Here is a 71,753-nt window from a genome sequence, read left to right as displayed (position 1 = left end):
ATGAAGAGAGAGATCTAGAGCTGAGTTTATACTTGTGTTCTTCTTCTTCTTCCTCTGGCCAAAGCCAAGTTCTTCAAGACACCATCCGGAAATCCATCCCATACAACCAAAACCCTCCCCTGAATCCTCTAGCGCCCATTCGGCCCCAACTTAAGCCATCCTATGGCATCTGTCTGTTCACCACGACGACACTAGAAGCTTTGAAAGATCCCATGCGAGTCCACATTTATAAGAACTCTAGAGTAGTAGCCACTGGGAAAATTGCTTTCCAAGTAAACCACTTAGAAGGTATACCTACTATCTTGATCCAAACCTCCTGAAATTCGTCAAAAGGCTCAATCTCTCCCTCCCAGTTTATGAACGAGACAACCACCCCTTTCTTCTTCAGATTAATGGATGGGTATTCCACCAAATCCTTAATCCTTTTGCTGGAGGAAATCTAACCAAGAATCTCTTAGCAGCAATTCATGTGATTTGCTAGAACCAATTCACCTTCCGCGTCTCATTGAATTTTTGCTCCAGTTCCTATTCAGTAATGTCACCATCTTTAACTATCACAATGCCAATATTATCCATGTTGAGCCATTGTACAGCTTCCGGGCCTTCAACATCCACAATGGAAAAAGCCAAGACCTGGATTAGCACTCCCCCAATATTAAGCTATAGGCATTGGAGTATACCACATTTGGCATCTATCCATGTGATGGCCAGTCCTGCTACAAATAAAGCATCTCTTAATCCTTGTGCATAACCCAACATAATGTACAGGCTCTCCACAGTTATAGCATATCACATATTTGAACTTAGGATCCAGAACTGGTCCAGTTGCAGTACCAACTGATCACTAGCAACATTTACTCCTTTCTCTGCATTAGCTTTTGTATTGTTGGAGCTCTGAGGTTTCTGCACCTTCTTCTTGGTCTTGTTCCCTCCAGAATTCCGTTGTTCCTAAGAAGTAGCTTATGTCCCACACTGCTAGCCTAGCTATTGGTTCCCTGCAACATCAGTGGGTTGAAAGAGCATTGAGGCATCACCATCATGGGGTTAAAAGATCCAGGTTGCATTTGTTATTGCCCAAAGAACTGTGGCCATTGATTCATCGGCATATTCCACATGCCTAGATGCATCATGGGAAACATACCTGACGCTCCAGTACTGATGTTGTGCATAGTATGCAGTTGGGAAACCCCAAGAGGAAGGTATGATGAGCACAGCAGCAAGTTTTCCCTCACTAAGAAACCAAGGTTTAATCTACCAGTAGGAGAAAAAAATCACTTCTGAAGGTGTTGTTGGCTGACTTTGGCAGGGTGCACTACCGGTGTCAGCAATAACGTGAAACCTGCACACAACACAACCAAAATACTTGTCCCAACTTAAAGTGAGGTTGTCAATCTCACTGGTTTTGCTGAAAACAAAGGATTATACGTAAAGTGCAGAAAGAGATGTTTGTTTGCAGTGAAATAAAGAGATCAGTGCTTTGCAGTAGATGGTTTTATCAGTGAAAAAGAAAGGACTGGGGTCCACAGTTCACTAGAGGTGTCTCTCCATAAAGATAAATAACATGCTGGGTAAACAAATTACAGCTGGGCAATTGACAGAATAAAGACCATACATGACAAGATGATTACTATGAGATTCATTTGGGCATTACAACAAGATTCATAGACCGTAATCCAACTGCATCTATGACTAATAATCCACCCTCAGGATATCATCCGAATAACTTTGTGTATTAAGTTGCAAGCAACAGATTATTGCATTAAGTAAAGTGTGTAAAGTAAACAATAGAATTATCCTTGGATAAAGAATTGTTGTTTTCTCCCTAGTAGCGACAACACACTACAACCTTAGGAGTTACTATCACTCTCCCAGATTACTAGAGTCATGAACCCACTATCGAGCATAAATACTCCCTCTTGGAGTCACAACACATACTTGGCCAGAGCATCTACTAGCAACGGAGAGCATGCAAGATCACAAATAACATATAACATATAAATACTCCCTCTTGGAGTCACAACACATACTTGGCCAGAGCATCTACTAGCAACGGAGAGCATTCAATATTCATCGGATCCCAGCAAAAACAACATGTAGCATTACATAAAGATGATCTTGATCATGATAAACATCTCACAAGATCTAAACATGAAGCATAATGAGGAGAAGACAACCATCTAGCTACTTCTATAGACCCGTAGTCCAAAGATGAACTACTCACGCATCACTTCGGAGGCGGGCATGGCGATGAAGAGGCCTCCGGTGATGATCTCCCTCTCTGGCAGGGTGCCGAGAAGAGGTTCAGAACCGTCCCGAACTAGGGTCGATGATGGCGGCGGCTATGGAACTTTTCGTGGATGGAGGCTCGGTGTTCATGTTTTTCCCGAGGATGTGAATTTATAGGCGAAATGGCGAGGTCGGTGGATGCCCGAGGGGCCCACACCACCCCTAGGCGCGGCCAGGGGGCCTGCGGATAGGAATGGTGTGGCCGCCTCCCGGCTCTTCTCCTCTCTGCTTTGGACTCCGTCTTCGGGTCGGGAAAAATAGGAGGTTTGGCTTTTGTTTCGTCCAATTCCGAGAATATTTCCTCCACACTTTTCTGAAATGCAAAAACAGCAGAAAATATGAACTGGCGCTTGAATGTACTAGGACGTTGCCTAGAGGGGAGGTGAATAGGCGGGATATAAAAACTTCTACTTGAGAGCTAAACTAGGCGGAATAAAACTACTAAGTGTTTACTAGTTTAGCTCAAAGCCTATCAACTAGGGGTTTGCCTATGTGCACCAACAACCTATGCTAAGCATGATGAGCAACAAGGTGATAACCAACTAGATATAGAACAACAAGCATGATGGATATCACAATGTAAACCGCATAGGTAAAGGAGCTCGGGTTGAGAAGTAACCGGTGCACGAGGACACGACGATGTATCCCGAAGTTCACACCCAAGGGTGCTACGTCTCCGTTGGAGCGGTGTGGAGGCACGAGGCACTCCAATGAGCCGCTAGGGCCACCGTATTCTCCTCGAGCCTTTCCACCAAAGGGGAAAGCCTCGATCCACTAGGGGACCCTTGAGGGTGGTCACCGAACCCGTACAAGCTTGGGGCAAACACCCAAGTATCAAGCTTGAGGCAACTCCACAACACGGAGGCTCTCAAGTACAAGGCCACAGGAGGCTACAACACGCCACACCGGCAACAAAGCCACAAAGCCTCCAACGCGCCACAATCGGCTCCAAAACCACAAAGGCTACCACACTCCACAAAGGCAACAACGCCACAAAGGCTACCACGCCACAAAGACGACAAGGCCACAAAGGCTACAAGGCCACAAATGCTACAAGGCCACAAAGGTTACAACACCACAAAGGTAACAAGGCCACAAAGGCAACAACACCACAAAGGTCAACAAGCCCTCTACGAGACCGAAACCCCGGAGAGAACCCAAACCGATGCACCTAATGCAATGGCTAAGAACACCACTAAGATGCCCAAGTTCTTCTCCCCCAAATTCCAACAAAGCTACATAAGCTATTGGGGGAATAAGGGAGGAAAAACAAAATAGAGGAGGAACACCAAATTACTCCAAGATCTAGATCTAGCAAGATCCCCTCACTTGGAGAGGGATTCAATTGGTGAAGCTCTAGATCTAGATCTCCTCTCTCCTTTCCCCCAAAAATATGCAAGAAATAGTTGGGGGATCAAGAGGAGGAAGAAACTCTTCAAGGTTAACAATGGAGGAGAGAGAATGGAGGGGAAGAAGTAGTTGGGTCGGAGGTGGAAGAGAGGTATAAATAGGGGGCTCCAAAATATGTCCGTTGGGCTGGAAAAACGGTTAGACTCGCGCCCGACCGGTACTACCGCTTGTCAAAGCGGTACTACCGCTCACGCAGAAACTGTGCGAAAATCAGGCAAAAAATCGGCCCAAACCGGTAGTACCGCTGTGTGATGTCTATGTGTGCTTCTATTCTTGTAGACAGTGTTGGGCCTCCAAGAGCAGAGGTTTGTAGAACAGCAGCAAGTTTCCCTTAAGTGGATCACCCAAGGTTTATCGAACTCAGGGAGGAAGAGGTCAAAGATATCCCTCTCAAGCAACCCTGCAATCACGATACAAGAAGTCTCTTGTGTCCCCAACACACCTAATACACTTGTCAGATGTATAGGTGCACTAGTTCGGCGAAGAGATAGTGAAATACAAGTGGTATGGATGTATATGAGTGGTAATAGCAATCTGAATAAAATATGGCAGCGAGTAAACATGCAACAGAACAGTAAATAAACGGTGTTTGCAGTATTGGAAACAAGGCCTAGGGATCCTACTTTCACTAGTGGACACTCTCAACATTGATCACATAATAAATAAGTTCTCTTCCTTTGTGCTACATATACTCTTGTTTGATAATGAACACCATTCGTTGTGTAGGGCTACAAGAGCACCTCAATGCCGGAGTTAACAAGCTCCACAACATTCGGTATTCATGTTTAAGTAACCTTAGAGCATAATAGATCTTTGCAATTTAAACCGAGTACTAACATAGCATACACACTGTCACCTTTACACTATGAAGGGGGAATAAATCACATCAATACTATCATAGTAATAATTAACTCCATAACCTACAAGAGATTATGATCATAACCTACGCCAAGAACTACACGATGCACACACTGTCACCATTACATCATGAAGGAGGAATAGACTACTTTAATAACATCACAAGAGTAGCACATAGACTAATAGTGATACAAAGCTCATCATATGGATCTCAATCATGCAAAGCAATTCATGAGATCATTGTATTGGGGTACAGAGAGAGAGATTAACCACATAGCTACCGGTAGAGCCCTCAGCCCCAGGGGAGAATTACTCCCTCCTCATCATGGAGACAGCGATGGCGGTGAAGATGGCAGTGGAGATGGCTTCCGGGGGCAATTCCCCGTCCCGGCAGGGTGCCGGAACAGAGACTTCTGTCCCCCGAATTGGAGTTTCGCGATGGCGGCAGCTCTGGAAGGTTTTCTCGTGTTTCGTCAATCCGTGTCGAGGATTTAGGTCAGGGAGCTTTAAATAGGCGAAGAGGCGGAGTCGGAGGGGGTCTGGTGGCACCACATAGTAGGGGGGGCGCGCCCAGGGTCCAGGCCGCGCCGCCTTGTTGTGTGGAGGCCCTAGGCCTCCCCTCTGGTCCCCCTTTGACTTTCTGGAAGGTCCCGGGAAAAATAAGATGTTGGGCATTGATTTCGTCCGATTCCGAGAATATTTCCTTTGTAGGATTTCTGAAACCAAAAATAGCAGAAAACAGGAACTGGCACTTCGGCATCTCGTTAATAGGTTAGTTCCGGAAAATGCATAAAAACGATATAAAGTGTGAACAAAACATGTAGGTATTGTCATAAAACAAGCATGGAACATAAGAAATTATAGATACGTTTGAGACATATCATTGTGCAAAGCGGTACTACCGCTTGTGCAAAATATCAAAGCAGATCTGAACATGCATGCTGGAGAGAGAGGAGGAAACAGCAGTGGCAGCGCATGGGTGGAGCAGGTTGGTCGGCGCGCGCGTGGGGCAGCATGCAATAGCGAAGCAGCGTGCGTGAGCGAGCAAGCCAGCAACAGCGAACGTGGGGCTGGCGTGTGCCTCTCGCGCGCGCGGGATTTGGAGCGAGCGGGGCGCGCGCTCGGATCGAGGAGGTCAACGCGGGATGCGGCGTCGAGGCGAGCGAGCATGCGGGAGCGAGCAGCGGCTAGCCGAGCGGTGGCGAGCGGCCTTTGGGCGCGCGCGTGCGTGGGCGTGTAGCGCAGGGCGGCGGCCCAGGTGCGGGCGGGGCAGGCTGGGTGTTGGGCTGGAGGAAGAAGAGAGTGGGCCGGTAGTACTGGTCGGGTACCGGCCGGGTACCGTATTGGCTACGGTACTACCGGCCCGATACCGGCCTGGTACCGGATGGAGTCCAGTAAGCCTGGAGGGCTGATGCGGTAGTTTGGCCGGTACTTCCAGCGGTAGTACCGGCCGGCCCAAAAAGCTTTTTCTTTTTCTTTTTAAATATGCAGCAACTAGAAATTCCATAACTTGAGCTAGGAGACTCGGAATGACATGAAACAAATTTTTCCGGAAAGAGGACGACGAGAGCTACCTCTACACAAGGTGAAAACATGAAAAAGAGTGAGTGATGATTTTCTCATGGTCATAGAGGTGTAACCTCTCAATATGGTATATCGGGAAAATCATCACCCTCGCACATGCAACATGCAATGCATCCGGAATCCGTTTCCGATGAGCTAGAGCTTGTCACGAGAATGAACACAATCTCTAACTAATCTCATGGATAAGAACCAAGAACAACCAAGAAACACGATGCAATGCATGTAAGGTTTGAGCTCTCTCCGATGATGCGACCCACTATCCTATCGAGCATAAACCTTATCCATGCGTGTTCCTCTCGAATCGGCAAGCTCCGTCTTAACCCTCTTCATCATTGTACATGCCACCATCTTTTTCCAACATACACGCCACCGTCTTCTTCCATCTTGTACGCACACCACCGTCTTCATCCATCTTCTACGCCATCTTCATCTCTCTTCATCTTCTACACCGTCTTCATCTCTCTTCGTCATTGTACTCGATCTTCTCCATCTCGCAACCTTGAGACCATCATATGGCTATGGACATGTCCTAAGATTGATTCTCAATGCAACAGTTAGTCCATAGGGATTGTCATCAATTACCAAAACCACACATGGGGGCTCCATGTTCTTTCAATCTCCCCCATTTTGGTAATTGATGACAATCTCTTTGAGAGGGTTTAAATATGGAATTTTGCGAACAACACAAGTTGAATATTTAGAACAAACTCCCCCATAATATATGCATGTGTGAGTGAACTTGAATTTCATTGCATATACCGGCAATTAAAGCCTAGAGGAGTATCCTCTAAATATTCAACCATGCAAAGCAACAAATGCAAGGCATGAAAGGCAAATGCTTAAGAACCAACAAAAGCAATTCCCTTAAACCCTCCAAACTTCTCCCCCATTGGCATCGATTGCCAAAATGGACGAAAGGTTTAGAAGGCCAATATAGTGAGCGTTCCTCCATAAGTTGTGCATTTCTCATAATTGTGAGTGAAATCAAATGCACATATTCAATGACGTATATTCGGAGGAAATCAAACTATATTGAGGATCAAAGATTGCAAGAGAATAAGAAGGTGAGAAAGCTCCAACAAATGAAGCAAGCAATCCAATGAACCAACAAAATGCTCTAAGTAATATGTGGAAGCTCCCCAAAGTTTGTGCATAAGATGAACAATTTGCATTGAAGAATAAGGTGCACAAGCATGGCATCATCACTCCCACAAGATCACTCAAAGCTTGTGCCAAAATCAACTATGAGTGCTTGAAGATGCAAATAGGATAAAACGAGCACTCATAGCCAAGTTCTTGGTGGAGTCATCAAAGAGTCAAATAAGAATATAGGAATGGACTCCAACAAAGAGGGATATCAAAAGATATGCACCATCTCTTATGTATATAAGTTTCTCTAAGTGGACAACATCACAAAGATATTTATCTACAAAGAAACATGCACACACAAGATAGGTACAAGAGAAATAGATCAAGATATCCAAAACAAGCATGCTCAAGGACTTATCTCATTTTAGGAAAATAAAAACCAAATATCAAGAATGAGATAACCAACTCCCAAAGAAAGCAAGGTTCCAAATAAACCAAACCTTCCACACTTTTCATGATGGCACAAAAGTACCGAAAAGAAAAGATTTGTCTTCCAAAGTCAAATTCTTGAAACAAGGGAGTGTTTTAACGAACATAGGAGAGCTCCCCAAAAATTAGTGCACCATTTAGGATTTTGCAGTTGAATACAAAATGCACAAATGCGGGATCATCGCTCAACCATTGTTTATCAAAACACTAACAGGGTTCAAGTGAAATAAGGAGATCCATAAGAAGCAAGGAAGACACATGGGAGTCTAACCTACAAGGACAAATTCTTGGCAAGAAATAAAGCAATTGAGCACATGAGCCAAGTGTGAGGATGATCCGGAACAATACCACACAATTTATTACCAATTGTCCATGGACAAGAGGAATTTAGGAAGTACTTCCATATGGTAGTTTGTGAGTATGTCCAAGATCATCTTCACAAGAAACAAAGCATATGGTAGAGGATAAGAGTTAACCATAATGCAAATGGAGATTCTTGAGAGCTTCAATTAGTTACACCAACATGCAAAGCAATGATAAGCATAACATGAAGCACATGATTTTCCAAAGAGTATATAGAGCTACCGACACAAAGTGGAAAACCATGCCAAGAAAAACCCTCACAAACAAAATCCAAGATAATAGCAATACAAGCATTTTAGGCAAAATGGGATTTGTTTGAGCAAACATGTCACATAGGAACAAGATAATCTCAAATATCAATTCTATGTGACACAACCTCAAGTGTTCACATTTTCTAGGCTTGTAAGATGCACAAAGCATAATACTCCCCCGTAATGTGATAAAGGCATTTTTCGTGCAAGAGGAAAATAAGAACCACTTGAGATAATTAATGGACATTATAGAATTTTAATTCACCATGTCGCACATTTTAAGATTGTGAGATGCACAAAGCGTATCACTCCCCCAAAATGGGATAGTCCATTAATTTTCTCACACGAACCAACAACTAAGATATCAATAAGAAGTAATGGGCTCAACATAAGAACAATTGTACATGACGTGCCACCCAACATATATAAGCATGAAAGCAAGATAAGCAAGTAGGAGGCACAACATACACAACCACATGCAAGGTACAAAACCAACACATGAAAAAGGGGGCGAGTAACTTTCAATGTAAAGGAGTTGAGGACTCGTTACCGCAAGGAGGTGCATGGGTAAAGGATGAAAGGAATAATACTTGACTTGAGGAAATAAGAATGATGAAGATCCCCTAAGTCTTCATGAACTAGTCAAGTCTCCATGCCCTCCACATGTACCTATTGATCAAATTTTGGCTTGATGGTCCCCAACCAAGTTGGGTCCTAAGAAGTTAGTCACAATAGGCTTGGCAACCCAAATGGTTCTTTTTACGAAACCACATTGAGTGCCCATATATTTGGCAAACACATTTCCAACCTTATCCTTGTAAAGAGAATAAGCACCATGGATAAAGATAGGGTTGGATGAGTTACCAATAGTGCAATAGGAGGAGATGTGGCCCTTCTCATGGCATATGTAGCATGTCCTTCTCTTCTCCTTCTTCTCACTTGATTTCTCCACAATGGGAGCCTTGGCTTGATCCTTCTTGGGTAGCGGCCTTTCTTCAAGTCGAGGTAGACCATGAGCTTGACCTTGAGGTAGACCTTGAGCTCCATCTTGAGGCCGCTTCCCTTGTTTCTTCTCGCCAAGTGGCTTCTTCTTCAAGGGGCACGATCTAACATGATGCCCTTCAATCTTGCACTTGAAGCACACAATCTTGGCGGGGTCCTTCACATGCCCTTGGCCCTTCTTCCGCTTGTGCGTGGTGGACTTGTTCTTGTTGTTGGAGTTGAATCCAAGTCCACTCTTGTCATTTGGGGATTGCTTCCCTTCATGACCCTTTACCAAGTCCTTCTTCAAAGAAGTGACTTGGGCCTCGAGCTCTTCGATTTCCTCTACATGGTTAGTAACAACACAAGTACTAGAGGAAGTGGAAGCTTCATTGTTAGAGCAACAAGGCAAGGTATGTAATTCACCACAAGATATAGCAATAGCATGGGTGGGTGAATTACTAGCACTGGCACATGGATTTGTAGAGCAACAAGGCATAGAAGGTAGTTCACCACAATATATATCAATAGCATGAGTGGGTGAACTAAAAGCACTAGCACATGGCAAAATAGCATTTTGAGAGGTTGTGTTAGTACTCACATGAGGCTCACAAGATGTTACCTTTGACATGATAGCCTCATGAGCTAACTTTAGCAAATCATGAGAGACTAGAAGATCATCATGGGAGCTAGAAATCTTTGCACGACTTTCTTCCGATTTCTCATAATTGCTTGTTAGCAAAGCAAGTTGAGCCCTTAGCTCAACATTCTCCTTTAAGATGGATGCTTCACAAGAGGTAGAGTTAGTAGCACAAGCATTACCAATTATAGCACAAGGAGAAGGCAACTTAACAAGCTATATTAGGTTGAGAGCCTTAAATTGCTCATGTGACTCGGTGAGTTTGATGAGCTCACTCTCAATGGCCCTAGAACCATTTTTGAGAAGCTCAAAATCCTCAAGGAGTTTAGCATGAGCAATTACTAGCTCATCATTTTTAATTTGAAAATCATGTGCCACCTCTAAAGCTCTATCACGAGATTCCTTTACTTTAGATAGCTCTAGAGTAAAGGTCTCCTCAAGAGATTCATTGGTGGTTTGTTGTTCTTCAAGAGCTTCACTAAGAGTTGCAATCTCATTTGCATACTCGCGCTCATGCTCTTCCATTTTCTCAATAATTTTTGTGCTCTCAATGGCAAAAGCCAGGATTTTCATAAAGTTAGAGCAAGCAAATTTCTTCTTATGAAGAGCATGAAAAACCAACTCACCCATCATGTTTAAGGAAGCAACATTAAGTTCTGCCATATCATCATCCTCATCAGCACTAGATAGATAGGGTTCCAAGGAAGGAGATACCTTAGAAGCCTTAGCCATAAGGCAAGTGTAGGAACCATGAGGTGATGAAGAGGATGAAGTAATTGAAGCTCCATCCAAGATCTTGTCTTGGCCCATAGTATCCTTGGTTCCCTCTACATTGTTAGTCAAACAAATACTAGAGGAAAGCAAAGTATTTTCATTATGGCAACAAGACAAGTGTAGGAATCATGGAATGAAGATATGCAAGGACTACCAACACTAGCATGTAAAGAATTTATAGTGCTATAAGTGTTCAAGTACAAAGATGAAACATTGCAATGGGATAGGGATGAAGAATCATCAAGAGAAAGCTCACCATCAACAATGCAATGTTCATCACCACTCACCATGCCATTACCTTGTGTCTTACCACACATTGGTGAAGTGGAAGGAGTGCAATCATCCTCAATGGTCTTGGATGTCCCATATATTTCTTGAAGCTTTGTCCAAAACTCATGAGCACTCCGGAAGGGCGCGATGGAGGAGATAACTACATTGCTCACAACATTGCAAAGCACATTAGTAGCTTGAGCATCTAGATAAGAGTTTTTCTTCTCCTCATAAGATGGATTTTGTGGATCCTTGGGAGAAGAAAAACCCATATCAAGAATTTGCTCCATATGTGGGTGCATGCCCCAAAAACAATCAAGCATGTAGAATTTCCAAGCATCATAGTTAGTGCCATCGAATATAAAAGTGTCATTGTGCACTAATCCTCTAGCCGACGTCATTACTCTCTAGGCGGTAAATCCCAACAAGATAAGAGAGCCCTAGCTCTGATACCAATTGAATGTACTAGGACGTCGCCTAGAGGGGGGGTGAATAGGCGGGCTATAAAAACTTCTACTTGACAGCTAAACTAGGCGGAATAAAACTACTAAGTGTTTACTAGTTTAGCTCAAAGCCTATCAACTAGGGGTTTGCCTATGTGCACCAACAAACTATGCTAAGCATGATGAGAAACAAGGTGATAACCAACTAGATATAGAACAACAAGCATGATGGATATCACAATGTAAAGCGCATAGGTAAAGGAGGTCGGGTTGAGAAGTAACCAGTGCACGAGGAGACGAAGATGTATCCCGAAGTTCACACCCAAGGGTGCTACGTCTCCGTTGGAGCGGTGTGGAGGCACGGGGCACTCTAATGAGCCGCTAGGGCCACTGTATTTTCCTCGAGCCTTTCCACCAAAGGGGAAAGCCTCGATCCACTAAGGGACCCTTGAGGGTGGTCACCGAACCCGTACAAGCTTGGGGCAAACACCCAAGTATCAAGCTTGAGGCAACTCCACAACACGGAGGCTCTCAAGTACAAGGCCACAAGAGGCTACAACACGCCACACCGGCAACAAAGCCTCCAACGCGCCACAACCGGCTCCAAAACCACAAAGGCTACCACACTCCACAAAGGAAACAACGCCACAAAGGCTACCACACCACAAAGACGACAAGGCCACAAAGGCTACAAGGCCACAAAGGCTACAACACCACAAAGGTAACAAGGCCACAAAGGCAACAACACCACTAAGGTCAACAAGCCCTCTACGAGACCGAAACCCCGGAGAGAACCCAAACCGATGCACCTAATGCAATGGCTAAGAACACCACTAAGATGCCCAAGTTCTTCTCCCCCAAATTCCAACAAAGCTACAAAAGCTATTTGGGGAATAAGGGAGGAAGAACAAAATAGAGGAGGAACACCAAATTACTCCAAGATCTAGATCTAGCAAGATCCCCTTACTTGGAGAGTGATTCAATTGGTGAAGCTCTAGATCTAGATCTCCTCTCTCCTTTCCCCCAAAAATATGCAAGAAATAGTGGGGGGATCAAGAGGAGGAAGAAACTCTTCAAGGTCAACAATGGACGAGAGAGAATGGAGGGGAAAAGTAGTTGGGTCGGAGGTGGAAGAGAGATATAAATAGGGGACTCCAAAATATGTCCGTTGGGCTGGAAAAACGGTCAGATTCACGCCCGAGCGGTACTACCGCTTGTCCAAGCGGTACTACCGCTCGCGCGGAAACTGTGCGAAAATCAGGCAAAAAATCGGCCCAAACCGGTAGTACCGCTGTGCAAAGCGGTACTACCGCTTGTGCAAAATATCAAAGCAGATCTGAACATGTATGCTGGAGAGAGAGGAGGAAACAGCAGTGGCAGCGCATGGGTGGAGCAGGTTGGTCAGCGCGCGCGTGGGGCAGCATGCAATAGCGAAGCAGCATGCGTGAGCGAGCAAGCCAGCAGCAGCGAACGTGGGGCCAGCGCGTGTCTCTCTCGCGCGCGGAATTTGGAGCGAGCGGGGCGCACGCTCGGATCGAGGAGGTCAACGCGAGATGCGGCGTCGAGGTGAGCGAGCGTGCGGGAGCGAGCAGTGGCTGGCGGCTGGGGCGAGCAGCGGCCTGGGCGCGCGCGTGCGTAGGCGTGTAGCGCGGGGCGGCGGCCGAGGTGCGGGCGGGGCAGGCTGGGTGTTGGGCTGGAGGAAGAAGAAGAGAGTAGGCCGGTAGTACCCGGCCCGATACCGGCCTGGTACCGGATGGAGTCCAGTAAGCCTGGAGGGCTGATGCGGTAGTTGGGCCAGTACTTCCAGCGGTAGTACCGGCCGGCCCAAAAAGCTTTTTCTTTTTCTTTTTAAATATGCAGCAACTAGAAAATCCATAACTTGAGCTAGGAGACTCGGAATGACCTGAAACCAATTTTGCCGGAAAGAGGACGACGAGAGCTACCTCTACACAAGGTGAAAACATTAAAAAGAGTGAGTGATGATTTTCTCATGGTCATAGAGGTGTAACCTCTCAATATGGTATATCGGGAAAATCATCAGCCTCGCACATGCAACATGCAATGCATCCGGAATCCGTTTCCGATGAGCTAGAGCTTGTCATGAGAATGAACACAAGCTCTAACTCATCTCATGGATAAGAACCAAGAACAACCAAGAAACATGATGCAATGCATGCAAGGTTTGAGCTCTCTCCGATGATGTGACCCACTATCCTATCGAGCACAAACCTTATCCTTGCGCGTTCCGCTCGAGTCGGCAAGCTCCATCTTCACCCTCTTCATCATTGTAGATGCCACCATCTTCTTCCAACATACACGCCACCGTCTTCTTCCATCTTGTACGCACGCCACCGTCTTCATCCATCTTCTACGCCATCTTCATCTCTCTTCATCTTCTACACCATCTTCACCTCTCTTCGACATTGTACTCGATCTTCTCCATCTCGCAACCTTGAGACCATCATATGTCTATGGACATGTCCTAAGATTGATTCTCAATGCAACCGTTAGTCCATAGGGATTGTCATCAATTACCAAAACCACACATGGGGGCTCCATGTTCTTTCAGCACTGTTGCATCTTGTTAATAGGTTAGTTCCAGAAAATGCATAAAAATGCCATGAAGTGTAAACAAAACATATAGAAATTGGTGTAAAACAAGTATGGAGTATTAAAAATTATAGATACGTTTGCAACGTATCAGCATCCCTAAGCTTAACTCATGCTCGTCCTCGAGTAGGTAAGTGATAACAAAAATAATTTTTGAGGTGACATGCAGCCAACACAATCTTGATCAAGTTATTCTAAAAGCATTGTTAGCTGATATCAAAGTACTCTAAACATAGGCATGATAGATATAATTGTAACAATAGAATTTAGCAACTATGTTACAACATGAGAAGTAACTCAAACAAAAGATCATGAATAATAGTGCACAGAAATCAACTGTTTGTTTTTTAGCATAGAGAAAACATAGCAAAGTGGTATTCAGCTTGTCCTTCATGGAATAGCAAAACATAAATGCATAGGACACCTTATACAAATAGTTTAAGAACAAGCAATAACATAATAATGAATTGATCAATAATAATTTTTGGGACTATGCACATTATACTCAGAATGACAACTATGCTCTCTTAATTGGTGCATAAAGTTAGAAGATTAAGACTCAACATAAAAGTAAAAGAAAGGCCCTGCGCAGAGGGTAGCAAGATTACTCATGTGCTAGAGCTTTTTATTTTGAATAAAATAGAGGTGTTTGAAAATGTATTTTGAGAGGTATGTATGTCTATGTCAACGACTGATATCAAATGGTTTATCATCCTTTCATATAGTGACTTCAAGAGCGGCTCCCATATAGTTCTCCATTTGCACACCATTATTTAGGATCTCTCCAGTACATAGTGTGCAGAGCTTTATTTGTTTATTTTATATTTTTTGTGGGCTGGGCACCAGTTGCCTTGCTCTTTTTGCAATATTAAGGACTATCACATTATTCATTCTAGTCAAGGTGTGAAGTCATGAAAATACAATAAAGCATTCAATACTTCCTCATGAGCTAAAATAGGAACACAAAACAGGTAATAATTTTTGAGGGTTTTAAAGGTAGCACACAAGAAATTTACTTTGGAGTGGAGGTGAAATACCACATATAGGTAGGTATGGTGGACACAATTGGCAAACTTTGGTTCTTGGGAGTTGGGTGCACGAGTAGAGCTCATACTCAGTACAGGTGAAGGCTAGCAAAAAATTAGGAGCGACCAACTAAGAGAGGAATAATGGCCATAATCATGCATAGCGACAAAACGATTATTAATAAAAGCATAAAGTGATATTACAATTAAAAAACTAAGTGATCATGAGGCTTGATGTGACTGGTATGTATTCATAACATGGTGTAAGCATGTGCCATGTCAACCCAATTAAAGCATCAAAGGAGAATACCACAATATTATGCTTTTGTATGATGGAAACAACACATGATTCTTTCAATGGCACATTAAGCACTCTCAGCTATTTGAGACAAGTCATGCTACAACAATAACTACTAAGCATATAATTAAAATAATATCTAACATGACATGCTAAAGTCTAGCCACAGTCTAAACAAGCTTCCTTTTGCACCACTATAAGCATGAAATATTTTACTCGTCTCCAACACCAATCAATTTATTTGAACCAACTCTCATAGATAATAACAAATAAAGACCAGGGAGATAATTATATCTAACTAAAGAAAACTAACAAGCTTTGAACAAAATACGAGTGGAAAACAAGAGCTAAATACAGTACTAGCAAAAGAGAACACTCGTAGAACAATAAGAGTGAACACTAGAGTGTTCTATGCAATGAAAATGGAGTGTGTCATTCTCCAAAACAAGTATGATGGGATCCAAGCATATACTACAACAAACAAAACAAAGCAATAAAAATATAGCGTCTTGAAAGATGACCTGATTTTTGTTGATGAAGAAGGGAATGCCTTGGGCATCCCCAAGCTTTGATGCTTGTACCTCTTGGACATTTCTTGTGGTGAGATGGGCATCCCAAGCTTGAGCTTTTGTTCATTCTTAATCTCATCACATCATTCTTCTCTTCCTACACTTGAAAACTTCCTTCATACAAAACTTCACACAATTTTCATTAGCAGCATTAGTGCAATCAAAATAACAAATCCACTTTGGTTCAGTTCTAACATAAGTCAAGCATCCATTAAAACATTAGATACTGTAGCAACTTCTTTTAAAAGCTCTTTCCCTCAAAAGAACTCAAAAAGAAAAGGATTAAGAGGCAAATGCAAATAGTGGCAGAAATCTGTCAAAACAAAACAATAGGTAAAGATCAATTTTTTTGAAAATCCTCTGTTGCTCAAATCGAAAAGTGCAAAACTAATGAAAGTTAGATAATAAACCGGGGCATATTCTCAAAACTTTGCATATCAATACGACGTTCTGGGTGAGAATAATAATTTTTTTGGTGGCAGCACAAAATCTGTTTCAGGACAACAACTTTCCCAAACCTTACCTTATTCCTATTAGAGGATATCATTGGCACAAAAACGAAATAAAAAGGATAAGGAGAGGTTATTACAGAGGTAACAACTTCCAAGACTCAACAAAAGAAAAATTACAGAAATAAAACATGGGTTATCTCCCAAGAGTGCTTTTCTTTAACGCCTTTCAACTAGGCGCAGAAAGTTTGAATCAAGTATTTTCAAGTGAAGAAGCATCAAGATCAATCACTTCCTCTAAAACACAGCTTGTCAAACTAGGCACTTTAGATACCCCTAGAGATGGTTCAACATGTAAATCACACTTAGTTGCACTAAATGTTCTATCAATTTTAAGCATATTATGGGGTTTTGGTATAGACACCTTGGGAACATACATGAATTTTTGCTCTTTTCCTACAAAAGTTTTCTCCTTCTTAAACTCGAGAGAAGAAAAAATTGAACTTAAAGTTTCCATAGCCTCCTCTAGTTTACCAATCCTAAGGTTTCGATTATCATGGTTATTGCTAGCCTCTAAGAGAGTGATTCTTTTATTGATACTTTCTATTGATTCATTAACTTGGCTAGTATTATCAAGGAAATTTGCAAACTTTTCTCTAGAGAGCTCAGTCTCTTTACAACATCTTCCAAAGTGATCTCAGTTTTAACAACATTAGTAGATGGTATTCCTACTAAACTTTTAATTAAATTGCAGGCTTCCAAAGCAGGAGTACCCAGAAAATTACCCCCTGTGAGAGTATCTAGAACATACCTATTCCAGCTAGATATACCAACATAAAAATTACTAAGAAGGATCATGGTAGAATATAGTTTAGTACATTTGTGATGAGCATCACTTATTCTATACCAAGCATGTTTCAAACTTTCACCCCCTTGTTGCCTAAAAGAACGAACCTCAACTTCAAGAACACTCATTCTAGCAAAATTAAAACAGAGCAACAAAAATAACAACTATAAAAGAAACTTTTTTTTTGTGTTTTTGATAAAAAGAAGCAAACAAGACAAAGTAAAATAAACTAAGCGAAACAATAACAAAGTAAAGAGATTGGAGATGAGAGACTCCCCTTGCAGAAATCCTCTTTCTTCCTGGCAACAGCGCCAGAAAAGAGCTTGATGTTGTGCAGAGTATGCAGTTGGGAAACCCCAAGAGGAAGGTTTGATGAGCACATCAGCAAATTTTCACTCAGTAAGAAACCAAGGTTTAATCGACCAGTAGGAGAAAGAAATCATTTCTGAAGGTGTTGCTCGCTGACTTTGGCAGGGCGCACTATCGGTGTCATCAACAACGTGGAACCTGCACACAACACAACCAAAAAACTTTGCCCCAACTTACAGTGAGGTTGTCAATCTCACTGGTTTTGCTGAAAACAAAGGATTAGATGTATAGTGCGGAAAGAGTTGTTTGTTTGCAGTGAAATAAAGAGAACAGTGCTTTGCAGTAGATGGTTTTATCATTGTAAAAGAAAGGACCGGGGTCCACAGTTCACTAGAGGTGTCTCTCCATAAAGATAAATAACATGCTGGGTAAAAAAATTACAGCTGGGCAATTGACAGAATAAAGACCATACATGATAAGATGATTACTGTGAGATTCATTTGGGCATTACAACAAGATTCATAGACCTAATCCAACTGCATCTATGACTAATAATCCCCCCCCAGGATATCATCCGAACAACTTTGGGTATTAAGTTGCAAGCAACAAATTATTGCATTAAGTAAAGTGTGTAAAGTAAAAATAGAATTATCCTTGGATAAAGCATTGTTGTTTTATCCCTAGTAGCAACAAATACTCCCTCTTGGAGTCACAAGCACAAACTTGGCCAGAGCATCTACTAGCAACAGAGAGCATGCAAGATCACAAATAACATATAAACATGTCTATAATCAACTCAACTATAGTATTCAATATTCATCGGATCCTTGCAAACACAACATGTATCATTACATAAAGATGATCTTGATCATGATAAGTAGCTCACAAGATCTAAACATGAAGCATAATGAGGAGAAGAGAACCATCTAGCTACTGCTATGGACCCGTAGTTCTTAGATGAACTACTCACACATCATTTCAGAGACGGGCATGGCGATGAAGAGACCTCCGGTGATAATCTCCCTCTCCGGCAGGGTGCCGGGAAGAGCTTCAGAACCCTCTCGAACTATGGGAATCCACAACTCTTATTGCTCCCGTAGAAGTATTTCTTAGAGAGAAATGAGAAAAGTTATCCTACAAATGGGTCCCATTAGCCAGGCTAATGGGTCATGGGCCATAAGCCTGGGCAGTCGATCTGGCATCAGTGCATCACGGGGAATTTTACAATTTGGCACATTTTTCTTTGCACTTTTACAGACGTGACAGCTTCCCACTGGAGATTGAGGAGCTGTCATCTGCGCGGCTGTGAGTCGCCGGGATGTTACCACTACCGATCGTCTCCCAACCAGGCCACGGCGTCGGCGATGATATCCGCGGCGGCAGACGGTGAGAAGTCCTCGGCCCACCTCGACCAACCTCTCCTCGGGCAGTCTCAGCATCCGCAGCCCTACTACGCCTATCCTGCCGCTTCCTACGCCTACGCTCCGCCGCCGCCGCCACCTCCTCCTCCTCCCCCGACGCTCTACCTCCTCCCCTCGTCGCCCGTCTTCGTCCGCATCCGCCGCCTACGCCCGCGACGCATCCCGTGCATCCGCCGCTTCTCCACCCGCACGCTCCCGCTCCTCCTCGTCTTCGCGCTCCTCGCCGGCCTCGCGTTCCTCCTCTACCCGTCCGCACCCGCAGCCCACGTCGCCGATATCCGCCTCGACCGCTTTCGCATCAATCCGCCCCCTCTCCCAGCTCTGGATTTTAAACTTGCGCTCAGCCTCGGCGTCCGAAATCCCGGGTTTCTCCTCCCTCTCCGCTACCGCGCCGTCTCTGCCGCTGTCTCGTACCGCGGCCATCTGCTCGGCTCCGCCACTGCGCGCCCTGGATCTGGCGAGCTCGCGGCCAGAGGAGTTACGTATGCCTATTCTGAGGTATGGGTGGACGCAGGCAGGGTCTTGGATGAGGTGATCGAGCTGATTGGGGACATCGCCGATGGGTCTGTGCCGCTGGAGATCGTGACCGAGGTCGTCGGCACGGTCAGGGTGTTCCGTATTGACATTCCAGTGAAGGTAATTGACTAATTGCATGTCTTTGCATAGTATTTTATCTTGAGCGGATGCCTTTGTTATTAATTGAAACCAACTATACTGGTAGCAACTTGCAAGGATTGGTTCAGAAAACTTGTAAGCTGTATTAGGTTACCATCTATTCCTCTTCTAATACGTTATAGCTCTTTCAAAATTTCCGAATTATTGGAGAGCATTCGGTGTGATCATAACAACATTTGCTGTCTTACGATGTTAATTTCGAACTGAGGGTGTTTATGCTGGTTAGGAATTGTGATGATTAGTAATAAGTATCTTGATTCCCACGTGGCTAGGTCCAAAACTAAAATTTGCAGCTTATATGTTGTAGGTATAGATTATAGGAAATTCTTCTGTTCATATAGAATTTCTTGGGCATCTATATCCGGAATTGACCAGTAGGCTTTCCTTGCAGCTGTTGATTCCCCTTTTCCAAATCCGTAGGTTTTAGGTCATACCTGTGACAAACATAATTGACTTTATGTCTCCAGCTGACCAGTACATATAGCGGTTGCAAACCATAGAAACGTAGGAAATGTGCTTCATACTTCATTATTCTCCCTCATGTGTATTGTATTCCATGAGCCCAAATATAGTAAGATGTGGGTATAAAGTGGGCCACACACATTTTCGTTAGGCTGGAGGGTGTAGTAATGTTCTAGTGCAATTTTTTTTATGTTAGTAATGTATTGAACTCAAGACCTCTCGGTCACCGAACAGTTTTTGCTGAGCAGGAAATGTTAACCATAAACTTCATCTATTGTCAGTTCATTTCATCATGTGAGTTACAAAGGGTCAGGAAGTATGTATTAAGGCATTTAGCGCAAAGCGTAAGCCTAGAAAATATGACAGGTCCTACTTTAATCTGATCTGGAGCTTACTGGATCGAAACTATCAGCTTATTTGAAAAAGAGGAAACACTCGTTACTGTTAATCAACTCACGATCTGAACATTTGTAAAACAAAATAAGATCAAGTAAATAGATGAAGTCAAATGAAAGATCGATAGTGCCATGAAACTAACTATAGAAAAAGTTGATGGTGTGATATAGCAGTAGACGGACAATAGATTAAAAAGGAATGGGTCACAGAAGCAAAGATGGAAATAGTTGATGAATGCATAAGTGACGTAGTTTCAAATGCGTGCGAACAATGGAGGGAAAATGAGAGTCTGTTAGGGTGTGTTTGGTTCAGAGGTGACTTTAGGGGGTGAGGGTATCCCCAACCACCTGCTTAGGGATAGCCATTTTTTCTGTTTGGTTGTGTTGGCTGAGATGTTATTAGGAATAGTCATTTGAGTGTTTCTTTGAAGGGACGAGGAGTGGATAGGTTGTTGTGGTGACCTCTTTAATTGTGGTGACATTACCACTTTTTTCTTTTTAATTCTAACTACTCAACTCAAAAACACAAGAGGCGCCAGAGACTTGCAAATGACAAATCAATGCTGCCTGTGCCTCCTTGCTCCTCCTGTTATGGTTGACTGTCGTGCGTCCTTTCCATGCGACATACACATAGAGAGACCATCAGAGAGAGCCATGGGTGAGAAAGCCCTTCTGTCAATACCTGTCATTTGCCATGACTTTGCTGCGAGACAAAGACAGAGTGAGACACAAAATGACAGGAGAGAGGATGCGGGCAGAGAGAGAGAGAAGAGCTACAAGTTCAAGACACCTTGCAGTACCGTGATGTTCTGCCGCACCCATCTCCTCCTCAGTCGCGCACCTTGGCTGCCGGCACCCCACTCCTCATCAGACCACGGCCAGTCGGATAGTCTGACACCCCACCTCACCACGCCGCCATCGCCCTTGTGCCAGCCGCCGTCGCCCTCAATCTGGCGTCACCAGCAACTTTAAGAGAGAAAGAGGGATGTGTTTTCTAGAAACAGAGGAGGAGATGAGCGAGGCAAAAATGATTCGGGGTCCAGGGAACTCGCCAGCCAGAAGTGGCTGTCCTCATCCAGCAGATTTTGCGGGACGAGCTCAACTAGAGTTTACTGAATATTCGTGGGAATATGGTTATCCCTATCCCTCTCACCCAACAAACCAAATGCCTAGCAACCACTTTTTCAGTGGCTACCCTTAGCCACATGAGGATATCCCCTGAAAAAACTGCCGCTTAGTTGCGCTAATGAATGGAACCAGGGGGCAACCCTTTTATCTAAAAAAAGAGATCCGCCAAAGAGTTGAATTGGAGGTGCATAACTTGCATAGCCATCAACTGTTGGCACTCGCACGCTACGTGGCAACTAAGTGCAGGGGATGACAGGATTTAAATGGGCACTTGAAGAGTTTTCAATGTTTCGTGCATGAAATTATATGAGCACCCCCACTGTAGAAAGGTTTGCACCAATGAGAGTTTTTTTTATTGAAAAAAGGTAGAGAAATACTCTACCTTATGGTTGCAGATGCCCTGGGCAATTAGTAAGGGGATTTACCACCAGATCACAGCCTGTCAGGGGGAGGAAAATAAGAAAGAAAAAGAAGACCTAAACTAAAACTGGAGTAAAGTGAGGTGATAGCAGATTTACCCAAGGAAAATGCTCGGTTTCCGTCGGAGGCTGCGTGGCTCCGTGCCTCCGGCTAGCGCGACGTAGGATCCTTTTCCATCGCGAGCTGAGCGCGTGACACGCGTCCTTTCGCGTTGTGAGATAGCGATGGCGGACCCACCACATTGCGGGCCGATGGCTTATCTCCTCTGAACGATTCTTCTCCACCCGTTCCTATTTTCTCTCTGTCTGTAGAAAAACTTCGCATTCCATAGTCTGCTCTCCGAGAGCTCGACCACGCCGGCGAGCTGCCGCCCCGTCCCTTCGGCCCGCGAGCCTCCAGTGAGATCCCGGCCGTTTTCGTCGCTGTTTTCTCGCCCAACACTGCTAGTGCTGAGCTTTGTCTCTCCCCATCTAAACCTGCAAGGTACGAGATGGCGAGCACCTATACGGCGGTGCCATGGTGTGGGCTCTCCACCTGAAGGTGGGCGCGGTGGTGAATTTCTGCGACACGCGCGAACACGCCTGCAGAAGTCGCTGGCCGGAGCTGCAACCGGTCTACACAGGAGCTGCAAGCCGCCACCAGCGGAGCTGCAAGGAGCGTCACCGATTGCTCCGAGCGCCTACCGTCGAGCTGCAAGGGGGCGCCGCCGATGCTTCAAGCGCCTACCACCGGAGCTGCAACCGGTCAACAAGGGAGCTGCAAGCCGCCACCGGCGGAGCTGCAAGGAGCATCACCGATTGCTCCGAGCGCCTACCGTCGAGCTGCAAGGGGCGCCGCTGATGCTTCAAGCGCCTACCTTCGGAGCTGCAACCGGTCAACAGGGGAGCTGCAAACCGCCCGCGGCGAGCTGCAAGGAGCGTCGCTGATTGCTCCGCCTACCGGCGGAGTTGCAAGGGGAGCTCCTGATAAGGCCTAAGGGCTAGGGTATGCCCAGATCCCACGAATTTGACCAATAGGGTGGATGAATGAGGGGAAAGAGGGTGAAGAACACAAGATCCAAACAAGAACACACACACACAACCCAACACAAACCACTTTACTCCCTTGGTAGGTTAGACCAAGCCAATAGAACCACTTCTTAGAGAGACCCTTGGGTAGAATCTAAGAAGTGAGAGATTGGTGAGGAGATCCAACTAGAACTTGGATGAAAGAGGTAGAAGCCTTGAATCATCCATGAAGAGTAGAAATCCACAAGAGTGCCTTGATACAAAGGGGATGAAACCCTACGGAGACAAAGCTCAAATTTATGTTTAAGCCTAACTCTTGTCTAAAGAGGTAAAGGGGGCGTCCTAGGTCCTTATATAGGCATACAAGACGACACATGGCGAAAAGGTACGAAGTACACGACTTAAGCAGTTTTAACAAGGCATCTTGACGAATCCGGTCAGGGGCCCGGTCGGGCCACCGGCCACAGGGCCAAGGGCGTCCGGTCCCAAACCGGGTCCTAGACGGGACAGCGACGGGGACGGGTCCATGTGGCGCAAGAAGGCGCCGGATGCGCCGGCGCCTTCTCCGGTTTCGGCCGGGGCGCCGTCAGTAGGCCGGCCGACTGGTCCTGACCAAGGTGACTTCGTCCTTCCCTTGGCGCGTTCCGGATGATGTCGGGTCCAGCTCCACGCGCATCTTCTCGTCCATCTCCACGTTCAGCTGCTCCTCTCCTCCTCTTGACCATGGTGTGTCCTCCTCTCCGGGGTCTTGATGCACCTTGTACCTAATGACACAAAGGGTGTCGGCATGAGGTAGCAATCCATCCAATGGGGTACCAATATCGAGAGTAGCGAGGAGCGAGTTCACCTTATCATGTAGCGCTTTAACTCGAGCCCGTGTCATTGGTCCACTTGGGGGACTTGTTGGTCTTGGTGAGGAGGTGCCCAAAGGCCACCCCGCATCATCTCCCCCCCTTGGGAGAGAGTCGTCCTCGACTCTTGTTCCTCCTCATCTCCATGATAGGGTGATAGGTCGGAGATGTTGAACGTGTTGCTCACCGAGTACTTGGAGGTTGGTATGTCGATGACGTAAGCGTTGTTGTTGATGCGCTTGAGGACCTTGAAGGGCCCATCTCCTCTTGGCTTGAGCTTTGAGTTGCGTTCATGAGGGAACCTTTCCTTCCGAAGGTGAATCCAAACGAGGTCTCCTTCTTCAAACACTCGTTCCTTCTTCTTGGCGTTGAGGCGAGTAGCTTGGCGAAGTACATGCTCTTGTATGGTTGCTCTTGTGTCTTCATGTAGTTTCTTCATGGCGGTGGTGCGCTTGTCGAAGTCCATGTTCGTCCTTTCATGAAGAGGTAGTGGAAGAAGGTCGAGCACCGTGTGCGGTTCGAAGCCATATACAACCATGAACGGACTCCGTGATGTTGTGGAGTGCTTGGCTCGATTGTAGGCGAACTCCGCGTGTGGTAGACACTCTTCCCATGACTTCAAGTTTTTCTTCACTAATGTGCGTAGGAGAGTAGAGAGGCTTCGATTGACCACTTCCGTTTGTCCGTCGGTTTGAGGGTGCGAGGACGATGAGAACAAGAGCTTCACTCCAAACTTTGCCATGAGTGACTTCCATAGATAACTCATAAACTTGACGTCCCGATCCGACACAATGCTTGCCGGTACTCCGTGTAGGCGAACCACTTCCCTGAAAAACAATGAAGCAATGTGTGAAGCATCATCGGTCTTATGGCAAGGTATGAAATGAGCCATTTTAGAGAACCTATCCACTACCACAAAGATCGAATCATGCCCATGCTTTGTTCGTGGTAAGCCTAGTACAAAGTCCATGCTTATATCGGACCACGGAGCATAAGGAATAGGCAGCGGTGTATAAAGACCATAAGGGTTGGAAGTGGACTTAGCTTGTAAGCATGTTGTACACCGTCGGTAAAGGCGTTCCACGTCGCGGTACATTCTTGGCCAATAGTAGTGTGTTGAGAGCATGGCATATGTCTTCTCTCTTCCGAAATGTCCCATAAGACCGCCACCATGCGATTCTTGTAAGAGCAAAAGGCGAAGCGACGACGTAAGGATACAAAGTTTGTTGCCCTTGAACAAGAATCCTTGGTGCAAATAGAAATCATCGATGCCCTTTTCACTAGAACACTTTGCAAAAATCGGGCCAAAGAAAGCATCGGAGGCATATAGTTCTTTGATTTCATCAAGACCCAACACATGGAAATCCAAACGAGTGAGTAAAATGGTGAGCTTGCGGGAAAGAGCATCCGCCACTACATTGTCCTTGCCCTTCTTGTATTTGATTACATATGGGAAGGACTCAATGAACTCGACCCATTTTGCATGCCTTTTGTTCAAATTGTGTTGGCTCTTCAAATACTTCAAAGACTCATGGTCGGAATGGATGATAAACTCTTTTGGCCAAAGATAGTGTTGCCAAACTTCAAGAACACGAACCAAAGCATAAAGTTCCTTGTCATATATAGGATAGTTGAGGCGTGCGCCATCCAACTTCTCACTATAGTATGCCACGGGTTTTCCATCTTGCATAAGAACTCCACCAATACCAAGTCCACTCGCGTCACACTCAATCTCAAAAGTTTTTGCAAAATTTGGAAGGACAAGAAGAGGAGCTTCGGTAAGGCGTTTCTTCAACTCATCAAAAGCATTTTGTTGGGCCTTGCCCCACACAAACAGAACATTCTTTTTGGTAAGCTCATTCAAAGGGCAAGCAATGGTGCTGAAATCTTTCACAAAACGGTGGTAGAAACCGGCTAGTCCATGGAAACTTCGAACTTGACCAACGGTGGTCGGCGTGGGCCAATTATGTATGGCTTCAACCTTCGAAGAGTCCACTTCAATGCCATTGGCGGAAATCACAAATCCAAGGAAAACCAATTTGTTTTGTGCAAAAGTGCATTTGGGAAGATTGGCATAAAGCTTCTCATGACGCAAGATGCATAAGACTTCTCTCACATGTTGCACATGGTCCTCGAGATTTTTGCTATAAATTAGAATATCATCGAAATAGACAACCACACTCTTGCCAATGAGAGGTCGCAAGATGTGATTCATGAGGCGCATGAAAGTTGAAGGAGCATTTGGAAGGCATGACAAGCCATTCATAGAGACCAAGTTTGGTCTTGAATGCCGTCTTCCATTCATCACCAATTGCCATGCGGATTTGGTGGTAGCCACTACGCAAATCGACTTTAGAGAAAATCGTGGCTCCATTCAACTCATCAAGCATGTCATCTAAACGCGGAATGGGATGGCGGTAACGAACGGTAATGGCATTGATGGGGCGGCAATCCATACACATTCGTTGCGTCTCATCCGGTTTAGGAACAAGAATCACGGGAACGGCACAAGGGCTAAGACTTTCTCGAACGTACCCTTTAGCGAGGAGATCTTGTATTTGGCGTTGAATCTCCTTTGTGTCTTCGGGGTTGGTGCGGTAGGCGGCGCGGTTTGGAAGGGGAGTGCCGGGTATGAGGTCGATGCGGTGCTCGATGCCCCTAAGCGGTGGAAGGCCATGAGGTAGCTCATCGGGGAAGACGTCTTGAAACTCCTTCAAAAGAGACAACAAAGACGAAGGAATGTTGGTTAAGTCGTTAGTCTCCGATGACGGTCCCTTGCAAATAAGCACATAGTGCAATGTGGTGGATGGGTTTTCTTGCACTTCTCTCCACTCGCTTTTGGTGGCTAGGAGGACGCTCTTTCTCTCACTCATGTAAGGTTTGTGGCGCTCACTCTCCTTTTGGTGGGTCGCTCCCTCTCCTCTCAACTCACTATGGTGGTTGTGTTGTTGTGCCCTCGCTAAAGCCTTCGCATTATCCGCGATGATTTGGCTAGGAGTCATTGGGCGAAGCTCAAACTTCTTATTCTTGACCGTGAAGGTGTATGCATTGGAGAATCCGTCATGTATAGCCTTCTTATCAAATTGCCATGGGCGGCCAAGCAACATGTGGCACACCGTCATGGGCACCATGTCACACTCAATAGTATCTTCATAGGGCCCGATCTTGAAGTTGACGGTGACGGTATGTTGTATCTTGACATTGCCCTTGTCACTTAACCATTGGACATGGTAAGGATGAGGATGCTTGCGAAGCGTGAGGTTGAGCTTCTCACACAACTCGGTACTTGCGAGGTTGTGACAACTTCACCCGTCGATGATGACCTTGATTGACTTGCCACCAATACCGGCACGGGTTTGGAAGATGTTGCACCGTTGGTCTTCCATAGCTTGAGGTTGAGTTGTTAGCACCCTTGTTACCACAAGCGAGGGGCTTGGGTCATGCACACACAAGAGAGGGTCTTCTCCACTTTCTTCATCGTAATCTTCTTCATTGACGACGGCGGCTTGCACAAGGGCTTCATATTCACCTTCACTTAGCGTCTCTATGTCGCCATTCTCCATGGTGATCATGACCTTGGTATTCTTGCACTCAAAGGACTTGTGGCCTTGTGTGCCACACTTGAAGCAAGTGACATTAGAGGGTCCCGTAGAGGCCTTTGAGGAGGCGGTTGAGGATACCGTTTGCTTCATTCGACTTTTGATAGTCGGTTGCTTGGATGGTGTAGAGGACACGGTGGGCTTGACACTTGTTGTAGGAGTTGATGTAGCGAGCTTGGAGGTGAAGTATGACTTGGACTTGGAGTACTTGATGTCCTCATTCACTTGGCGCTCGGCCTTGGAGGCTTGGTGAACCAACTCAACCATGTTGGAATATTGTTGGAACTCCACAATTCTCTTGATGGGGTAGTTGAGGCCATTGAAAAACCTAGCGATGGTTTGGTTCTCGGACTCTTGGATGTTGGCTCGCATCATAGTCAACTCCATCTCCTTGAAGAACTCCTCAACGGTCTTGGTGCCTTGCTTCAATTTTTGGAGTTTGTTGAAGAGGTCGGTCATGTAGTGTGTTGGGACAAAGCGAGCTTGCATCTCTTCCTTCATCTCTTCCCAAGTGTCAATTGGAGGTTCACCCTTTTCTTCCCTTAGAGTGAGGACTTGCTCCCACCAAGTGTTGGCGTAATCTTCAAACTCAAGAGACGCCATGGCCACTTTCTTGGCACCGGAGTAGCTGTGGATGCGGAAGTTCTTGTCAACCTTGAGTGCCCATGAGAGGTAGGCCTCGGCATCGTCTTCACCCTTGAACTTGGGCATGTTGAACTTGAGCTTGCCGAACATGTTCTCTTCATCTTCCAAATTTCTTCGGCGAGGACGGATGCCTTCATCTCTTGCGGCTTGAGGTGGTATAGGAGGTCTTCCACGGCCAACCATAGCATTGGGTCGGTGACTAGCTTCACTTGGTTCTCGATGATGATGTTGTTGAAGATCTTGACGAGGTTGTTGTGGTTGTGGACGGTGTCCGAGTATGGCCCTCTCATCTTGATCATGTTGCGGTTCTCCTCTTCCCCGGTGGTCATGGCGAGGGTGATTTCGGAGGTCACGCCTCGGTGGAACTTGATGACCTTGGTCTTGAGCGTCAACATGTGGTTCACGATGAGATGCCGGGTCCATGTTGTGGATGACGTTGTCGTGGGGTTGGTCGTCATGCCCATGGTGGGCATGGCGAGCCGCTTGATGACGATCTTGGTGAAGAACTTGTTCTTGTGGAGGACGTTCGTGGGGACGAGCATGGCGATGGAATTCTCCTCGTCTTGAGTTGGAGCGAGAGTCTTCTTGACGAGCGTGTTGGCGATGAGGTCGATGATGATCTCCATGCCTTGAGTTGGAGCTTGAGGACGTATGACGATCATGGGAGTAGTAATCTTGTGACGAGGTTGACGATGATGAGGAAGTAGAGCGATGTTGATGTCGGCGGCCCAAGTTGTTGATGGCGCGCTCGAGACTATCCATGCGCCGCTCCATGTTCGCATCATTGGCCGTCACTTGACCATGCAAGTTGTCCGTAGCTTCACGAAGTAGAGAGATATCTTGGTTCACTTGTGAGAAGTTGTGGGCCACTTCTTCATATTGCTCGTCGATGCGTGTCTCGAACAAGGTGAGTTGCTCCTTGAACTCTTGGCGTTGTGTCCATAGATTGTGTTGGGTAGCCAACCGCTCGGTGTTGCGGAGGACTTCATCCTCCCGAGCTTCGTCTTCGTGCCTATCCATGATAGCAAGACAAGAACTATGTGGTGGTGGTTAGTGGAGAAACGACCTTCAGGTCTTACCTTGAAGTGATGGAATTGGGTCAACTAACGATACCAAGAGCAAATCGATTTGTGTTGGGTTACACACACAAAAACACACGCAAAAGCTAGCAAATATGGTGGTGGGAGTGGTGGTGGAAAACCAAATGATGAAATCCGAGATTAAGTGTATTGTTAAAAGTGGGTAAGCTCAAAAAATCAAGTGTCGAAGTGGAGATCACTATAAACACGGAAAAGTTGTGGAACGCACACACGGAATAAGCGGGTTAGTGCAACCAAAAAGTGAGCGGCAAAAGGAAAAAGCAATGCTCGATGTCACACTAACACAAGAAGAGATCAAAGCTTGGTTGCAACTTGAGAGACAACAAGATTCACACGCGGCCTCTCTTCTCTTCTCTCTCGTTTGCTTAAAAGCTTTTCACTCTTTTTGTATACGGTGGCACTTGCACTCTTTTGAATGTATGGTGCTACTTGCACTCTTTTTGTATCTATGGTGCTACTTGCACTCTTTTTGTGTTTTTCTTTCTTTTTCTCGCACTATGTTAGCGTTAGCCCCGCTTTTACTCTTTTGCCACACGAGCTCTTGCTTATAAGCTTGACTCCACACTACACACACACACCTCACAATCGGGGCCACGTGCAATGTCTCGCAACACTTGATAAGCAATGCTCGATAGGATAGATCGCAAAAGGAAGAGGGGTTACAAGGGAAATGCAAGTTATACCTAAGATGTATAGGCGGTGATGAACACACAACTTGCGATGATGGTGGTGGTGGTGGTGGTCGGCGGTGGTGTTAGCAGTCGTGCCCGGTCCTGTGGCCGGTTTGACCGAGCCTGGGGCCGGCGTCTCCGGTTTGGCGCCCGGTCGGCCGGGTGCTGGGCCGGTGGGTCCGGTCTGGGGTCCGGTCAACCGGTTGCTCAACCGGCTGCTCGTGTTTCTCTCTCCTGTTCTTCCCCAAACCAAATCCAAAGGATCAAATCGAAGGGAAACAAAGGAATTGGAGGCTAAAAGGTGGGGGAAATAGTAGATCAACACTAACAACACCAAATCCACGGATCAAAACCACCAAAAACTCAACAAAATCACAGATATGACCAAAGGCAATTTAGGGCTATTTTTTTTTGGGAAAATTTTTGGAAAATTTTGGGGCGAAATTGGAGGGATGGAGGTCAAATCCGGGCTAACCAAGAGCTTATGATACCGTTTGATAAGGCCTAAGGGCTAGGGTATGCCCAGATCCCACGAATTTGACCAATAGGGTGGATGAATGAGGGGAAAGAGGGTGAAGAACACAAGATCCAAACAAGAACACACACACACAACCCAACACAAACCACTTTACTCCCTTGGTAGGTTAGACCAAGCCAATAGAACCACTTCTTAGAGAGACCCTTGGGTAGAATCTAAGAAGTGAGAGATTGGTGAGGAGATCCAACTAGAACTTGGATGAAAGAGGTAGAAGCCTTGAATCATCCATGAAGAGTAGAAATCCACAAGAGTGCCTTGATACAAAGGGGATGAAACCCTACGGAGACAAAGCTCAAATTTATGTTTAAGCCTAACTCTTGTCTAAAGAGGTAAAGGGGGCGTCCTAGGTCCTTATATAGGCATACAAGACGACACATGGCGAAAAGGTACGAAGTACACGACTTAAGCAGTTTTAACAAGGCATCTCGACGAATCCGGTCAGGGGCCCGGTCAGACCGGCCCTGGGACCGGGGCGTCCGGTCCAAACCGGGTCCTAGACGGGACAGCGACCGGGGACGGGTCCATGTGGCGCAGTAAGGCGCCCGGATGCAGTCAGCGCCTTCTCCGGTTTCGACCGGGGCGCCCGGTCAGGTAGCCGGTCAGACCGGGTCCTGGACCGGGTGACTTCGTCCTTCCCTTGGCGCGTTCTGGATGATGTCGGGTCCAGCTCCACGCGCATCTTCTCGTCCATCTCCACGTTTAGCTGCTCCTCTCCTCCTCTTGACCATGGTGTGTCCTCCTCTCCGTGGTCTTGATGCACCTTGTACCTAATGACACAAAGGGTGTCGGCATGAGGTAGCAATCCATCCAATGGGGTACCAATATCGAGAGTAGCGAGGAGCGAGTTCACCTTATCATGTAGCGCTTTAACTCGAGCCCGCGTCATTGGTCCACTTGGGGGACTTGTTGGTCTTGGTGAGGAGGTGTCCAAAGGCCACCCCGCATCAGCTCCGCCGATGCGTCGAGCGCCTACCGCTGGAGTTGCAACCGGTCAACAGGGAAGCTGCAAGCAGCCGCCGGCGGAGCTGCAAGGAGCGTCGCCCATTGCTCCGAGCGCCTGCCGCCGGAGTTTCGAGGGGCCTCCGTAGGAGCTCCAATGGGTTGTCACTGGTGCTGCTAGCGGTGTTGAGGGAGCATACCCAGACCGACGACGGTGCTGCTCGCCGGAGTCCGCCGGGCTGCTACAAGTTGGGCGGTAGTGCTTCTCAGGGGACGTGCTTCCATGAGAGGGAGGTACTGCTGCGACCGCACGAGTCGTTTGCTACGAGGTGGCGTGGAGGCTGACCTCGCCGGAGCTGGACGCCAACATCGCCGGAGGTGCCGGTCAAGGGCCAAGCTACCGCCCCATGGCGATAGTGCTGCAGTTGCTTCGAGCGAGGACACGAGAACGCTGTGTGGCCCTTTTTTTCCGGGAGCGTGGAAGGTCTCCGTGTGGCTGAGTGGCCCCCGTGGGACACGTGTCGATCGCTGGATCCGGAGGTTCGGGACATTTGAGCCTCCGGAGGATTATCAGCACTGTCCTTTACCCAATCTAGCAGCTTGACCCTGATTTTATTGTTGAGGGAGGACCACAGTTTGAGTTCTTCCAGAATGTCATTCAGCAGCACCGTGTGTATGGCCTGCATGTTGTTAAAAACCTTCCTTGTTCTCCATAGGCACAGTAGGAGAGCTGCAATGCACATCAGCCATGCCTGTGGTTCTATTTTGTTCCGGGCATTTTCTGCAAACTGTAACTTGCCCGTGCAGCCCTGACACCCAGCCCCTTTTTCTCAAACCCAACCGGAGTTCATTCTTGTAATGAAATGTGGTGGATTCATTCAAATGCTAGGCGGAGGTGGCAGCCTGCGTCGGAGCACCATGTCCTGTCGACAATGTTATCTCACATGTTTAATCGCCACGGTATGCCAGCCATAGAAATACGTTGTGTCAATGTGGTATCACTGAACAACAAACCCAGTTCTTGGCAATCCACCTTATTTCTTGGTCCGAGAAAATTTGGTGGAAGGCAGCCGTTGATGGGGTCTTTCCTGCCGTGACTATTTTTCTATCGTCAGCATCAACAGGTGAGTCAGCTGTCCTTTGCTGTAGCTGCTGCTGTGTCATGTGAGAAAGCGAGGCCAGAAACTGAATTTTCCAACTGTCACTGTAAAACTGAGATGCGACAGTGTATTCTCAGTACTGGGCAAACGAGTATAGCACCGGGAAAGCGAGGTGCAGGCGGCCCTAGGTTAGCAGTGATCTTTCCAGAAGGCCACCGAAATGCCTGAGCCGATCATACAAGTTATAGTCATCTGAACTGCTGGCAGAAGGGCAAGCAATGATTTCCAGAAGGTGGTGTCTCGCTGTCCTGCAGTTGCTGGGATGCTCAGTTGCATGTCCTCTTGCCTGAGCGGCTAGGTTTTTCATTAGAGCTTTATTATGTATATGCAGATTCCTGATCGTGAAGCAGTGACCCTCAGCACCTCGAACTTGTTCTTCCAAAGAAAGCCCTTCGCAGCTTGTCCCATTTCTCAACGGGATAAGAGATGCGGGGATGTGAACGTGAACACTAGAACTGAACTATAGCACCAAATGAGCTATCCAGTTTTTGATGGAAACCTTTTGTTATTTTTCAAGTGTGTGGGTTATCTATTTGTGACATGATTGCATATTAATTTAACATGTTTCCACCAATGAGAGATGTTGACTTTTTATCGCGCTGCACACTGGATGTGCTTTCAGTAAATATTCTGTGTGAAGCTCTAACAGTTCCATTTGTACAGGGCCTCATATCGTGCTCGGTGAATGTCAGCCCAGACACTCAGCGTATCATAAGTCAGGATTGCTACTAAGTTAACGCTGTCTCTGATGGTTCTGGAGCAACTTCAACGAACATTTTACCACTTCTCTACTCTTCCCCCCAATAGTGAAGCTTTGTCACTTGAAGGAATATGGTCGAACACTTCGTAAGTGTAGCTACTATTAAAGTTGCAGAACTGTGTTGATAACTTGCCGAGTATATGTTTGTAAATAGTTTGTTCTATTGTAAAAGAAGATATATGATTTGTACTTTGAGCGTGCTTTATATATAGTCTTGTACATGCTGCTGCTAATCGCCTTCATTCATATGTGCTACATGGCCGCAGCCACTAGCAAGTTATAATGGAGTTTCTGTCTTGCTCGCAAATACTGAACGCGATTAAGTCGCTGCCTAACTCAGTCATCTAGTATTCTTTTTAGTATGAATCCCTCAAATCGTGTGTGGCATGTCTTAGATTGGAACACTCTGGTATTAACAGTGCAGAGAAGTGGCCGTCAGTTCGTTGTGAAATTGAAGAAAGTAATGCGTCCATCGTGTGTCTGCAAGAGACCAAAAATGGGGATTTTGATGCATCTTTTATACGAGGCTTTGCTCCAAGACGGTTTGATCAGTTTGCTTTTAGCCCTTCAGATGGTGCATTTGGCGGTTTATTTGTCTTAGGGCATCTCCAGCGGCGCGACGCAAATGGTCGCTGAGCGACCGTTTTCGTCCGCCGTGACCGGAAATGCGTCTGGGCCCTGCTCCAGCGGGGCGACGCAAAGTGACCGGCCCGTCCGCGGAGACGCAAACCTGGCCTAAATATGCGGCAGGTTTGCGTCTCCGCGGACGCTCGGACCTGATTTCTTTTTTCACCCTCGTTGGTGCCCTAGTGCGACGCCCCCGCCCTTCCGCCGTCCGCCGCAGCGCCGCAGTACTCGCCGCCGGCACCGTTGTCGCCGCGCGGGAGAGCAGGATCGTACTCGGGGTTGGCTCCGGCGCAGGCTGTTTTCGGTGAGTTGGTTGCGCCAATTCCTGGAGCTTCTACTTGGGCCGACTATCTACATATGAATGTAGAAGTCACAAACGATACCGTCTCCAAACAGCTGCAGACGGATCTGATTGAGCATCAATGGACCATGGCTGGCCATGAAGATCATGCCTAGAGGACTAGTATCTTATTTTGATGTAGACTTTTCAAAATTTAAATGTAATAACTATGACTTCGTTGAAATCCTATTTGTTGTTTCAAAACTTCATATTTGATGCAAACGCGGAAATGCGTCGCGCCGCTGGAGCCACCCCAGGGTGCAAACGGACGCGCGGACAAAAACGGTCTGTCTCGCGTCCGCCGCGCGACGTAAACGGACATTTCAGACGTCCGAAATGCGTCGCGCCGCTGGAGATGCCCTTATGGTGCAGTTCTCTTTTCACTGGCGAGGTCTTAATGGTCGTATCTTTTGGCATTGTGATCATTTTTACCACCAGTATCTATTCTGACAAGATTATCATAGTTAATGTCTATGGACCATGTGAGGGGCAAGAAAGAGAAGATTCCATTGTGTGGCTTTGTCATCTTGATATGAGGATCAGTCATTATGGTTAACTAGGAAGTTAGGCGCGGCGGCACGCCGCGCCCGTGGGTGCATTTTAACCTGGTAATGAACCGATTAATAAATTAAATTTTTCTTCATCTATTTCTCTATATTTAGGTATATTGAAGAAATATTTGTGCCAATTGGATAGACCTTGAAAGAAATGTTCCTTCTTTGTTAGTAAATTCTAAGAGAATCCGAGGGATGTGACATTATTGCATAAATAGGGAAAACGTGATGGCGGAGATTGTTAATTTAACATGAACAGAGTTAGTTTTCTTTGATTGTATTTAAACAAAAGGGTATCACATTTATGCCACCAAATTAGTATCATTAGATTCATGATGTATTTTTTTTTTCATATTTAACTTTTTGGTTTCATGAAAATTATTATATTGTGCAAATATGATTTTGAGATAATTTGCCTTTTGGAAATATACTCTTTTGAGGGAGTACACGTTTGAGCATCCAAAAGTACAAAACAACTAAAATATACAATATCGCTCTGGTGCAAGAGTTCACAATTTGTTTCTAAAATTATGTGAACATAGATGTAGCTAAATGTTGTCCCTTTTTTTCGATCTGAATTAGCAAGTCAATTTATCATCAAATATAAGTAAAATCAGGATAAAAGGTAGTAGCCATATTCAACATTCAAGTATTCTGGATCTACTCTAGCACTAGCACACCAGTACATAGCGTCCTCACCAGTCGCCGGCACCCCGTCTCACTTCCTCTACCTCAGCGTGCATCACTTCAACTGCTCGCGCTATCACGTGAACAATTAAACTGAGCATGTACTTTAACGTGTTAACCCTTTCACCAACACCTCTTGTTTTTTCTTGAGGGACAGCCGGCCGGTCGCTCCATCCCGTGACTCTCTGTATCTCACTCTCTCTCTCTCTTACAGTCACAGACGACCTAGATCCAAAATAAGCGGCGGCAGCTTAGGGGAGAAGCAGGACGACGCAAGCTGAGGCAACCACGACGCCCGTGTCCGGGGGGCGAGTTCTATGCCCACGTACCAGCAAGGGTCGCCATGGTGGCAGCCGCAGTGGGTTAGGAAGGTGAGCCTCGCGGTGGAGATGGCATTTGCGCATGCTATGGCGGCCGGGCGTGCCCTCGAGCCATGTGGCGCCCAAGATGTCTAGCCTTGCTGCGGCGGCGGCGCGGGGATCTCATCGCATCGAGCCACCGAGTGCTAACCGGAGCATTCAACAGGAAAAAACTAAAGGTTCGCTATTTTTTTTAAACTCTGAACTTTTTAGCTATCAAAATGTATGGCCAATCTGGTACTCATACACCACCCGTTTCTCCTCTGATTTATGATTCTTTTACTTTGTCTGTTTATTGCAAAATCGCTTTATACTTTCTGAACTGACAAATTCAGCCTGAAGTTGACAATGATATTGCATTATGGACTCAAGAGAAATTACCTTGCAATTAAGCATGTAGGTTGTCGCTTCTGTGATAATTTTTCCGTTAACTTGGTGAATTTGGATTTAACAGAGTAAAAAAAATGATGCACATTGAAGCAGAACATAGAGAGCACATTTTTTCCCGGAATAAGACTAACATTGTAATGAACATTATTGTGCTGGGAAAGTAAAAGATCCAACACATTTTAATTTAACACGTAAATGAGCACCTTCTGTAGTTCTGTTATGTCATACAGAAATGAAACAAATATTCATCAACAGGAAAACACAATATCATGATACACCAGGAGATTTCTAGTCGGTTCATAATCGATAAGAGCCTAGTGTTGGGGCTGCCCTTCTACCTCTGAAATTCACACAGGAAGGCTGCGTTTGGTAGCAAAGTTTTTTTGAAGTATTTGTGCAATACCACAGTTTTTTAAAATACCATGGTTTCAAATACTTTGATGTGTTTGGCTACGACTAAAAACTGCAGTATTAATACTTCAGTATCCCTAAAACTGTGGTATTTTTGAAGTATTGCAAAAACAACTTCAGACCTCATTTTTCTAAAACGGAGAAAGAGATAAAAAAAAACACTGTCGCCTAGCTCGCTACTTTGAGCTGCTGCCGCCGCCTATATTCTTGACAATCAGATCGCTCCAGCCATGAGCAAAGGACTTTTCATCCAATCTGTGCGGGACTTTGGTGGCAGCGCTCGTTGCCGCAGGCAGGACGGAGTAGTGGGACTTTGCCGTAACAATATCGGTCAAGGTGTCCATATAGACATACATCGATCAAGTAGGCTGGCACTCCGCAGTATCTCCGTATGAACTGGCCTCTTGTTATCGTAGTTTCGTGCATGAATCCAGTGCAACCAGTGCAGATCCCAACAACCATGCATACAATAGCCATGCACACATCTATGTGTCAAAAGAAATCATACATCCAACGTGGTCAAAGGGATGGTAAAATAGCACTTCCCAAACGCCTTGAAGTTTTTGTCAAAACTGAGAAATACTATAGTATCAAGAAACTGCAGTATTTTTCCCTATGCGCAAAAATACTTCAGTTTTGTAATACTTCAGTTTCAGAAAAACTTTGTTGCCAAACTAGGCCGAAGAAGATAGCTAGATAGTGGAGACACAACACACTTAGGCAACACATGTATTTCCCACATAGTGCACCTGTATTTAATGATTGATTTGCTAAGATCTGTTAACCTGATTATAGTTCAGTCTTCAGTGGGACGTATGTGTTCAATTATCTGCACTGAAGCTTCAACTGTCCATCCAGTCCTCCATTGAAATAGAAAGAATTTTATACAGTGGCATAAAGGATAATCCTAATCAATACTGTATATAGCAAGAATGCATTGTCATTTAGCAGCTTAACACGAACCCAGACATGTACATTTGATTCAATAAATTCACAAATATGCTCAAGATCTGCCATGTCTGAATCGGGCTCAAGACGTAGAACTATGGAAGAATATTTCTTAGTAGCAGCATTGTCAATCAACGCTGGTGAAATATACCACTCAGCTGGATGGACCACACGTGTCGTAGATACATTAGGCACAGTGGAATATGTGTACCTCCTTGTAATTTCATGGAGACACCGTGCTTTCTCCACAATTACAGTATATTTGTTAACAGAGATGCTGCTAACCTCGATGAACCAGAATTCTCACCCACTTAGTCACCTGAATAAGGATTTGCTGTGCTGGTAGGATAATCTAGCTAGTACGATCATAATAGTTCACTTTATCTAATCTAGCCTTAGAGCATGTTGTCCGATGTAATGATGAGATGAAGAGGCGACCAAACCTAGGGCTATGTTGTATGCTTCAGATGGGCTCCGCAAAACTCTTATCGACTGGATCTTGTACCCTAGAGAGAGTAAGACTAATTAAAGAGCAGGAAAATATAAACCTTCAAATTTCTCATATCGAAAAGTAGAATTTGATTTTTTTATCTTTTAAAGAAAATAGTTACCATAAACGTACGTAATGAAACATTGTTTACATAACCATGTGTAGTTAGAACGTTAGACCTAACAAATAGCAAAGATTTCAGGATTTACTTACCATCATATGAGAACACTATTCAGATACTTGGAAACCATTATGTTTGATCTCCTAGGGATAGATAGGTAAAAGAAATCAAAATTCATGGCTTGAAGATGAAAGCTACAGAATACAAATATTACTTCCAAGGTTTAGAACCATATACTCATTTGAAAAGAGCTTAAAACAATAGACCTATAGAAAATTAACACTCAAAGAAGCCATGAAGCTGCAAGTGTTGTACCTGCATTCATGAACGGAAGAGATGCTGTGAAGTCTGCCAAGCACGGAAAGTAGTCGACGGGGCAGTGCTCTGAGAAGAAGTGATCACACATGGAGAGCCGAGCGGTTCCGCTGTCAGTGCAAGGGAGTACCAAAAGTAGGGCCAAGGCCAAGCATCAACTATTGCCTGACAAAAGAATAATGCCTGATTAACCCCTCTGGTAATAATCATCGATCCAAGTGCTGACCTCTAAAAACTACATACAACCGTACAACCAAAGAAAACCAATGCAATAATATGCATAAAAGGAAAAACCTTGCCCTACATATACATTATCTTCATGAGACATGCAGATGGGGAATGTTTAAACTGAAGAACAAACTGAAAAGTTAAGAAACATGAAGTCTGTATTGTATTGAAAGCAGAAACACTGCTTACTGCCTTTGCATCCTCGAAGTACCGCAACAAATTTATAACTCCTGTTCAATGAATTTGATGCAGAATGAAAGACTGCAAATCAGTGCAAAGTGGGGCTCCTGCCCAGGTACACACATGAAAGGCGACAACAGGCCAGCAGAAAAATGAAGCTCGAGTGGGATGCTGATGAATAGAACCACTTCGATGAGCCATAGGTGAAGTGGCGCACCTGTGCCACCACCCGCCGCGTCTCGGGTTCCCTCGGCCGCCTGCACAAGCTCCTCCGCCAATCCTCCTCAATTTTGTGTGGCGTCCCGCACGGACGACATGCCCAAGGCGGTGGAGGCGGACGGAGTTCCTCTGCATCTCGACTTGCCGCATGGGCACCATAGCTCTGGCAACGGGCTGGTCGCCTTCGGAGCCGCCGGCAGCCGTGGAGCAAGGGGCGACTTGGTTGGGGCAGGACGGTTTCCGCAGTTGGCCATGAGGTGGACGACGGGGCAAATCGACATGTACATGGAGGCGTGGTGATGTGGAGATGGAGAACGTGGGGAAAGAGAGAAGATACTGGAAGCTTTCTAGATGCAGTCAAAGCGGTGCAGAAGAAAGGATGAAGAGGGGAGATGGACACGTAAAAAAGGTACGTGTCAATAATAGAACGTCTGTAGAGGCCCAAAATCAGGCACGATTGGTGAAGACCGGGATTACCGGAAATTAGAGGTAATGGAAGGGAAGGAAAAGAAGGAAACCGGCCTGGGCGTTAGTTAGATTGCATGTTTGATGGTTTAGAGGCTCTAGATTGCAGGAGTTTAAAGATTATTAGTGTCAACCGGAATATTTGTCAGAAGTAGGATGAGGTGTGTAATAAGAGCATCTCCACCGGCTATGCTTTTCAGTTTGCTTGTTCTTCTGAAGTTTCTCTATGGCAGTTTGATGGATGAATGATAACTGAAGAGTTGTACGTAGAGAAATTTCACGGACACAGTAAGTCATTAATAAGTAGGTTTCCTGAACCGATAAAAAGCAGTATAAAAGTAAGAGATAGAGAGGACATACTTTGATTCATTATGTAATTTCAACTACATATAGCAGTACATGGCACAGAAAACAGAAATAAAGAAAATAGTCTCCAACACCACTAACTGACAAAGAACAGCAAAGAAGTTTGGATACACGGTCCATGCATCTAAACTATATACATTATGTCTATATAAGTGGACCATCTTCTAAGTAGTCTAAATACTGGAATCCCACAAAACCGGTAGCTGATGAATTTTGAGTTGATTGCTTAAGCGTGTTTCTTTCTCCTCTCATTTTCTAGGCATCAAAAGCTCCAGTGTAAAAATGGGCAACCAACTTGATCTTCCAGACTTCCAGTAGATGTCGGTCCTGAAAGAAAGAATAACCAGAGAAAACATTAGTAAGATGCAAATTATGGATTGACAAATATTCATATAAAGAAACGTAGGCATGAGGAAACACATTGTTTCAGCAAAAGAACATTGGCAACATTTGCACTTCAGAGGCAGCCATCTAAATTCTCTTGGGACCAAAAACTCAAACCCAAAAAGGGGAAGGAACCTGATGCATTCAGTAGAAAGTGAACCCTGAAAAATATAAACAATGGAAGGAAATATTAATCAGTTGATTATAAAGGACACGCTTGTCGTCAGTTCCAGACATTTTTGCCCACAATAGCAGCCAGGATCAGAGTATATGAGAGAAATTAGTGGAAATTTGATGTGAGACTACGAACCTATAAACATATCATATTTGTACGGAAACATATGACATCATCGCAGAAGTACCTAAGACCAATACACTCTATGTTGGAGTACAAATTTTCAGGAGTTGGTCGTAGGCTTACATGACCTATGCAATTTGAAAAGACCAACTAATCTGAAGTTACTCTTTGATGCCAATTGATATCTGAAACAGTGGGCTAATGTATAATCAACATACCTGTGGCATCTTAATTCATGCCCTTGTGGACCTTCTTATAACCAGAAACAAAAGTCAACAAAAAGAAGAATAGCTTGTACACGAACAATCACAATGATGATTGTTTTCCATGACCAATATAATCTTCTTATTTTGAAGAAAATGCTGCTCCCTCTTCCGGATCCAGATCGAAGAGAGGGGGAGAGTAGCGGTAGCTTGTAGTACAGAACCAAGCATCAACATGGATAGCAAGAGAGAGCTCACTTTGGCACAACAGGGCTCAAAATATTACTACCCAATAACCATGAGTGGAAAAATCAAAGTTCATGTAGAGAGCTTATTGTACGTCAAACCAACACAAATATGATATGATATGAAATGAAATATACAAATACTTCCTAGCATGTCTTCGTTTCATACATGTATAGCTCGTAACGTAGTATGATGCAGAAACCTTCTATACATTCTTTTAGCCCTATGTAACGGGAGAATAGATTATAGCAATTCAACATAGGAGACTCAAACAACATTGGGAGGCCATTATGTTCATGCTAGAACAAAGTAGGAAGTCACAAGTCCCAAGCTAAATTCTAAACCACGTACCTTGAAAAAACAGGTTTCTGTGACGAACTTGTTTTGATGATTATCCAAAAAAAAATCTGAGGCTCTAAAGAAACATTCTTCATCACACTGAAACATAAACGAAATATGAAGTATATCACCATAGGAAGAAAATTCTCGTGATCATACATAAAACTAAAATAATGATGGGATCACATATATTTTTTATAACGAACTGGATTTTACCTATCCATTGCAATGTTGATGGCACAAGAATGCTGAACTTTGGCGAGCAGAATAACACACTGAAAATGATCCTCGTTTCACCATCCCAAACAATTAAGTTACCTAAAGGAGCAAAAAAAATGATGTCCATGATATGAGATTGCATTATGAACAGATGCAAAGTTATTTAAATGCATCCACAGATTATGAGAACTGCCTTACATATAATGGTATATTTTTAGGTTTTCTATAGAACCATGGCATCAATATTGCAAACCTAATGAAAAGTTGCAAACCTTTATTTAGATTCATAAGGTAGGGACAAATTTTCGTGATAGGTTCTAGGTCTGCAACAGACAGCAACAAAATGATACAACCAAGGACGATATATGCAAAAGAACATAGAAGCAACAAAACACCTTATAGCAAGAATGATAGAGCATAGAGGTTGCCTGCAGCGGACACCTTCGGTAGGCTGACTCAATGGACAAAACAATGCAGGGACGGGCTCCATCCTTCACAGCACATTCTTGCACTTTGCACATCCTGAAAAGGGAATTAATTAATTATACATCGAGATAACCCCATGTTTATAACCACTATTCTTAACTGTCAAGCAATTTCCGCATGTGCTGCAATTTGTCCCCAAAGACAAATTGACATGTGAAGCAGTAAAATAAGGCATACTTCGTTGAAAACTGATGAGCGTCTCTTGTAGGGCTGCAGCTTCGGCTAGACGCCTAGACTGTCAAGAGTCGTGAGCGCTGTAGGTCGGTTTGGCATCGGAAAACTTTCCGCAAGGACGCTGGCAAGAAGGATAAAAAAATAATGTATCATAAATGGGCGGGGCAGTCGAGCAATCATGGAGGTGCTGGATCACAGTCGTCTCTCTCTATGGCCATGAGCACCTCGCTCTGGAAGAGAGAGATAGAAGATAGAGGTAAGGAAATCGGATCTGCAGAGGAAAACATAGATATTAGGGTGGAGATTTACCTCATCCGATCTCCCATCGGAGCGTCGTTCGGGGCGGTCGTCCAGGTATGAAGGGGACGACGAACCGGCCTCTCTACAGGGATCAGCCCAGTGGAGGCACGGAAGAACTTGTAGGTAGAGGGTGGAGGGAAAGAAGGCCGGCGGTCACTGGGAGCTGACGCTGCCCCTTCCTTGGAATTCCTTTCGCTTGTCATCTCGGGACAGCTTCCGCTCGTGTACAAAGGGGGTGGAATGGAAGGGAGGGAGTGGGCATCGACCATGGGAGGGAAGAGTGGAAGACGACAGGAGGAAGGAGACGTCGGCTGAGCGCACCCTCTCGACCTGCTCCTATAGCGCATGAGGCGTCCGCCGGGGCAGCTCGCGGCGCCGTCCATCCGCCTCGATCCTTGCGACCGGCGACCGCCCCGCTCGGCAGGCATCCTGTGCGCCGGTGCTGGATCCCGGCACCGAGCTCAACCTCGCCATACCTTTTGGGCATTGTGGCCGAATCTCTGGTGCTCACGGCTGTAGTGGAGGAGTGGTGGACCAAATCGAGAAAACGTGGGAGGTTGGGGAACGATGGACACAGGGACGCAAGGCCAATCGTGGAGGTTCTGGAATTTTCATTCGTCCAGGTGATCGTGGAGGCTCTAGATGGAACGATCCCACCGCTTTGACCATCCCTGATGTTGGAAAGACGGCCATCAGCTGCGACGTGTCTACAAACAGAGCAAAGAAACACTCACGATCGAGCAGTACCGACAAAACCGGAGATCGGAGGTACAGGAGAGGAAAGAGAGAAACAAAAAACGGAAGCTACCGGATACAACAACACAGATTGACCGAAATCTGCCGGTCACCAAGTCTTTCACACGGGAAGAAAAAGAAGAAGGCAAAATTGTGTACATGAACCGTGTGTCATCTACAGTGAAAAAAGCAGATATGGCGATGCATGATTGGACAATCTCTAAGGGAGCAGTACCCAAAAAATTATGGTTTTAGCAAAGAGGTTCAGCTTTTATATATATATATATATATGTATATATATATATATATATATATATATATATATATATATATATATATATATATATATATATATATATATATATATATATATATACATACTAGTAGTTGGGGCGCCCCATGGGGAGCCTCCTAACCGGTCCTCTGCGGCCCAATGTCGGCCCAACTAAATTTCTGTGTTCGGACGCTGTGTTTTAACATTACGTGTCTTTATTTTACGAAAGGACTGAACAGATGACACGGGGTACAGAAGTGTGTATGCCATCTCCAACGGGGCGACGCAAACGGACGCGACTATTTTCGATTGCGCGGTTGAAAAATGCGTCCGGAACCAGGCCCGGCGGCCCGACGCATAGTACTGGGCTATCCGTGGAGACGCAAACGTGGCATAAATATGCGTCGAGATTGTGTCGCCGCGGACGCCGAGCGGTCATAGCTCAGACGCAGCTGACATTTCCACCGGTTGCCATTCCCAGCCCCAAAAATCAAAGTTGATTGGCGTCAACACCGTTGCGATGGACGTCCTCGTCGCCGCAGGCCCGCAGCCACCATGGATTCCGAGGAAATCCCCCAGCCACCGCCCTAGACCCCCCCATAGCCACTGCCACAGACCCCGATGGAGACCGCATCTCAGGTTAGCTCAAAGTGCGCCACCACCGGAGGCCAGGAAGCTACGCCGAAGGCGTCAAAGCTGATGTCCAAATCCTATCGCGGGACGATTGATCTGCGGCACCATTGCCAAGCAGCATTGCCTCTTTTGGACTACATTTGTTGGTCTGGCCATGTTATGTCCCTTTTGGACTCCATCTTCTTCATACCATGTGCACAATGTGATGAACTTATTTGAGACCTCAATTTGAGCCAATATGGTAGCGTGCAATTTGATTACTTTCGGGTATTTCAAAAAAAATATGAGCCACGCACAAAATGCGTCGGGCCGCTAGGGACACCCGATGCAAACGGACGCATGCCCACTTTCGTGTCCGTGGACAGACACAAAACGAACACAGGGAGATGCCCTTAGTTATTCTTGGAGCAACAAGGATTTGGGATTCGTCACAGCTGGAGCTTCTGTTCGAAAAAGTTGAGCATTGATCGATTTTGGTAGTCTCAAACGTTAGCAAAATGCAATAAAATAGCTGACACCATATAGCAAATCCGTCCTAACAAATATATATAGCATCGATTTCTAGGCTCGTTGCATAAGCAAAACAAGGACGGCACAGTGAGAATACATGAACACAGAGAATTTCGTCCGCAAGGACGTACATCATAGCTAATCAAACTGACGGAGAAACACTGTGGTTCAGCTGCTAGAAAATAGTTAACTTAGAACACACTGATGCGTAGAATATGTAGATCTATAGGTTGGCAGCAGCGGGAAGCTAGCTCTGTGGTATCAAATACTACAGGATTACCACTTACCAGGCATGCCTGCAATTACATGAACGACAATGCACGGGATTAACACACATATATACAATAAACGGGTACAGTGTAGTATAGAGCTTAAACTAAACACAATATAGTAGAGGTATCATTTCTGGGCACTAACCCACATACATACATACAGTACCATAAAGCTCCGTTGGTCTTCCCTAGTTTAATAGCATAGGAGGTTCAGCAAACTAATACAATACTAAAAGCGGTGTCCTGAGCATATATTACATATCACCAGCAGGTCCATAGAGGGGCATAATTTACAAAAGGACATTAGTGACGGCAGGGTGAGTGGGCAGCGACATCAACATCAAACCTAGGAGAGAATATAGCAAAGAATTGAGATTAGCATGATGAAGGAGCAATCAGAAGCGAAGAACCAGGTGATAGATCAAGGAAGCACCTTGGCAAGGACTGAGAGCATGCACTACTTTCCCTTCTTCAAACCAGTCTTCTTGAGTAGACGAGTGACCGTAGAGGTGGGATCAGTGGCTTCAGGTGGCACTTTCCTGTGAAACATTGACGAGCACACGGTCAGTTAAGATAGGAACGCACAGACATCTAATGCAAAGAAAGATAATACTAAAAGGAGGAACTATCTCTTCTTAGCACCACTGTCAGCTTCATCTTCAACTTCTACCTCAGGACTCTGGAAAGACATGAAGCATGTTAGGCCATAAAGTTTCGACAAATCTAGTCGCTGTAGCTGAGCATAACGGAGATACATTTATTAGCGGGATCTCGTTTCATTGCCGGAACATAACGAAAAAATGTCCCACATCATGTATCACAGCAGTATCTATAAACACCAAACTGTTCATGATCAGATGCGCTACAATTCCACGAAGCAAAGCAGACAATCCTATCACTCCATAACTGAAGTTCACATCAGTACGCAAAGAACCTAATAACCTCATCAAGAGCGAGGCGGCAGAGGAAAGCAGCACATGTGTGTAAAAAAGGGCAAGGTTGTGCAAAAAATGGAAAGGTAGTAACAACATTAACATCACAAACCTCCTGAAGATAGAATCAACTATGTACTGTAGGCAGAAGAAATGTAGGCATATACAGTGACGGAGGACGAAAAAAATTTAAGGTCGGGCGAAATCTAGAGTATTAAGAATTTTGCAAAATAAAAAAATATATCTAAAGCATAAGAAAAAATGATGCAAAATTTTCAACAAGGATGAGTATTCAATCCTATGTAGAAAACGAGAATGAGGTATAACCCTATAAGGGAAAGCCTGGGCGAGCTGGGACCTGGACACCGGTGAAGATTTCTCCCCGGCCGCCACCGCCCTTTGTCGGAGTCGCCGCGCCCCTTGCTGCTAGTGCCGATCTACCTGCCGGCGCAGTGCTCCTGCGCTCCGCTAGCCGCCAGGGTTCCTGCGCCGCCGCGCCGTCTTGTTTTGATTATCATGGCTGGGCAGTCATGGGTTTCTTTCATGGGGCCGTGGCTTCTCGGTCGGTTGAGCCGCACTGCAGGAAGCTGTAGACCGGCCCAACCCAGTTGTCCCAGTGGAGAAGCCTAGTAGCCAGCGCCCAACGCACATCTTTTCCCTTCTCTTTCTATTTAAAAGGCGACACACGTAGACTGACAAATCTTCAGATAAAACACATCGACAGATGAATACATATACAAAAGTTTTGCACAAAAATTAAGGTAGGGCGGCCACCCTACCCTGCCCAAAGGGGTCGTCCGCCACTGGGCATATAGTTGCAGTAGAAGCAGAGGTAGAAATGAAAAAAAGATGAGGAATGCGACAATTTATTATTTATGCAAAGAACCTAATAACGTCGGTAAGAGATGGACCAAAGGAAAGTAGGGCGGAGATAGAAAAGGCTTACCTTGCCATGCAGATGAACCTCGTTCCCAGCAGCAATACTAGTTCAGAGTAGAAGAACAAGTAACAGGTAAGATCAGGCGCATAAACGAAGAAAGTGGTGAGCATGGACAACATGAAACAGCCACCAGGTCGCAACAATAATATACAGTTACAGGCATAGATAGCAGAAGAACATAAGCTGGAGAAAGAGACAGAAGAAATCACTTACACTTCACTTGCAAGCTTGACAGGAGGCGTGGCAGAGGCATTCCTAGGGATGCTATCAGGATCAATGTTCTGACCGGTAAGTACAGCATCCTCAGTAAGATTCTTGGAGCTGAGAAAGAAAGGGAAGGTCAGTTTACGTTCATTGGGTGTGAAATAGGAATGATCAAATTACACAACATCGGAAAGATGCTCACGTTTTTGCTCCCTCAGGCTCCTTTCTCTTTAAGCTGCGAAGCGGTTGTCACATAAATAATTCAGATGTAAGCATGGGTAAAAGAAAGCACTGGCTCACACAACCTGAAAGAAGTATATCAGAGAATTTACCATGCGAATCGGACCCGCCCTCTTTGGGATATCTTCAACAGGCATAGCGAGGCCATCAAGAACCTGATCAAGCGAAGAGGTTCCGCTGTCATCAAGCGAAGAGGCTGCTGTCATAGTCAGGGGTAGTATAGTAGAAACACAAGTGTCATGTGGCACAGAGTTATGCCTTCCAAAGAAGGTTTCGATTGCATTGACCTGGAACGATATGTTCCTCTGTGATAGGCTTTTCTGGGTCACCGATACAGCAAGAGTGTATTTCTGACAAACAACAGCAGCAATCTCACGCGGCAGCCCTGACGATCTTAAAAGCGATATCACAGTTTTACCAACCAGCTGCTGAGCAACACGGTTAAAGAAGACGAACTCAGCACTACCAGTGCTATCGGTCCCAACAAGGCAGAGTCGGTACCTACGTCAAACCAACCAGGATGCCGGTCATGAATTTCCATGAGTGATAAGAAGAGTGCTTCACAGATCTAGCCATTTGGAGGTCTAAGGAGGGGAAAGAGGTATACTTGGGATAAGCTTTTGTTGAAACACAGCCTCCACTGCATCTGTACTCCGATCCATAAGACGTAGCCAATCTGTGGCACTTGGAGCATGACTGGAACCACCACGGCTGTTCAGGCGCCACACTTGTAATTGACACAGTGCAGAGGAAGTCTGTAGCCTGCAAGCAACCACCAAGATATTTTAAGGGACAACATAAATTGCTTGACACAGCTACAAAATTCCATCTCTATAACCTAAATAGAAGGGCATATATGGTAGAAAGTATAAGATAGTCAACAACAGATATGATCACATCAGTGGAAGGGTGGATATACCTCTGTTTCCCATGGATCCAGTTCTCTGAGCTCAGCAACTGTCTTGTGGGGTAGATCAGCTCTATTACGTGACACCGCAAATTTTTCGGTGCCGGTAGAGATCCACTGAACCTTAGCGAAGTCATCACCCAGCCTGTATAGAACATACATGAAGAGCTCCTAAGCACCTTGGTAGGCTAAAGCAAGAAATGCACAAATACATAGAATGCAAAAGCTGGGGGTGCAGCATGGACTACCATCAACCGACCTGTCGAAGCAAGACTCAATCTCTGGAATATCTTCGTTCAGGTACCATCTACATGCAGATCCTCCACTCAGCGTCTCATCATCTACAATGGACACGGGATCGTGAGTCGACATCTGAAGGGCTAACATAAAGTAGTAGATTAACCAGTGTAAGAGGAGCTCACTATTGTAAGATTTCATAAGAAGGCCAACAAATACTCCAACAACTGCCGTGTTCTGGCCATTGTCAAACAGAAGCTCTGCGTCAAATTCAACAGCCCTGTGCCCCCAAAGCACAAGCTTGACCTATGTGTTCCTGCATTTTTTTGGATAGACCTGGCATCATTATCAACAACACCGCTGAATAGATGCCAAGGACAGAACAACCGAAGAATCTTACCTATCATCTCTCAGAGCAATAACCCTCTTAGCAGTGTCAGAAGAGTTAGTTGACATACAAACATGTCCCAGCCTAGAAACACCCACAATCTGTCCCAAGACATCTGCATCGGAAAGCAAAGGATGAGAACACATGTAGGCAGTGAACTGAGTTGCACATGCACGTCTTGTTATTGAAAGATAAGACACACACCAGTGAAATAGTCCTGGGCTCCAACACGAGAGGGAAGGTCACAAAATGGAACCAGATTGTAAACATGCGTAGGGAATGACTTAGGCACAGCTTCAGTAGGTGACAGTTGTCCAAGGTATGAACTTGATCATATACTTGGCAGGAAACAACTTGTATGAGGATTTGCTTGGAGCCACAAAGAACTTTTTCAAAGAGTACACTCCATTCTCTTGAATAGGCTCTTTGAACTTCTTGGCCTTAGTACCAGGTATTTATGCATACATAGCGGTACCCTGGAAGCCAAAAAGGGATTAGCAAAATACCAAAATAACACCGAACTATCTGAAATACAACATAGTATGCAATACAATAGACTGTTGACAAAGCGATGGAAAACAAGTGGGCAACATTAGCACGGTTTCTTTAAAGAGAAAGCTATCAGTGGAGAAGGTCACCTTATCGTCTACCAGCACAAGATCAACGTGAATCAGCGGCTGACCATCACGGGTCCACAGTAGTCCCACATGCGAGCAACTCGCATGTTGATGGACCAGTGCTTACTAGCTGGAGAAAGATCACACAGTGAATCGAAACCCATCTGGAAAAAGACCATCAGATATTAGGGTTAGCAAGGCTGAATTTTCTGAACAGGGGGGTAAGGCAACATTCTAGAACATGTAAGCATACCTAAACAGCAAAAGCAAGCAGGTAGAAAGCAAACGAAGGAGCAAATGCAGAAATATAAAGAGAACAACAGGTTACAAGGATGACAGCATGAAATGGAGCATATATACGACCACATCACACAGCAGAAGCATGAACTCAAGATATATTTTTCCAAAAATTAATGCTTTATGAAAGTTAAATATGTATATATCCACAGATTAACGCATTTATTTCAACTAAATTTGCAATACTTGTCCAATCTTCTACTTGAGCGCTAGCTAGAGATTACTTAGCGTGCATTAATCTCACAACTACTATAAAGGACTTGGCATCTCCTTTGATCTTCTCCCTGCTCACAACTCACCCAGTAATCGTCAACCACACTTCATCTAAGTTACGATGAGGCGTGCTCCAGCGCTACTCCTAGTTCTGGCATGTATTGTAATGGCATCAGGTACGATTTAACTTCTTTGTACATGACGCTGCATCAAAAACACAACCAACATTTGAGTTTAATTCATGATATACATTTCTTCTCCGTGGTGATATCTTTCTAGATGTAAAAGCAAGAAAAGAATCTAGGCTATACTATATCGGGAGCGCAGATGTGTGCTCAACTGGTCCATGCGAAGACAACTGTCTCCAAAAGTCCAACACAGACTGCCCTGCCGGCACCGGGTGCGCGTGGAGTTCTATTTGTGCTGGAAAGAAATGTGCTCGCAGGGTGTGTGCAGATTTAGATCACACCCCTCTCTAAGGCTCTAACAATGAAAGGTGTGAGTAAAAATAGCTAAATTATGCGTCCATTAAAAACTAAGCGCGAAGCAAACGAACAGAAACACATATAGCGTCTATAACAGGATCATCACCTCACATGCATATTAACGAACACATGAACTGCAACAAGCACCCTCAATCAGACCATTGGGACAACCAGGCAAAAGATTTAGGGGAAGAGCTGACATACCTCGGCAGAAAGAGCGAGAGCGTGGAAGGCACACACGTCGGTCGGACAGAGAAATACACGGCTGGAACCAATCTGGAACCAATCGGACAGAGAAATACAGGCAAAATCATTGGGAGTATCTGCAAGCTGAGCCGAGCAGAGAAATGTGAGACTCGTACCTGAGGAACGACGGGCGAATGAAGCAGTCAGCGGCAATCCAGATCGGCTGGACGGAGCTGCCTGTGAAGGAGGCACGGAATCAGGACAGAAGGAAAGGAGATGAACACGGGGAAAAAGAGCTGAAATCCCAGATCGGCTGGACGGAGCTGAACGGAGCTGAAATCAGGAACACCTCAACCCAATCCTTCCATGGTGCACGAAATGGCGGCGGGCAGGAGACGGCGGTGCGACGCGGCGGCGGGCAGGATATTGTGCTGCGGAGCGGTGGCGGTACCTCGGCGTCTCAGCTCGAGGAAGACGAAAGTTGGAGAGGACGAGTGGTGGGTCTGTAGAGAAGCGGGGCAGAGAAAGCTTTATAAGGCCCTGCAGACGCGCAGAAAAACAAATGCCCAGTCGACTTCTTTTGCAAACCAAAACGACACAGGCATGCGGGGCCGAGAATTAATCAGGCCTACATGCAGAAGCTAAGAGAATGTAATTGCCGCGTTTGCACAATAAACCGTAAAAAGGACGGTGCCAGGCTCATCCATCCACTAGCAGCGCTGCGGCGCGCAGCACGCCCAAGGCCAACCACAGAGACGAAAAAGAGACCCAGAACGAGAATGACAAGCAGGCCATGCCATGAATCGGTCCCACACGCAGTGTCTAGAGGCAGAGGACGGAACGATCGAACCAATCAACCAATTTCTGCAGCATGCGGCAAAACAGACGAACCAAAGAAGAGAGCGAATCAACAATGCAAACTATCGTGGAGCGCTCCCAGGTAGGGCAAAGGGTCACGCACTTGCTTGTTCTTAATAATAATAATAACAATAATAATAATAATAATAATAATAATAATAATAATAATAATTCTTGCTGACTTCAACTTCTACAGATATTCTGAAAGTCGTAACAGGCCAGGGGCAAATTTTCAGGACATAAGTACTTTTAATGAAGTAATAAGTTACCTAGGTCTTATTGAACTCCCAATTAAGGGTCAATTCTACACGTGGAGCAACATGCAAGTTGACCCCTTGTTCTCAAGTTGACCACTGGATTCGTATGCCTAGATTCCTAGGTGTGGTGGACACTTTTTGGAATATTAATTGCCATGATGATAGGCACTAATAGAAAATATGGCTTATGTTTGGAGCTGTCCGGAGCTTTAGCACCGATTGTGCTACGAACCCAGACTAAAGGGTGCAGTGACACCGATTCGAGCGGCTAGGGCTTTAGCACCGGTTCATGCGGGACCTTTAGCACCGGTTCGTGTCACGAACCGGTGCTAAAGGGTTGCCGTCAGTCGCGTGGCCTTTAGCACCGGTTCGTGGCACGAACTGGTGTAATATGTTATTTTGCTCCCCATGCATCCCACCCCGGGATCGTCTTTTTTAGCTTTGTAAAATACAAAAGAAAATGATAGAAAATTCAAAAATAAATTATTGTGAGATTCCTGTATGTTATGCAACCTACTATTAGGGAAAACTAGATGATACCCCGCACGTTGTTGCGGAAAATTATGTTATTAATTTATTATTTATTATGAATATGTACCATCCCAGAATAATTAGCCAAATGATGAAATGATTTTTTATAGTTATGATCACTCTTACAAAAGTAAAACAATTATGTTTGTTGTAGATAAAAGTCGAATCCATGGATTATGTATGGTTGAAATGATGAACCAATAAGATACATGAGTGTAATGGGTAGAACCTAGGTCGACACTCTAAAATGCTATATTGTAGCTACGAATAGAACTTATCATACGCAGTATGTGTAGAAGAAGAAAAATTAGAAGAGGTGTACGAATGTAAATCGAAAAGAACCTCACGCACTGTTAGGAAATATTAGCGTTATGTCCAATCGCTGTGTATTGTGAAAAGTTGCGTCCCATCCGAACGGACGCATGTAAAGAAACCGACTTGTAATCCGACTGTTCGGCCACTATAAATAGCCAACAATCCTAATCAATAAAGCACTTCATTCTCTCAGTTCTTCTCATGTTATCACGCACGTAATGCTCTGAAAAGAGAGCACAGGCCAGAAGAAAGAAATTTTACAGGAAAAAGAAAATCGATGGAATAAGAATTATGTTTAGTGGATAGTGCTACCACTAATACAATTTTAAGGGAAACTAAATACTTCCAAACTCTCACTAAGAGAAAGGAAGATGTTATGTCTATAACCGGGAGTAATAAAGCAATAATTGGTTCAGGAAGAGCTACATTTACACTCCCTATGGGTACTACTATTGTAATTCAGAATGCACTCTTGTATCCTGAATCAGCACGTACCCTTATAAGTTTCAAAGATATCCGATCAAATGATTTCCATCTTAAAACTATTAAGATGGATAAGAAAGAATATTTGCTTTTAATAAAAAGCGACGGATATGAGGAACAAACTCTTGAAAAATTCCCTTCATTTTCTTCCGGATTATACTTTACATACATTAAACCCGTACCTTATGTTGCGTACAAAATAATTTTTCAAAATCTTGATAAATTCAAGACTTGGCACGATCGCCTTGGTCATCCTGGAATAGGTATGATGAGAAAAATTATAGGCAATTCTGTTGGTCATAATTTACCAATTAAAAGATTTCCCAAGTCATCAGATTTTGTATGCACCGCATGTGCTACAGAGAAATTAATTATTAGGCCATCCTACCTCAAAGTTAAAAATGAGTCACTTAATTTTCTTGAAAGAATTCAAGGAGATATATGTGGTCAAATACAACGACCATTTAGGTACTTTATGGTGCTAATTGATGCATCTACTAGATGGTCACATGTGTGTTTATTATCAACACGTAACCATGCCTTTGCCAAATTAATAGCTCAAATTATCAAATTAAGAGCAAATTATCCTGAACACAGGATTAAAACAATAAGAATGGACAATGCGGCTGAATTCAGTTCACGCGCATTCAATGATTATTGTATGGCCTTAGGCATTCATCCAGAACATTCTGTACCTTATGTTCATACTCAAAATGGATTGGCTGAATCTTTAATCAAAAGAGTAAAATTAACTGCTAGACCATTATTGCAGAATTGCAATTTACCAACCTCTTGTTGGGGACATGCGGTTTTACACGCCGCAGATCTGATGCAAATCAGACCAACTGCATATCATTAAACTTCCCCATTTCAAATAGTACGAGGCAATCAGCCAAGTATTTCCCACCTGCGAAAATTCGGTTGCGCTGTATACGTACCGATATCACCACCACAGCGTACTTCCATGGCCCCCCATAGAAAAATTGGAATCTATGTGGGATATAAATCACCGTCAATTATAAAATATTTAGAACCCCTAGCAGGGGACCTGTTTACAGCCCGGTACGCTGATTCAATTTTTGATGAGGATCATTTCCCGGCATTAGGGGGAGAAACAAACCACAAAGAATGCCAGGAAATAGATTGGAATGTAACAGGCATCCAATCCTTAGATCCACGTACTAAAGAATCCGAATCTGAAGTTTAGAGAATAATAGATTTGCAACACTTTGCAAATAACTGGCCAGATGCATTTACTGATCACAAAGGTGTCACTAAATCATATATCCCTGCAGTCAATGCACCAGAATGAGTACAGGTACCAAATAAAACTACTCAACTCCCAATTGCAAATAAAAGGGGGAGAAATCTGGTCTCAAGGGAAAAGGCTTCTCCAAAGCCACCGCGGAAACAAAGGAAATCTATGACGGTAAATGCAAATCAACCTGAAGTTGATAGACACCAAGATGATGTTCAAGATCAAGAACCTAGCATAAATGTGCACACAAATTCTATTGCTGGGACATCGAAACAACCAGACTCCGTTGTTATGGGAAATCACACGGTGCCTGAAGAAACTAATGAAATTTTCATAAACTATATCGATTCGGGAGAATCATACAATAGAAAGACTACACTTGTCGACACATATTTCTCCTCTAAAATTGCTAAAACCCTTCAACTGGATCCAGAGCCAAAATCTATGAAAGAGTGCCTGAAGCGCTCGGATTGGCCTAAATGGAAGGAGGCAATTGAGGCAGAACTGCGCTCGCTTAATAAAAGAGAGGTATTATCTAAAGTAATACCTACTCCTCAAAAAGTCTTCCCTGTGGGAGCTAAATTGGGTTTCGTTCGAAAAAGGAACGAAAATAAGGAGGTGGTGAGATATAAAGCGAGACTAGTAGCACAAGGGTTTACGCAGAGACCCGGTATCGACTACGACGATACATATTCTCCTGTAATGAGTGGAATTACGTTTCGATACTTAATATCATTGGCAGTACAAATGAATTTATCAATGCAGTTAATGGATGTAGTGACCGCATATCTATATGAGTCACTCGATGCGGATATTTATATGAAAGTTCCTGATGGACTTAAAATCCCTAATCCAAACACAAATCTCAACATGTATTGTGTAAAATTACAAAAGTCGCTCTATGGCTTAAAGCAGTCGGGTAAAATGTGGTATAACCGGCTTAGTGAGTTCCTTCTTCAGAAAGGATACTCAAATAATGATGATTGCCCATGCTTTTTCATAAATAAATCCTCAAAAGGATTTTGCATCATCTCAGTTTATGTTGATGACCTCAACATCATTGGTAACGCGGCAAATATATTTGTAGCACGCAATCATTTAATGACGGAGTTTGAGATGAAGGATTTGGGAAAAACCAAATTCTGCTTAGGTTTACAACTTGAGCATCTTCCCTCAGGAATACTCGTTTATCAGCCCGCATATATTCAGAAAGTTTTGGAAAAATTCAATATGGATAAATCATATCCATCCAAAACACCCATGGTCGTTAGATCCCTTGATATGGAAAAGGATCCTTTCAGACCTAGGGATGATAACGAAGATGTATTGGGACCTGAGTTTCCATACCTTAGTGCGATAGGAGCACTAATGTACCTTGCAAATTGTACTAGACCAGATATTGCCTTTGCAGTAAATTTACTGGCTAGACATAGTGCAGCTCCAACAAAACGTCATTGGGCAGGAGTACAAAATATCTTTAGATATTTACATGGTACTAAAGATCTTGGTTTATTCTATCAGAAAAATCAAGATATGACCTTAACTGGTTATACTGATGCTGGCTATCTTTCAGATCCTCACAATGCCAAATCACAAACAGGTTTTGTATTTTTATATGGTGGAACTGCTATTTCATGGAAGTCAACAAGACAGACTCTAGTAGCAACTTCCACTAACCACTCTGAGAAAATTGCATTATATGAAGCTTCACGAGAGTGTGTATGGCTTCGCAGAGTGATTAATCATATCCAAACGTCATGTGATATCGGTTCATTAGAATCACCAACTATTATCTATGAAGATAATGCTGCATGTGTTGCTCAAATGCATATGTGATATATTAAAAGTAATATCACAAAACATATTGCTCCAAAACTGTTCTTTCCTCATGAATTACAGAAAAATGGAGAAATTGATATTTTGCAAACAAAATCATGTGACAATCTTGCAGATTTGTTCACTAAGTCTTTACCAGCAGCTGCATTTCAAAAATGCATTCATGGCATTGGTATGAGACGACTTGGAAATTTGCAAAGTTCGGGGGAGAAATCTCCCAGGACTGAAATTACTATTTATCATCCGATAATAATATATTGTACTCTTTCCTTATGAGTTCTCCAACGGATTTCTCATATAGGTTTTAATGATACAATTATTATACCAACGGTATATCGGATTTCTATATTTTTTCCTTATAATTTTACAGGATTCGTTGGAGAAAATCAACTCTACAAGGTCAAGAAAAGTTAGTTATTCAAGATCGAGAATCATTAGGATCTTACAAAGATTTTCCATCACTCCAGATATGTGAAGATTATCAAGACAATGAAGATTAGAATATAGCGTTGTCCAAGGGGGAGTGTTAGGAAATATTAGCGTTAGATCTAGGCTAATATAGCAGTTAGGATTTCCCTAGCATAACTACCTAGCAGTTAGATTTTTGTCCAATCATTGTGTATTGTGAAAAGTTGCGTCCCGTCCGAACGGACGCATGTAAAGAAACCAACTTGTAATCCGACTGTTCGGCTACTATAAATAGCCAACAATCCTAATCAATAAAGCACTTCATTCTCTCAGTTCTTCTCACGCACTTAAGCATAGGGTATTTTCATGAGTGTGCATCTCTCAGTTAATGCTTTCAGAATAGTATACAATAGGAGTGTAGACCATTACAGTTTGTAGCCTCGGCTGTCCCACTTCTTCATATTACAATGAAATTCTTCCAGCTTGCACAGGAAGAAGAACAAATCAGGAGTGACAAATAAAATTAGATGAACAGAAAAGACACCGTGACTTTTTTTTGGACATAAAAGACACCGTGACTGGTGAGTGGGATTCGCATAATAGGAGATGACGGACATATTGTAATTTCTTGCAACCATGTTGAGTTCTTGACTTCGCGGAGTGCAAATTATAAGATCAGGTAGGAATATCTCTACTCGGATACGGAGCAGGCATACATTGCATTGTCTTATATAGATGGTAGATTAAATCGTGAGGGAGAGGGAAAGGTGTGTATTAGGTAAAAACTCCCTACAATTACAGAGATTGATTCTATCTCTAACACCCTCCCTTAATCACAACTTTCTCAAGTTGAGATTAAATCTAAACTCTTCAAAGCTCCTCAATGGAAGTGGTTTGGTAAACCCATCAGCCACTTGATCTTTCGAAGGAATGAATCGAATCTCAAGTTGTCTCTTCAGCACTTGTTTTCTGACAAAGTGAAAATCTATTTCAATGTGTTTGGCTCTTGCATGAAACACTGGATTTGCAGACAAATATGTAGCTCCCAAATTATCACACCATAAGCAAGGTGTCTGGTTCAGTTTCACTCCAAGTTCAGCAAGCAATGACTGTACCCATATTAATTCTACTGTGGCATTGGCCACTGATTTATACTCTGCTTTAGTGCTGGACCTTGAAACTGTAGCCTGCTTCTTGGCACTCCAAGAAATCAGATTCGGTCCAAAGAACACAGCAAAACCTCCAGTGGACCTTCTATCATCTGGGCATCCAGCCCAATCTGCATCAGAGAAGGCACTAACCAAAGTAGAGGTAGACTTCATGAATGTTAGCCCCATGCTTACTGTATGCTTCACATATCTGATTATGCGCTTCGCAGCTGTCCAGTGTACATTAGTTGGAGCATGTAAATATTGACACACCTTATTGACTGCATACGATATATCAGGTCTTGTGAGAGTAAGATACTGCAGTGCTCCTACCATGGACCTGTAATTAGTACTATCTTCAGGACCTAACAGATCTCCCTCCCTTGCTGTTATCTTCTCAGAAGACGAAAGTGGCGTGGGGCAGCCAGAACATTGAGTCATACCAACACGAGCAAGAACATCCTGAGCATATTTCTCCTGGCTAAGAAGGAGACCACCAGAGACCGATTGAACCTCAAGGCCCAAAAAATAATGGAGTTGACCCAGATCCTTAAGGGCGAATTCTTTGCCAAGAGCTTGTAGAAGTGCATCAGTAGCAGCTTGAGAGGAGCTAGACACAATAATGTCATCAGATGAGCATGAACATGGTAACATGATGCTTACGGTATATGAAGAGAGATGTGTCCGACTTTGATGCCTTGAAGCCATACCGAAGTAGCTGGGAGCTCAATCGAGAATACCATGCCCGAGGTGCTTGCTTCAGCCCATATAGCGCCTTGTCTAGTTTGCAAATATAATTCTTATACCGAGGATCTTCATAGCTAGGCGGCTGTCGCATATAAACTTCCTCTTCCAGAACACCATGTAAAAACGCGTTCTTAACATCCAACTGTCGCAAACTCCATCCCCTGAATACTGAAATCGCTAGGACAAGACGAACTGTAGCTATCTTCACAACAGGACTGAAAGTCTCCTCATAATCAAGACCATACCGTTGTTTGAACCCCTTGGCGACAAGACGAGCCTTGTATCTATCAACAGACCCATCAGCCTTGTGCTTAACCTTGTAAATCCATCGACAGTCAATAATATTAGTACCATGTCGTGGAGGAACAAGATGCCATGTTTGATTCTTCATAAGTGCATGATATTCTTCGTCCATTGCATTTTTCCACTTGGGATCTTGCAAAGAAACCTGAAGATTTGGTGGCTCAGTGGATACAGCAGACAAGCCCCAGCGAACAGTGTTGTCGGTGTACTCACGTGGTTTACGTATGCCGCGGGACGCACGTGTAACTGGGCGAGGCGCAGGAGGAGCCACAGAGTTGGAGGGCGCAGAAGATCCAGGCGCCATAGCGCTGCCAGGATTTGGCCTGGAGTGCGTTGTCCGGGTGCGGTCAGGAGCCGCAGAGGATCCTGCAGGCGACGCTGTGGCCTGTTCGCTGGAGGAGGTGGGCGCAGAGGATCCCGACGTGGAGGCAGCACGGTCCGGCGCACGCGGGGAGGCGGCAGAGGGCGCAGATGCCGCAGATTGGCCAGATGGCCCATGACTGGCGGGCGAGCGATCCGAGGCGGATCTGGGCGGCGATCCCGAGGGGGATTCTGGCAGAAAATATGTTTCGTGTTCACCGCCCGTATCCTCTTCTGCTGATATTTCATGTGACGTATTGGAGCTGCTAGGGGCATCAATTTCAGCAGAATTTTGAGGAGCGTCTTGATGTTGAGCTGTAGGACCCTGCGGAGCAAGAAAAGGAGCACTTTGCACATGATTAGTAGCATGCATAAAATCATCATGTGTGTCATCAAATTGTTCGTTCTCAGGAGCAAACGGATGGAGGGATGGATCAAGCAAGAGTATCTCTTTGCGGAGCAGGGCGCCAGCATTGGGATGAAGAGTTTTAAAGGGAAATACTGCCTCATCAAACACCACATCTCTGGAAATATAAACACGCCCTGTTGAAACATCAAGACATTTTACACCTTTATGCTGAGAACTATAGCCAATGAAGACACACTGTTTGGATCGGAAGGCAAGTTTCAGCAGAGCCATTCTGTTGGTGGGCATGAGGACAGGAGACATGATGAGAAATCCCCTGTGACTGAAACAGAGAGTTGAGTTTTTCATACTCTCCCCCCCAATCAGACTGAACAGTGAGGATTTTAGTGTCAAGTTGGCGTTCAACCAGTTTTTGAAAATTGACAAAGGCATTGTAAGCATCAGATTTTTTCTTGAGCAAATAGATCCAAGTGAACTTGCTATAATCATCAATAAAGCTTACATATAGTCATGGCGACCTACAGAAGTGGGTGCAGGACCCCATACATCAGAAAATATTAACTGAAGAGGGGCAGTAGAGACACTAGTGGAAATTGGATAGGGCAACTGATGACTTTTAGCTCGCTGACACGAATCACACACTGACTCAAAACTAGAATCTCTAATAGATAGAAGTTTATTCTTGCTAATAATTTGCCTAACAATGGCTAAAGACGGATGACCTAAACGACTATGCCACCTTGCTTGTGATGGCTTGGCTGTGCTTGGGAGACTGTGATGATGACATCAGGGATGATATGAGTGGATAGAAGCCCCCAACACAGCGACCTCTAAGAATTATTTTCCGCGTGACCTGGTCCTTGATCAAAAAGAAGAAAGGATGGAATTCAATAAACACGCGATTATCATAAGTGAAGCGATGAACGGAGAGCAGGTTTTTAGAGGCATGTGAAACATGGAGGACATTATGAAGATGAAAGTTTTGAGCAGGAGTACGAACAATTGAATGACCAACATGAGGTATAGGCATACCATGTCCACCTGCAATGTTGACCTTGTCATTGCCACGATATTTGTCGCGGACAGTCATGTTTTGGAGCTCCCCGGTGATGTGATGAGTAGCACCACTGTCCTGGTACCAATTGGTATCAACTCCATAGGACACAGCATGAGCTTCTTTATCATCAGCATCATCATCGTCTTGAGACCGCCACCCGCAATCTTTGGCAGAGTGGCCCTCTTTGTCGCAGATTTGGCATGTTACATCCACCCATGGCGTGGTGCGACGGCGACCACGGCCGCGTCCACGACCCCTACAGACGGTGCACGGCCACCACCACGTCCTTGACGAGGCGGGCGATCGTCACAGCGATCATCGCGTCACGAGTCGCGGCGATCTGAATAGTCAGCACGGTCACCACGTGACCGATTGGTCTAGCGCCCGCGTCCCTGACGCTGAGCAGCGTTGGCAGATGACTCAAAATCCATGTCGGAGGAGCCGCCACCAAGCATCTCCTGGCGGTGATCATAGGCCCGCAGCTGTGCATACAAGGCGGACAGGGAGATCGGGGCAGGGCTGACGCCGAGGGCGGCGACAAGGGAGTTGTAGGAGCCTCCTAAGCCGGCGAGGATGAAGGAGACATGCTCCTGGGTGGTGATGACCTCGCCAGTAGTCGCGAACTCGTCGACAATGCCCTGCATCTTGGTGAGAAAGGCATCAGTGGACATCTGCAGTTTCTTGGTGTTTGCCAGTTGTATTCGAAGATTCGTGATCTTGGTCTGGCAGTGTGACGCGAACATCTCCTCAACCGCCTTCCAGACTCCGGCGGCTGTCTCGATCCGGTGGACGTGAGGCAGGACCTCAGGCCCGATCGACTGAAGGAGGTAGCCGAGGACGATTTGATCCCGAGCTATCCAGGCGTCATAGGCAGGGTTGAGCACGGATTTCTCCGTTTGATCTGCTGCATCTTTGTCAGCAGGTTTCTCCGTCAGCATCTCCGGTGGTGCAGCGTCCGAACCATCGAGGAGGCTGAACACGCGAGCACCGCATATCGCGGGCAGCACCTGGGCGCGCCAGCCATGGTAGTTGGTGCGGGAGAGCTTGTCCGTCAAGGGGTGCCCGAGGTTGAGCATCGGGGCAGCTGAGGACGACGCCATGAGGGAGATGACGACGGCGACGGGGACGATTTGCGATCAGAGGATTCGGCGGAAGAGCCGGTCTGATCTGATCAGGTAGGAATATCTCTACTCGGATACCGAGCAGGCATACATTGCATTGCCTTATATAGATGGTAGATTACATCGTGAGGGAGAGGGAAAGGTGAGTTGTATTAGGTAACAACTCCCTACAATTACGGAGATTGATTCTATCTCTAACACAAATGACTCGATCTTTGGCCGCTAAATATTTCATGTACTGCTGCTTTTGCAATAAAAATAATCAGATATTGCGTACTTGAAGGAAAATTCCAATTCCATCATCTAGTAGCTCTGAATTGAAGGCTGCAGCCCACCTCTCGATATAATCTGTCATAGCTAAAAAAGAAGTATCAGGCAGGAATCTGAGAAGGATTTAGAGATAAGTAATTATTTATACCGTGAGACCCTTCGATTAGCCCATGAGCAGCCGGAGCAGACGACTTCAACCAACAATAAAGAATTAAAGATAACCAGCGAGAAAGTCCAGGCCAATTTCGGTGTATCAGTTAGAACGAAACAACACCATTTTAAGGTGAGACTGTGAGAGGCCATGATGATCTATAAAAGGGTGAGGGGCCATTTGGAATCTGCCGGCAAATTGTGATATCGATTCAGGCGGCACTTTGCCAATCTGAACTGAAGGCAATCATGCATATGTACAGAATGACCTTGGAGGTGTTCATCAGTATCGATACTAAAACCCATGCAAAATCAATCAAATTCTGCAATAAAATATTGGAAAATGATTTACCTCCAATGCATGATACCATCGCATAAATAGAGTTATGATTCATCACTAGATCTCGCAGAAAGATTTTTCATCCGGACAGCGGTGCCTCTTATCGTTCAAAGCAGACCACGTACATGTCCAGAAATCCGTCGAGGCTGCAGTGATGCTCTTACTAATAACCATGAAGACGCCTTCAGAGTTCAGACGCGGCGCATGGTGCTCGGTAGATGGAGATATAGTGTCAGGGTCTCTTGTCTCTTGCAGCCGACAATGAGAAGATGATGGCTCACGTGGTGCCGGCGAACGAAGCGCCGGGTGTGCAAGAAGTGAGTGGCGAGATGGCGAGCGGAATCAAGATAATATACCTGTAGAAGGGATTGGAGAAGAAACGCGACCGTTTATTTCCTCATGTACTGCATTACTACATAATTATGAGGTGGCAGGTTGTGAAATCGTTTGTCGCAGAAATTGGTGAGAAGAAGAAACGTCGACGGCTGCTCGGTTCTTCGATGATGGCTACAGAGGTAGGAGAAAAACAACATCGGAGCCTGAAAGAATATAGACTACTAGGCTGTATGTGGGCTAAAACCTAAAGGAATATAGACTAATGGGCCCAGTGCTGGCTTGCTTGATGGGCCACAGCTGAACCTCCCGTCGACATGAAGTGAACCGTGAACGTAACATATGGGAATCGGAAAAGAAATGGAGCGATGACCGATAGTTTCTAGTGATGTGGCAGCTAGCGAACTGATGATGGCATGGACGAATGAGGATGTATGGGAGTAAGGTTGGTGAAGTGGAAGGTTGCGTGTGCAGGAAAATGGGATCACCTATTAAGAATAGAAAGATTAACAAATTTGAATTTTGACTTTTTTGCAAAAAAAGTTTAGAAAAAAGATAAAATGGCATTAACTTTTGCATAAGAAGTCGGAAAGAAATGTATAATATATCAAAATGATCGTGGGAGAAAGTTACAGCCGAACTGACCCGAGTTTACCCATTTGGTAGATTTTTAGATTCTCAAAATTTCAAATGGAAATATGAAAAGAGGAAGATTTTAGTTTTTGCCAGAAATTCAGGATTTTATATTTTATATTTTTTAAAAAATTTAAATTCCTGCATAAAGATTACTATTACTTAACCATAATGGTTAGCCAATTTTTAGATTTTCAAATTTGCAAATTTTTAGGTTTTTGCAAAAAAAAATAAAGTTTTTAAAAATTATAGTTATTGTTTATTTATTTATTCAAGATTATTATTACATCATTTACTTTTGTTTATTAAAAGAATTATTTGGAATTCAAATAATTAAGAAGTGTGATATCGTGACCAACATGTCAGTAGAATTCATATGATAGTAGTATCAGTAACATGCGCGCGAAGCACTTGGAAGCAGGATGGGAAGGAAATTGGAAGTTAAGCGTGCTGGTGCTGGAGTAGTGGGAGGATGGGTGACCAAGCGGGAAGTTTGACCACGAGTAAGTAATTTGACTAGAGATTAAGTGTAGTTAGAGACTAAACTTGTGAAATAACTAAAATACAGGAAATTATGAAACAATAGAAAAAAGAGGGAGTGGAAAATAATTAGAAAAAAATTGGTTAAATAATGGCACCGGTAGCAGGTTCTGCCACGGCAGCGTTTGAGAAGCTAGTTGACTTTCTAGCTGAAAAGAGAGATGGACTGTATGTTGAAAACACCCAGCTGAGGAACGAGAAGGAGAAGCTGAAGGACAAGACACTGGACCAGGGCGCGCTTATTATGGCACTCCAGGGGCAATGCGCACACCTTTATGAGCAAATACAACAGCTGCAGCCTCAGCCCGTTGTCCACAACCACAAGGATCAGGATATGTATGAAGATGAGGAAGACCTCGAGGAGGTCATGTTCATCTTGCCTAACGGTGAACACCGGCTGATTGTTCCTGATGTGGAGGACACCCCAACCGCAAACATTGGCTCCCACGTTCCGAGGATGAGCGACAGGACCTATGCCAACCTCTACAAGACCCAGAACTGAGTAGAGCGACCACCATTTCCATTTTTCCTTAGCTATCGAGTTGAGTTTGCCAACCGCATGTGGTAGGTAAGCTAGTGTGTTTTATTTCTGGTTTCGAGACGTTTACAATTCACGTATGTTGAGACTAAATGTTTTCTTTTATACGCTACTTGTGTGCTTTAAGGTTTGTTTTATGCATGTTTTGTGAAAGGGTAGGAATTTTATTTCCCTTAGTTTCTATTTCTAAATTTCAAATCTTACCTATACCAAACAGAATGTCGCCCCCTCGTGATCCTGAAGTGCCCGCTTACATTCAGCAAATGATGGAGGCGCAAGCTTAGCTGATGCAAGCAGTGATCGAAACCATAACTCTGTTGAACAACAACACACAGAACAACAACAACAACAACAACAATCCACCACTTCCACCACCACCACCACCCCCTCACGTGGATATGCTAACCAGGGTTCTGAGGCTTCGCCCTGAGAAGTTCTCAAGGGCAGCAGAACCCATGGTGGCCAATGATTGGCTACGTTCTGTGAACAAGGACTTGGTGACCATAGGATGCACTGACGCTGAGAAGGTCAGATTTGCTGCTCATCTGCAGGAAGGACCTGCATCTAGTTGGTGGGAGACCTTCCAAATCACTCATCCCATAGCAGAGGTGACTTGGAAATCTTCGAGGATGGTTTTTGAACCGCTAACATTTCCTCTGGAGTGATGGACCTGAAGAGGACTGAATTCCTAAACCTCAGACAAGGTCATCGCAGTGTGTCTGAATACATAGACGAGTTCAGCAACTTGGCGCGCTATGTGCCGGATGATATCAACATATATGCCAAGAGGAAGGAAAGGTTTCTTAAGGGACTGAATGACGAGCTGCTAGTTCAACTGTCAGTGTTTTATGTGCCTACTTACCAGTCACTTTGTGACAAAGCTATAACTCTGGAGAACACAATGAAGCAAGTGGATAAAAGGAAGAAGAAACACAGTTACGATAAACATGGTTCGGGACCACCACATAAGATGCGCTCTTATGGTGAAGGCAGTGGAGGTTCTAGATATCACAAGTATGGAAACAATGATGGTGGAAGTAAACATCAGCACCACACTGGAAATAGCCACCACCACAATGGCCATAAAAGTTATCATCACCACAACTCTGGAAGGAAAACTGCAACCACTATGGAGGCAACAATGGACATAACCATAACAACGACAACCGTTTTGTGTAGAAGGATCTCGGTCAAGTTGAATGCTACAAGTGCAGGAAGACGTGGCATTTTGCTAATGAGTATCCTGAGGAGAGGGCCGAGGAAGCAAAGAAGGCCGAAGAGGCGAGGAAGACAAATTCATTCCAGAAGGGGCATGTTAACCATGTCAATATGGAGGAAGTATATGATGAACCAGATGATGTGATCGGTACGTTTCTGCTTAACACTTGTTCGACACTTGTCCTATTTGATACTGGTGCATCACATTCATTCATATCAAGGGTATTCGTGGATAGAAATAGGATACCCACTAGAACATCAGACAAACCCATCAAAGTTAGTTCTCCTGGGGGAGAAATGATAGCTACCTTTGTGTGCCATCAAATGGGACTACGCATTGGAGACTATAACTTTCCCACTGGCCTAATTGTCTTGGAAACACAAGGTTTGGACGTAATCCTAGGCATGGATTGGATGACTACATATGAGGGCATAATAGACTGTGCTAAGAGAACCGTCACACTCACAACCCTGGAGAAGAAACGCATCCGTTTCAAATCTACTTTCCAACCTAAGGGAACTAAGGTCAATTCTTTTAAGGGGGTTAGCCTAGAGGATGTACTCGTAGTGAGAAAATATCCGGATGTTTTTCCAGAAGAGTTGTCAGGACTGCGACCTGATAGAGAGGTTGAGTTTCTCATTGAACTATTGCCCGGTACTCGACCCATAGCCAAGAGACCATATAAGATGGTTGTAGATAAAGAAGCAACTTAAGGAGCATATTGGGAAAGGATTTATTTGACCTAGTTATTCATCTTGGGGAGCACCCGTACTGTTTGTTGAGAAGAAAGAGTCTATCAAGAGATTAGTGATGGACTACCGTTCGCTGAATGACATGACGATTAAAAACAAGTACCCATTGCCCAATTGAATGTACAAGAATGTCGCCTAGAGGGGGGGGGGGGGTGAATAGGCGGGTTATAAAAACTTCTACTTGAGTGCTAAACAAGGCGGAATAAAACTACTCAAGGTTTACTTGTTTAGCACAAAGCCTATCAACTAAGGTTTGCCTAGGTGCACCAACAACCTATGCTAAGCATGATGAGCAACAAGGTGATAGCAAGCTAGATATGGAACAACAAGCATAAGGATTATCACAATGTAAAGCGCATAGGTAAGGAGCTCGGGTTGAGAAGTAACCGGTGCACGAGGAGACGACGATGTATCCCGAAGTTCACACCCAAGGGTGCTACGTCTCCGTTGGAGCGGTGTGGAGGCACGAGGCACTCCAATGGGCCGCTAGGGCCACCGTATTCTCCTCGAGCCTTTCCACCAAGGGGAAAGCCTCGATCCACGAAGGGACCCTTGAGGGTGGTCACCGAACCCTTACAAGCTTGGGGCAAACCCAAGTATCAAGCTTGAGGCAACTCCACAACACGGAGGCTCTCAAGTACAAGGCCACAAGAGGCTACAACACGCCACACCGGCAACAAAGCCACAAAGACTCCAACGCGCCACAACCGGCTCCAAAACCACAAAGGCTACCACACTCCACAAAGGCAACACCGCCACAAAGGCTACCACGCCACAAAGACGACAAGGCCACAAAGGCTACAAGGCCACAAATGCTACAACACCACAAAGGTAACAAGGCCACGAAGGCAACAACACCACTAAGGTCAAACACGCCCTCTACGAGACCGAAACCCCGGAGAGAACCCAAACCGATGCACCTAATGCAATGGCTAAGAACACCACTAAGATGCCCAAGTTCTTCTCTCCCAAATTCCAACAAAGCTACAAAAGCTAGTGGGGGAATAAGGGAGGAAGAACAAAATAGAGGAGGAACACCAAATAACTCCAAGATCTAGATCTAGCAAGATCCCCTCACTTGGAGAGGGATTCAATTGGTGAAGCTCTAGATCTAGATCTCCTCTCTCCTTTCCCCAAAAAATATTCAAGAAATAGTGGGGGGATCAAGAGGAGGAACAAACTCTTCAAGGTCAACAATGGAGGAGAGAGAATGGAGGGGAAGAAGTAGTTGGGTCGGAGGTGGAAGAGAGGTATAAATAGGGGCTCCAAAATATAGTTGTTGGGCTGGAAAAAACGTTCAGATTCGCGGGTACTACCGCTTGTCAAAGCGGCGCGCAAACTGAGCAGAAAACAGTTAAAAAAGGTCCAAACCGGAGCGGTACTACCGCTTGTGCAACTCAGAGCAAATCCAAATCAGAGAAGGGGCGAGAGAGAGCGTGGCAGGGCAGGGGCAGCGCATCATGCTGTAGCAGGTTGGGTCGCACGCAGCATGCAGCAGCACCAGCGCGCGTGTGAACGCAGCGGTGGCATCGCGGCTTGGGATCCACGTGGGGCAACTCGATCGATTCCATCGGGATTGATTTCCCGTGAAGTCACGAAGAAGCGAGCAGCGAGCAGCCTGGCGAGCGCGGGCTGGGGTGGCAGCGGCTGGGCCGGTCGTGGGTGAAGGCGAGGCGGCCCACTGCGGGGCTGGAGGTGTGGCCAGCTGGGCCGCAGGCTTGGTGGCGCGGCGGTGGGATGGCATTGGGCGTCGCGGTCCACAACGTGGGAGGAGACTGCTGGGAGGCTGGAGAAGAAAGAGAGGGGCTGGGCCGGTAGTACCGTCTCGGTACCGGGCCGGTACCGTAAAATATACGGTACTACCGGGCTGGTACCGGCCTGGTACCGCTCCGGGTCCAGTACCTCACAGAGAGGCTTACGGTACTGGGTCGGTACCACCCGCGGTAGTACTGGCCGGCCTAAAGAGCAGTTTTCTTTTCTTTTTCAAATATGATGCAATGTAAAAAACCATAACTCGAGCTAGGGAACTCAGAATGACATGAAACCAATTTTGCCGGAAAGAGGACGATGAGAGCTACCACTACACAAGGTGAAAACATGGAAAAGAGTGAGTGATGATTTTCTCATGGTCATAGAGGTGTAACCTCTCAATATGGTATATCGGGAAAATCATCACCCTCGCACATGCAACATGCGATGCATCCGGAATCCGTTTCCGGTGAGCTAGAGCTGGTCATGAGAATGAACACAAGCTCTAACCCATCTCATGGATAAGAACCAAGAACAACCAAGAAACACGATGCAATGCATGCAAGGTTTGAGCTCTCTCCGATGATGCGACCCACTATCCTATCGAGCACAAACCTTATCATGCGCGTTCCACTTGAGTCGACAAGCTCCGTCTTCATCCTCTTCATCATTGTACATGCCACCATCTTCTTCCAACATACACGCCACCATGTTCGTCCATCTTGTACGCACGCCACCGTCTTCATCTCTTCTACACCGTCTTCGTCTCTCTTCAACTTCTACACCGTCTTCATCTCTCTTCGACACCGTCTTCATCCGTCTTCTTCATTGTTAGACAGAGCTAAATTCCTTGGGCACATAGTTTCAGCAGAAAGAGTCGCAGTAGACCCAAGCAAAGTTGCAGCTGTGACAGAATGGAAATCACCCAAGAATGCAGGAGATTCGGAGTTTCTTAGGACTCGCTGGATACTTCCGAAGGTTTATTGAGAATTTCTCCAAGATCGCAAAGCCCATGATAGAACTGTTGAAGAAGGAGAAAAAATTCATCTAGACTGAGAATGTGAAGCTAGCTTTCAGGAGTTGAAGCAACGTCTAGTAAGTGCACCAATTCTATGTTTGCCTGATTTCAATAAAGTTTTCCAAGTGTATTGTGATACTTCTCTCCAAGGACTTGGAGGTGTCCTAATGCAAGATGGCAAAGTAGTGTGCTATGCTTCGCGGCAACTCAAGCATCATGAGATAAACTATCCAACCCATGATTTAGAGCTAGCATCTGTCGTGCATGCTCTCAAGGTGTGGATACATTATCTGATGGGAAAGCATTGTGATGTGTTCACATACCATATGAGCCTGAAGTATATATTCACTCAGAAGGAACTGAGCATGAGGCAACGGAGATGGTTAGAACTAATAAAGGACTATGATATGAATTTGCAATACGACCCGGGAAAGGCTAATGTTGTAGCCTATGCGTTGAGCCGTATGACCTATGTGAACGGGCTCACCGCAGGAGAACTACCTGAGGAATTGTGTGAACATTTTAAGGATCTTAGACTGGAGATTGTGCCAGAAGGTTATTTGGCATCGCTTGAATTTCAACCAACACTAATGGATAAAATTAGAGAAGCTCAGAAGTTAGACAAAGAAATAGAGGTAATCTAGGTCAATATGAGCGAAGGCAAAGCAAAGGGATTTCATGAAGATGAGCAAGGAACCATGTGGTTCGAGAAGCGAATTTGTGTGCCCCAGGACCCGGAACTTAGGAAGTTGATTCTTCAAGAGGCACATGATTCACTATACTCCATTCATCCCGGTAACACTAAGATGTACATGGACATAAAGGAAAGGTTCTGGTGGGCAAACTTGAAGAGAGATATTGCCGAGTATATTGCATTGTGTGATGTTTGTAGCAGAGTCAAGGCAGAACATCAGAAACCAGTAGGACTATTGCAACCCTTACTGGTACCAGAGTGGAAGTGGGATATTATTGGCATGGAATTTATCACCGGTCTGCCAAAGACTAGATCAGGTTTTGATTCTATTTGGGTCGTAGTAGACCGTCTGACTAAAGTGGCTCACTTCATCCCGATGAAGACCACCTATACAAGTGTCAAGCTAGCCAAGATATACATGATCAGAATCATTTGTCTACATGGTGTGCCCAAGAGTATTGCTTCAGATAGAGGTACTTAGTTCACCTATCACTTTTGGCGTCAACTACATGAGTCACTAGGAACTAGACTTGAGTTCAGCATAGCGTTTCACCCACAGACAGATGGACAGACTGAGAGAGTAAACCAAACCTTGGAATATATGTTGAGAGCTTGTGTGTTGGATTATGGATCCAGCTAGGATGAAAATTTGCCATACGCCGAATTTTCATACAACAATAGCCACCAAGCCAGCATTGGTATGGCCCTATTTGAAGCACTATATGAAAGGAAGTGCACCACCCCATTGTTATGGAGTGGCGTAGGCGAAAGGAGCTTATTTGGCCCCGATTTTATATAGGACGCAGAAGAGAAGGTCATGTTAATCAGAGATAGACTGAAGATAGCTCAATACAGATAGAAGAGCTACGCTGAGTCAAAGCATAGGAAAGTGACCTATGAGATAGGTGACAGAGCATACCTTAGAGTCTCACCACTACGTGGTGTGAATAGATTTGGAGTCAAAGGAAAGTTAGCACCCCGATTTGTAGGACCATTTAAGATCTTGGCTCGCAAAGGTGAAGTAGCATGTGAGTTGGAAGTGCCTGAATCTCTATCTGCAGTTCATAATGTGTTCCATGTAAGCCAACTGAAGAAGTGTCACCCAAAAATGGCAGAGACCCCGCTGAGAGATACAGTGCCACTTGAGGAGGTACAGTTGGAGAGTGATCTTACATACGAAGAAAAGAAGATCAAGATATTGGAGACAGCAGAAAGAGCTACTCGTACTAGGACGATCAAGTAATGCAAAGTCCAGTGGAATCACCACACTGAGCAAGAAACTACTTGGGAGCGAGAAGATGATCTTCAAGAGGACCACCCACACCTATTTGCTAGCCATTCCGAATCCCGAGGACAAGATTCATCTTAAGGGGGGTAGGTTTGTAACATCGCAATTTTTTAATTTTCCAAACATCATGCATTGCATTCATAAGCATCTTGACATCATTGATTTTTAGGGAAAATTCAAATTTTATTTCAAAACCCCAAACCCTAAAATGGCAATTATAGCCGTAGAGCAGGTATGCCAAATTTTAGTTTTATAAAGTTTCATTTGGTTTTAAAAGTGTTTCCATAATGAAGTAATTTTCATAAGGAATCAACAGATATTTTATTTGTATTTTTTGAATTATTTTGGTGCTCCAAATGCTTCACAAACAAAAAGAAAACAGAAAAGGAAAAAAGAAAAGGAATTAAAAAAAGAACGACACAACTGGGCCGACCCAGCGAGCCAA

The 71,753-nt window shown here is 44.9% G+C and overlaps 2 protein-coding genes, 3 long non-coding RNA genes and 1 other non-coding gene across 13 annotated transcripts; 2 read left to right on the top strand and 4 right to left on the bottom strand.

Annotated features, from left to right (window-relative positions):
- Positions 1-18,807: 18,807 nt before the first annotated feature.
- LOC127323351 (uncharacterized) lies at positions 18,808-33,549 on the top strand. Its single transcript, XM_051351511.2, has 2 exons — positions 18,808-19,602; positions 33,220-33,549. Exons 1-2 carry the CDS (start codon positions 18,910-18,912, stop codon positions 33,286-33,288), a joined length of 762 nt encoding a protein of 253 aa, XP_051207471.1. The 5' UTR covers positions 18,808-18,909; the 3' UTR covers positions 33,289-33,549.
- A 2,055-nt stretch (positions 33,550-35,604) lies between these two features.
- Positions 35,605-39,902, top strand: LOC127323353 (uncharacterized). Its single transcript, XR_007865609.1, has 2 exons — positions 35,605-36,062; positions 39,039-39,902. It is a non-coding gene; the product is annotated as an uncharacterized lncRNA (long non-coding RNA).
- Positions 37,705-39,313, bottom strand: LOC127323354 (uncharacterized). Of its 2 annotated transcripts, XR_007865611.1 has the most exons (3): positions 39,184-39,313; positions 38,336-38,723; positions 37,705-38,138 (listed from the first exon to the last, which is right to left on the bottom strand). It is a non-coding gene; the product is annotated as an uncharacterized lncRNA (long non-coding RNA). The 2 variants fall into 2 exon arrangements; XR_007865610.1 differs by having other exon boundaries at positions 37,705-38,723.
- Positions 39,903-39,989: 87 nt separating the features above from the next.
- Positions 39,990-43,342, bottom strand: LOC127323352 (uncharacterized). Of its 7 annotated transcripts, none has more exons than XR_007865604.2 (7): positions 42,675-43,342; positions 42,369-42,595; positions 42,101-42,227; positions 41,904-41,958; positions 41,703-41,804; positions 40,437-41,585; positions 39,990-40,343 (listed from the first exon to the last, which is right to left on the bottom strand). It is a non-coding gene; the product is annotated as an uncharacterized lncRNA (long non-coding RNA). The 7 variants fall into 7 exon arrangements; XR_007865607.2 differs by lacking the exon at positions 41,904-41,958 and having other exon boundaries at positions 40,437-40,561; positions 40,711-41,585; XR_007865605.2 differs by lacking the exon at positions 41,904-41,958 and having other exon boundaries at positions 40,437-40,826; positions 40,917-41,585; positions 42,675-43,341.
- A 1,798-nt stretch (positions 43,343-45,140) lies between these two features.
- Positions 45,141-51,078, bottom strand: LOC127323348 (uncharacterized). Its single transcript, XR_011751992.1, has 14 exons — positions 50,912-51,078; positions 50,754-50,825; positions 49,576-49,718; positions 49,142-49,413; positions 48,950-49,052; positions 48,735-48,865; positions 48,572-48,653; positions 48,325-48,457; positions 48,013-48,167; positions 47,498-47,906; positions 47,368-47,400; positions 47,175-47,282; positions 45,523-47,004; positions 45,141-45,435 (listed from the first exon to the last, which is right to left on the bottom strand). It is a non-coding gene; the product is annotated as an uncharacterized protein (transcript).
- On the bottom strand, positions 50,181-60,982 carry LOC139835616 (uncharacterized). The gene is made up of 8 exons (XM_071825476.1): positions 60,928-60,982; positions 60,639-60,845; positions 58,540-59,782; positions 57,797-58,439; positions 51,085-51,275; positions 50,912-50,968; positions 50,754-50,825; positions 50,181-50,268 (listed from the first exon to the last, which is right to left on the bottom strand). Exons 1-8 carry the CDS (start codon positions 60,980-60,982, stop codon positions 50,181-50,183), a joined length of 2,556 nt encoding a protein of 851 aa, XP_071681577.1.
- Positions 60,983-71,753: the final 10,771 nt, after the last annotated feature.

The sequence above is a fragment of the Lolium perenne genome, chromosome 2 (assembly GCF_019359855.2).
Source record: "Lolium perenne isolate Kyuss_39 chromosome 2, Kyuss_2.0, whole genome shotgun sequence".
NCBI classification, from domain to species: domain Eukaryota; kingdom Viridiplantae; phylum Streptophyta; class Magnoliopsida; order Poales; family Poaceae; genus Lolium; species Lolium perenne.
Note: the sequence above shows the minus strand (reverse complement) of the source record. Positions and strands in the feature narration are given on the sequence as shown.

Bases quoted from the DNA above. Each gene is read 5' to 3' on its own strand.
- LOC139835616 (XM_071825476.1), bottom strand. From the start codon at position 60,982: ATGATCGCTGTGACGATCGCCCGCCTCGTCAAGGACGTGGTGGTGGCC. The intron at 59,783-60,638 runs GTATGCCTATAC...ATGTTTCAACAG, and splicing joins CAACATTGCAGGTGGACATG to GGCGTGTTTATATTTCCAGA. The intron at 50,826-50,911 runs GTACGAGTCTCA...GATTGGTTCCAG, and splicing joins ATTCGCCCGTCGTTCCTCAG to ATTGGTTCCAGCCGTGTATT.
- LOC127323351 (XM_051351511.2), top strand. From the start codon at position 18,910: ATGATATCCGCGGCGGCAGACGGTGAGAAGTCCTCGGCCCACCTCGAC. The intron at 19,603-33,219 runs GTAATTGACTAA...CCATTTGTACAG, and splicing joins GTATTGACATTCCAGTGAAG to GGCCTCATATCGTGCTCGGT.